The following is a 72,089-nucleotide window of genomic DNA, read 5'->3' on the forward strand; positions in this document are numbered from 1 at the left end:
CGTACAAACGCCATAATATCTTTAAACATTTGCATTAAGTAATTTGTGCGCACGACTTAGTAACTCGTGCGCATGACATATTGTCTAGTGCATATGACTTAATTATCTCATGTACATTACTTAGTATCTCGTACTCACGAGATGATACGAAATACACACATGCCACCTCTGTGTCACCGAATTACACAGACGGTTAGTGCGTGTAACATTTACTTGTTCTCAAGTAAACGCACTGAACAGCTGGCCTTGGAGCATGTTAAATGCTCATTTCCTGAAAAGGTAGATTTGAATGTGAAATTATGTGTCATGCATGCAGCAAATGTACAAAATGTAATATTTTGACTTCCTTAAAAATAGTATACAACTTTACTAATTGCCAAATTACAGAAACACACTATGGTTCAGGCGACAAACCGCCGCGAACTTTTCTTGAAAAACCTTTGAGAAATAAAATTAAAAGCATTTTTGGGGTATATTGTGCCTTCTATAGCGAAAAGCACATGCACAAAATTATTACAAAACGGTTTAAAACCTGCTTTTAAAACTGCAGCATAAGAACATGTTCCGAAATATTTTATTTTGTTTAATAACAATACATTTTTGTTAAATAAAAGGAACATTTAACGTTACAACTCTTTCGGGAATCGCTGAAAAGATTATGGAACATTTTGCGGTTTTTAAATCTATAAAAAATATTCATTGGATATGTCTCTATATAATAATTAATTTGATTATATCTTAATATTTAAATTGTTGAAAAGAATCATGTGCGTGAATAAAGCATGTCAAATATGGTAAGTAAAACCGAGCCTTGTTATTGTGTAGCAGGTCATTTATTCGCCTTAAGCAGAAATATGTTTGGTGAAGACAATGAACGCGATTTCAAAAAGCGGCACAATAAGAACGAGTATCTCATTTACTTTGACGCCGATATTTACTTTTATGAAAAAAAAGAACAACAAAAAAAAAAAACACACACAAAAAAAACACACACAATGCCATCCATTACTTTGCAAACAGAAGTAAAAATGCTATACGCATGTATACATTTGAATTTGAATGTTCCCATTCCAACAGATCTTAAACATAATTATATCCTCTGTTAAGCTGAAGCGCGTTCAATTATTTGTCGAGTTCTACTTTTTATGAGTATTAAAGAAATGAACGAACATACTAATAACTTAGACCGATATGTGTTCAGTATTTAAACGACATTAACACCATGGTACTTATCTGTGCTGGCCAATCTTGCAAATAATTTTATTTTGATATGCGAACTATACAAAGAAGTACGTCTACAGGCAAAACTCTGGCCAAAAACGTAACATTTGCTAAAGATTTTCCCTCTCGTTTTTCAGGGCATTGTATCAATACTTTTCTTCTTACGTTTTTATCAATAAATATGTCAGATTTAATATTTCTTGAAATCTATGTCAGTTGCATCCGTTCGTCTGGTGTACAAGGGAAGTTAAAATATGAATACAACAAGACTATTATCTCGATTTTAACCACGTATTACACAAAGTATGTACATGCATTGCATAGATGGTTGTGTAAGCTCTCAATTGATACAAAACTTGAGTAATCAGTCTAGTGTAGCTTTGACAATAGCTCGAATTATCCCATCTACTTGTGTATACTAATGCTAAAATGGTTGGGAAAAGATCTCCTTTCGCTTACCAAATACGGTCCTATATCAAGAAACGCAGTATTCTTGGTATACAGGCGAAATACATATTTAATGAAATATGTCGTTGTATGGGAACAATAACCTTTCTTTTTCATCTGCCCTACGGCGGTGTAAGAAATTAAAAAGTCGTGTGAATTTAGTAAAAGATGCACCTCAGGACGCCGTCCGAAAACTGCAACTTGGCCAACTTCGTTGAAAAAGTAAAGGATTTGATTGCTACTGATGCAATATTTACATCAAGGGATTATATATTTAAATGCATTGGTACCTCTGTAGAAGCCGCTCATACAATTCTCAGACGTGACTTAAAAACGAGGATAAGTGCCAGATGGATATCCCATCTCCTTACAAAAGAGGAAAAACTACCTCGGGTAAGAACCTCTAAACAATAATTGAAACAGTTCGCTAAATGCAACAATCTTTCACAAATATCATCACTAGCGATAAGACGTGGATTCACTTTTAGGAGTCCAAGCGAAAGATACATAACAAAATATGGGAAGCCAAAGGAAGTCAAAGACCTTGCTTAGCACAATGCACCATGATCTGTTTGGAATTGCTTTTACCAATCACCATGATCACGGTCCTTCTATTCAAATTGCCGTACCAAATGGTAAATCTGTAAATGTCAAGCTTTACATAGGTAAGATACTTCAAAACTTGAAGAAATATTTTCAAAACAGTTGACCAGCAACTGGTCTCCTTTGTGTCAGGTGTTGCATGTCAATACGTCGTCACACAAAGCGTTAATGGTACGAGAATATATGAAACACGAAAAGGTTGTCGAGCTTCCTCACCCTTATTCGCCAAATATTGCTCCCTGTGACATTTTTCCTACTTTTGAGGCTCAAAAAACACCTAGCATTTAGAAAATATCAAACGCGAAAAAAATTTCGGTTCGGCTATATTCCAGTTTCTGAACAGTATACCTCGAAAAGATTTAAAAAACGTATTTAAAAACTAGATTAAAAGACCCAAACTTTGTATATCACATGGTGCTGAGTATTTTGAAGGATTAAGATAATTATTATATATGAGCTTAAATTTTGCTTTTGACAGAATCTTTTTTATAGGTAAAGATTTTTTTACCGATAAGTGGTCATTCGGGATCATTGAGTTCAGCACTTATAGGTGTTGAAAATGAGGACCGCTCTAGCCAGTGCTAGGATGCGTGAGGGATGTTGCATTTTTTCATTATCCCTCATGTACAAACTCAATTAAACCGAGTCTGCAATTTTCACGAAATTTTGCTGTTTTTAATGATTCCGAAGGATCACTTTTTACCAGATATATATACTTCAAAACAGCAGATGTCAAGTACTGTGTGGCAGTCGTAAAAAGTTGATCCGCATTTCATTTCAGTGTTGTTATATTTGCCTGGTCCTTCGGGACCATTGACTCCAGGTTTTTAAAGTGTTGAGAATTTAGTATCCCAAGGGTGTGAGGGATGTTGCACTTTTTCATTATCCCTCATGTACAGACAAAATCCAACCGGGTCTGCAATGTGTTATGTTATGTTTTTTTTCTGTTAATGCTTCCAGGGGATACTTTTTACTAGATTTTTATCTAATGTTCGCCAATTGTTTTTTTTTTCGTTTTAAGTGCACACGCATTCTTTTATTTGATTTCAAATTCTAAATCGTTTTAAATGATGAGAATTCTGCTAAGGTCGATGTTAGGGAAATTAACTTTACAGAAACGTCCATGAACAGACACTATCAAACCGATTATGCAATATTTAAATTTTACCCGTTTTGGACGTTGTTTAGGGATTCTTTTTTCTCTACTTTCACATTGAATCGAACCAAGTCTGGCATGAAAACTGCTGCCTTGTGTAAGTGGACAATATTGTCAATTGTTGGTATATTATACGTAACAATTGGTACAATGCTCTAACTTGAAACAATAGCGATGCAGATGTGCAAAAACGAATTTTCAATGACAATTATATTATTTATCAAATATAAAAATAGTTATATACTTACCTCACTGGTCTGCTTGTAGAATCACATGATAATTGTATGTATATCCTTACAATATTTTAATGTCGAATATTATTTTACACAAAATGAGCGTTAGTTGCATAGAATGTTAAAACAAAACTATTGCTAAGATACTGTATCCTGAATTGCTGTTTACATGTATACAACCAATAAGTATATAATCCAACACATTCTTTTTAATGTTGACATTGATGACGTAAAACGTGGCATAATATTCATTGGTTGGCAATACAACGTTGGAAGAAAAAGTTGTTTAAGATCAGCGGTGTGTATCGGCCCATGTTATAAATTAAGAGAGATCACTTACGCTATTTTTGTTCAAATGGAATTTAATTCCATAAAGTTGAAATCGTGAATTCATGACGTTGAAATTGTTAATTCATGAAGTTTTAATCATGAATTCCTGCAGTGAAAATCGTGAATTCGTGAAGTTTAAATTGTGAATTAATGAAGCGGAAATCATGAATTCATGAAGTTGAAATCGTGAATTCGTGAAGTTGACATCAGGATTCATGAAGCTGGAATCATGAATTCGTAAATTCCGTATGTTTAAAATGGGAATTCAGAAGTTAAAATTGTAAATAAATGAAGATGCATCTGAGAATTCATGAAGTTGAAATGGCCCTACCGGTTTTTCGTACCATTGTTATTACGCTGTTCTATTTCGCACCCAACAGTCACTCAGGAATACATATATTAAACAATGGATATTAAAAAAAATTGTTAACCCTTTCTTATAAAGAAAGGTTTTGAAGAAAATGAAATATTAAAACGCCGCATATTATTGTACATTCGTCCTTAACCAGTGTTCATTGGCAGTTTTACCTTTAACCTCATATAGACCAGTTTTTACGGCGTTTCGCCTAAAATAGTGCAAAAAAAATCCCATTCGGTTGCCGTCTGAAAAATGTTGTTAAAAAAGTCATCATTTTTTCAGCGCTGTCCCATTTCTAAAATACGCATCAGGGGTGCCCCAGAGAGTATGTGCTTTCCTGTGTTTGGGGGTTTGAAAGGGTCGCTGCCCGCGCCCCCCCCCCACCCCTCATCGAAAATATAATTTTGGTCGATCTTTATGTAATTTGTAATCAACACAAAACACGTTTTACTCTTTCTTAATCCATTGAGAAGAATCAGCGCAAAAGAGTTATTTAGGGCAAATTTGAGATGTCCCCATGTTGCTATGGTAACCTGAAGTTAGAGATTAAGCATGCAGTTGCAAAGACTATGGCCTAGTTAACAATTGTGCCAAGTTTGATCAGTATATAAGCACTTTTTATAGTTTTATAGCAAATTGAGCTTTTCAGTAAAAACAGAAAATGCTCGTGAGGTAATGGGTTAACACCGGCTTTTCCTCTTGCTTGTGAATAGTGAGAGAATCTTGATGCATGTACTGACTTTATAATCAAGGTGTTTGCAGGTATCTGTAGTAGAATACATGAACATGAAAGTAACACACTGGTCAGTGAAAAACTGTCATTACCACAGGTGATCGGCGTGGGGTCAAACCATATCCCAAGGGCCCACAACCCCTTCAATACAAAATCAAACAAAAGTATCAACGATCGGTAATATATTTTGTATTCACATTTATTTTGAATGGGTTGAAGGATATTCGAGTAGTTTGAAATATCCTTCGGAGATTGGTCCCTTGGGGTATAGGTTGGTTGCACGCCGATTACCTTTGTTCTCAAATTATGATCTCACGCCGATGGAATAGGGAGGGGATATTGTTTCGGCGTTGTTCGTCTTCCTTCCGTCCGTCCGTCCATCCATTCATCAGTCCGTCCGAATTTCGTTTCCGTGACAGTTCTCTGCAACTGCTGGCTGGAATTAAACGAAACTTTACAGGAACCTTCAATACCAAGATGAGATGCACATATCGTCGCCTTGTTTCGGTCAGGCACTTTCCTTTGGAGTTTTACCTCTTGGTTAGTTACGCAGTATGCATATACAGCAATAGTATTTTTGTGCTACTATTCAGCAAATACTGGCTGGAATTCAATGAAACTTTATAGGAACATTTTAAATCAAGAGGAGATGCGTATCATACCCTTTAACTCAGAGTAATGGCCCTTGATTAGTTATGCAGTATGCATGTAAAGTAATAATAGTTCCTGTGCTATTTCTCTGCAACTACTGTCTGGAAATCAGAACAACTTTACTACAGAAACCATCAATACCGAGATGCGCATGCCATCGCCTTGTTCCCGTCAGATCTTTTAATTTGGGGTTTTGCCCAATTGATAAGTTATTTTGTAATATAGAGCAAAAGTCGTTTCTGCGCTACTTCTCTGCAACTACTGGCTGGAATTCAATGAAACTTTATGGAAACCTTAAATATGCGCATATCGTCGCCTTGTTTCGGTCAGACCCTTCGACACAGAGTTATGGCCCTTTTTTAGTTATGCAGTGTGTTTATAAACAAATAATAGTTTCAGCGCTAATCTTTGCAACTACTGGCTGGAATTCAACCAAGAGCAAATGGACAGATCATCGCTTGTTTCGGTCAGACCCATCAACTCAGAGTTATGGCCATGATTAATTATGCAGTATGCATATTAAGCATTATCGTTTTTGCGCTATTTCTCTATAATTATCAGCTGGAATTAAACGAAACTTTATGGAAAACATCAATACTAAGAAGAGATGGGCATATCCTGGCTTCTTTCGGTCAGACCCTTCAACACAGAGCTATGGCCTTTGAAAAGTTATACAGTATGCATATAGAGTAATAATCGTTTACAATTACTTGCAACTACTGGCTGGAATTCAACGAAACTCTATGGGACCATCAGTTTTTCAAGAGGAAATGCGCATGATTTAACGCCTTGTTCCGGTAAGACCCCTTTTACTTGGAACAATGGCCCTTGATTTGATACACAGTATGCATGTCGAGTAATATTGTTTCAGCGTTACCGGTATTTCTCTGCATCTTCTGGCTGGAATTCAATGAAACTCTATGGGAAATATCAATACCATGGGGAGATGCGGATATCGTCGTTTTGTTCCAATGAAACTCTTCAAGACAGATTTATGGCATTTTATTTAGCTATGTAGTATGCATATAGAGAAATAATAGTTTCTGCGCTATATCTCTGCAATTATCGGCTGGAATCCATTAAAACTTGATGGAAACAATCAATACCAAGTGAAGATGTGCATATCGTTGCCTTGTTCCGTTCAGACCCTTCAAAACAGTGTCATGGCCCTTGATTAGATATGCATACTAGAGAGAAATAATCGTTTCTTCGCTATTTGACACTGCATGTTCTGGCTAGAATTCAATGAAACTATTTGAACAATCAATACTAAGGGGAAATACGCATATTATTGCTTTGTTCCAGTCAGACCCATCAAGACGGAGTTATGACCCTTGATTTGTTGTGCAGTATGCATATAGAACAATATTGCTATTTCTTTTCAACTGCTGTTTTGATTTCAACAAGACATTATGTGAACCATCAACACGATGCCATGATAAATTTATGTATATGAAGCTTTACGACTCCAGTTGTTGTGTAAGAAATAACCAGTACTCGACGGGGGAAGAAATTCAGCGCATTTTTGTTTGTTTTCTTTTTAATATGTACTTTGAGTGCACTATGTATAATTACATTATTTTATTATGATGAGGTATGATACATCTAGATCCAATGTATGAATGTTCAAATATAAACCCGTAAAGACGATAAGGAATTCCGAAGGCTGTTTCTTATTCCACATTTTATGTCATATTGCTTTTGTGGTTTGATTATGGTTAAATCAAGCGACTTTCGGAAATTTGTTGCATTTTATGCGTTATTTCCGAATTTATGCCAATATGCAAAACACGCGCATTGAAACGCCAGAGCACTTCAATGCTTGTGCACTTTGTATGCTTACAGTTTTATCATCATCATTATTATAATAATTATTATTATTATGATTATGATGATTACTTTTATTATTATTATTATTTTAATTATTATTATAATCATTATTATTATCATTATTTTATTATTATTATTTTTTATTATAATTATTATTATTATTATTATTATAATTATTATTATAATTATTATTATTTTTATTATTATTATTATTATTATTATTATTATTATTATTATTATTATTATTATTATGAGGTATTGATAGGGTTATGAAACTTCTAGATCCAAAGTGAATGTTCAGATATTTACCCGTTAAAACGATCTATTATTTTTTCTTTACTGAACTGGTAAAGGTTAAAGTTATGCGCTCTAAATCCATTTTGTTTAAGATTAAAAAAAGAACAACAATAACAATTAATTGTACGAATCGTAGTGTAAGCACATATGTTCATTGATCTAGTTGAATTCACTTATTCGAAAAGATTAATGAAATACGTCCTTGAAGAATACATTTAACACGAAACGAAACAATGTATAAGTTCAAGTTGATTGATTTGAATATATTGATTGAATGAGAGAGAAATAACAATGTCAATATTAACAATATAACGAACTATATAAGTATTAAAAAAAGTTTATCTTTAGTTCTAAAATGTACCATATAAAGGGAGATAAAACAAACAATGGTTGATATTGAAAGGTTATTATACATACATGTTCCGAAATGGCCGCTTCGTGAGCCGCGAGGTAGTTAAAATGAATGGTTACCGATTTCTATCCGCCTGGCGCCTGGCATAGTGGTAGGAATTGGGAGGTACATGGTATGCAACCAAAAGGTGTCTCATAAGTCAAAATGACTGGCCCTTTCAGTAGGGGTGACACTATAATAAACAAGACCTTTACCTTTACCTTTTTACACGATTATCAGCCTGATATTATTTCTTTTCTATTTTTCTATTGAATACAGAATATAAAATTTTAAACTCATTTATCATTTACTAACAACCTAATAATAGCGAAAGTAGCCGAAACCTATGCAGCAATAACATACAACACTCAGTCCCGGAAACTTCGCGAGGAAAGACCAACAACAACACCGTGGGAAATGCCTAGCAAATGGGTCGAACAAACAACCGTTTTCGTGTGTATTTTTCAACAATTAAATTGTACAAATATGACTAATTCGATGAAGTCCTGTGTTATAAATAGATACATTTTTTCTTATAAATTGTTTGTTACCACACACATCCATACATATATTATAAAGCAGAACAGCCAATTTATTCAAGACTTTCACAAAAATTATATAATCATTTTATCAATAGATACAAATACTAAAAAGACACAACGGAAAAAAAACTCATTATCACATATTCATATTCTGAGAAAAAGAACTGTATGAGAAAGTGCCTGTTTAATATAACAAGCTAAATTTCTCATAAAATTCTTATTTTTCTATAAGTTTTTTTACACTTTGATTAACATAATTGTAAGGTTTAATATATAGAGGATATTCAAGTTTTTTCTATAAATACATGATTTATTTTCATCGAGTGGTATGAAAATAAATATTTCATGAGTGGCGGTAGCCACGAGTGAAATATGGTAATTTTCATGCCACAAGATGAAAATAAATCATGTATTTATAGAAAAACTTGAATTTTCTGTTTATTATATACATTTTTCTCTTTTTTTGCGATAAAATTTGAAAGACTTTCCCTTAAATTTTGTTTACTGGCAGAATTTAAAAGAAAGTAGTCCGGCAAAACACCGTTGAAAATACGGAAAATATGTCACTGCAGTGAAAAATAACTATTTACAGTGAAAATATGGAAAATGAAAATACGCATTTTATTTCATCAATATTTCTCAATATTTCATTTGTAAGTATATAATAAATACAAGTATACATGTATTTTGCTACGTATATGTATAAAATTAAAAAAAAAATCGTTAACTACACTGGAAGAAAAATATCGCACGTTTCATTCAAATTTTTAAGGATGAATTTCTTGAAGTCAATTTTTTACAATTCAATAAGAAGTATTAGATATGTAAAAAAACAAGATCAACAGAGAATGGCGGTATTAAATCCACGCATCCCTAAACATAGGACCATCGGAAAGGGGCCCAGCTGGACACTTAGCAGGACGGGGCACAAGGGTAAAAAACCCGAACAGAATGTAAACCACTCAAGTAGAACTATGATTAACTTCTTTCAAATAATAATGAAAAGCTTGACAGTAAACTATTTACCTTTAAAATAAAACGATCTTATTTTAGGATATACACGATATAGAAGAATAATATACTTATCTGCACCTTTCAATCAACATGGTTTGTATATATTTTGTTTCAAATTCTTTGTAAATATATATTTAAATTTGTAATAAATCAATCTGTCTGTCTGTGGGGGAATATCGTTTTCAACGTATATTTTATTTGGGTCAGAGACAATACCGATACAAAGTAATTGCGTTTCTGATAATCACACTGATAATCTTGTAATATAATATATTAAATAGCAAGTAGTTACATTGTTAATGATATTAAGACGACAAGATCAACATAATTATGTAGTATCATTTTCGTATTATTATATTGAAACACTTTAAAATTGTAAGCTGATCATTTTATCATTCAGTTTGTTTGTATGTTCATCAAACGCTTGGCCTACTTTGTACATTATAATGGGTATGTACTTAAAGCCCCATTTCCTGAAAGTCGAATCATTTTATATTCAAATGGCTTGTAATAAAAGATGTTTTCTTAGATTTGATTTCGGAACAAAGATATAGATTTGCATTTGAACATTGACCTACAGATAATAGAGTTGCGATCAGTTGATGAAAAGTAGAAAACAGTTTTAAGTGAAAGATAAAAATACCGTCTGCCTTAAATGGAAGGAGTGTAATGAATGTGTTCAAACATGCAAAGTGTGATTAGTTCTCGTTAGTAGTTCAATTCAATTCTTTATTCAGCATATGAACAATTACATGTTCGTCGCCTTTAACATGATGACGGCGATTACAATATTTGAGAAGAGCATGGTTATATATAAACGTACATAATCAGTTCACATTTCACTATGTAAAAATAAGTATGTCTACAAATATCTGTACACACTGCACCGGCTCCCGATAGGTCAGTAAAAGGAAATTAAATATGTGTACACATTTTGATATTCATTTAAACTTGGTTACTTTAAATTATTCATTTCAATCACCTTCATAAGTAGTATATTTTTATGAGACTTGCGCCGCTTATGGTAAATGCAATAGACAGTGCAAATATAAATAAACATTTGTATGCGCATAGAGTTATTTATAAACTGGGTTTTTAGAAAAAAGGGATGTGGAAGTTTCTTCTTATAATTATAAGAATCAAAGTTTAGAAAAAAAATGTATGTAAATTTAATTATTGTTCCGATCAAAGGAATTATTTATAAATGCCGTAGACTAGACGCATTTTGTTTGTTTGTTTATTTATTGATCGTACATCATTTCTAAAAATGTCACTTTAAACAAACATCCGCTTAGACAAATTGGATAACAGAAGACAATACAAGTACTGTCACTTGGCGACGTTCGAACTTAATTAGTTGAGGAAAACCTTAGGTACCTCTCCGTGCATTATTTCTGGCGCGAGCCTACAACTGTGTAGAACAGAAGACGGACAAAACACCACATGTCAGAACTCAGATAGCTCTCTCACATGAAATATAAGTCGCCACCGGAATTCAAATATATTGCATTTGAATCTAAAAAAATGTCTTTGTATTACATAACACATATTATATCAGAGTGATTTACTGTGGTTGATATTTTTTCAAAGGTGCGATATGACGGGTACACTATAAGTTATGCCGTAATCGAGTAATAGAGCGATTGATACGTATTCTGTATGCAATGAATGAGTTTTGTACATAATAAACCGAGATTGATATTCTAAATGCAATAAATTGTTATTGATGTTGTTTGAGTGATGAAGTGCGCATATTCTTTATGCAATGATCAGCGAATGATATACTTTGAGTGATGAACTGGAATTGATACTTATTTATAGAGTGATGACTTAATTGATATTCTTTGAGTGATAAACTGTGTTGTATATTCTATATGTAATGTACTTGGATTGAAATTCTTGTAGTGATGAAATTGTGATGTAATTGATATTATATGAGTATTTAACTGGGGCTGATTTTCTTTCAGTGATGAATTGTGATTAATATACCATGAGTAATGAACTGTAATTGATATTCTATGAGTGATGAAAAGTGATTGATATTCTGTGAGTTATGAACTGGGATTTATATTCTTTTAGAGATGAATTGTGATTTATATATTTTAAGTAATGAACTGTGATTGATTTAACATGAGTGTTACTCACACAAACTATGATTTATATATTTTGAGTAATGAACTGTGATTGATTTAACATGAGTGTTACTCACACAAACTATGATTTATATATTTTGAGTCATGAACTGGGATTGATTTAACATGAGTGTTACTCACACAAACTATGATTTATATATTTTGAGTAATGAACTGGGATTGATTGATAATATGAGTGAAGAAATGTGATTTATATTCTTTGAGTGATGAACTGTGATTTGTATTCTTTGAGAGATTAGCTATGAATGCTATTCTATGAGTAATCAACAGTGCTTAATATTTACGAGTGATATATGTATAATGTAGAATTTCACATATAAATGTATGTTGATAGCTAGTGAAAACGTTATTTGTTAAAGAAAGTAAACACACGTTTTGTTTTATTTTTGCTTTTTCTCATTTAAGAAATTACAAAGTATGTTAGTATATTCCAATGCATATTTTTTAAACCATGGACATTTGAATCAGATAGGTCTGATGTCCATGAATATAAATAAAACTCGAAGTTGGTTCATGCTTATCGAGATATTGAAAGTAGATAAATATGTTGTTTGTCATTAAACCATAGTCAAAGATGTATTTTTTTCATCAGAATATAATGAATGTTTTTGAAGTTTAATCATTAATCATGCCAATATGAAGAAATTGCGTCATCTCTAAATATTGGCGCTATCTATAGACAAGGACTATATCATGCTGAAACGATGCATTAGTGTGGGTTGCATGTGGACCGACGGGGCGGGTACTTGTCATGGGCCGTCCACACACTCAAAAACACGTCAAGAGACATTTCCACTTGCTTATGACCAGTACTACCTAAATGTCCGTTGTTGTTTCGTAGTCAAGCTCACTTCCAGATATGAAAGTGTTTACGCCTACACTGCAAAAAGGTCATTCAACACAATGAACAAAGTGATTCTACAAGTACCACTGTAAATTATCACGGTTAGGCCCTCATGAACGTTTATAAAGACTATAAGGATCTTACACCAGCTGCAGGTACATATCGGAGTATCTAGCTCGAGGGTAACTGTTTACTGCAACACCGATGCTCTGCCGATTCTTTTTCTTTCATATTACATATCAGTCATTTTTCGGAAAGAGATAACGAAAACTAAAATTTCATTTAGCTCATTTTTTCTTACAGTAGTGTATATATTCATACCGGCACACTAACGTCATAGTAAGAACGAAATTCATTCATAAATGGCGCGCAGAAATGTAATTTAAAGCACGAGACTTGTCTAAAACGGTGGGTGTAAGATTGTTTTTTCTAGCACTGGTTTGGTGTGAACCGTCGTAAGAAACGTAAGACTTTATGTACTACGCATGTGCAGACAGTTTTCGGACGGGTCCGTGCGAGATGTAAAATGTCTGGTGTAAAAACCGTGTTTAGAAGCTCATTAATTGGTCAATGTATAGTTCTTCGTTTTATTCATGGGCATAAAGCCATTTGCTACGATATCTACTTTTATTTAGATGTGACAACATATCGTGCGGATGAAATACTGTCCGAACCAGTGGCAGTCTTTTGACATCGTTTGTTGCTGATGTCACCGAATCATGTTAATGGTAATTCGAAGAGCTTTCATCGAGGTAAGCGTGTTTTGATACTTTATTATACAATCTCTAATTGTCCCACGCATCGTTGAAAAATGTTATGATCTTACATAAATGGTTATGATCATGCCAGACCTTTTTTAAGAAATTGGATGGTATGAAGCTCAACGTATCGTAGTTCTGGCTTCCATAATTCATAATTATTTCACTTTTATTTTGACGTTGTGCGGCAGTAAATAGGTCTAGCAGTACTATAAAACCTGCTCGGCTATTTTACCGTTTCTTTACTTTAGCCGATCAGCCTGTTCTGTTCAATAATAAGACGGTTGTAGACCTAGGGGTATGACTCACTTTACTGATATATTGTCTAATCAATTGTATTTATATTAGCATGAAATAGTGTTATGGGAATCGATTTATTATAAAGTTATCAAACACACATTTCACTTTTATTTTGACGTTGTGCGGCAGTAAATAGGTCTAGCAGTACTATAAAACCTGCTCGGCTATTTTACCGTTTCTTTACTTTAGCCGATCAGCCTGTTCTGTTCAATAATAAGACGGTTGTAGACCCAGGGGTATGACTCACTTTACTGATATATTGTCTAATCAATTGTATTTATATTAGCATGAAATAGTGTTATGGGAATCGATTTATTATAAAGTTATCAAACACACATTTTGTGAACCACTTTGTCTACGGTTGAAGGACAGAGCTGCAAGGTAATACAGCAGTCTTATTAAATAAAATTTAAGGATCAAAGGTTGAATAAGGTTCCGCTTTAATATTTTTGTCACGGTTCAGAACTGTTTCTGATAAGAAAGATATTTATGTCTTTTCCCGGTTTGGTAACAGTTATCCCCCTTTTAACAAATTAAAGTTAGTAAATTAATAAAACCCCCGCCCGCCAACATTTCCCCTTCAAAAGGGTTCCTGAAACCCAGGGTCGGGTTTTGAGTTGGCCCATAAAATTTGCAAAAATTTTTTTTTTCTTTGGGAAGAAAAAAATTTTTTTTTTTTCTGTTCTGATAAATGCTAGCCATCTCTAAGTTAAAAATATGAGGGTCCAAAAATTACATCAAAACAAATTGTCTTAGGCAACTGTTAGGGCAACCCATCCTTTACCCTTCGAAGACATGTAATTCAATTTGACCTGGCTACTCCACAGTATATGCTCATTTTTTTGTACGAAAATATTTTTAAATGTCAAAAAGGGGAAAACTTATTATTATTTTGATACATTTTTCTGTTTCATCGTGGGTGTTGTTTTTCTAAATGTTTTACTCCGGATCACTGCACAGGCAAATTGAGTTTACTTGAACACAATTCAGCCATTGCATCGGTCTTGGGCAGGCTGTCAAGCAATTAACAAGTACTAGTTGCCTTCACTTTTGGAAAAAACTGATAACTTATGTACGGTAAGTGAGAATGACCTTAGAAAGAGTGTCATGATTATTCACTACTATATTGACCTGCACTGTCCCCTTATCGGACCCGGATAGTCCGATTCACAGTCTAACTTTTGACCATGTGACATCATGCATAATAATACTTTAGCACACCGATATGCTGTATAAAGGGAGACAATTTATTTAATTATGTGGAAAAAATAGTAGGAATGGGTAATGTTTCTTGTATTTGGTTATTGCTATTTAACCATTCCATATCTTTATCATTGATCAAATTTGACTTATATTTACACCTTTTTTATTTTCATTTTACCAAAGTGTAGGTTATTAAAATATGTTATGTTATAAAGACTTTGACAGGTTATATATTAGGCCTTGAATAAATCAGGGGAGGGCGGATACCTAATGTTGTGAGAATTTGTCTCTCTGTATAGTAACATGTATATATAACCAATACAGTATGATGAAATTAAAAAAAAGATTGAACTTGGTTTAAAAATAGGCAATTATTATTATTTCTATTTTAAATAATGAATATTTATTAATTCTATACAAGAGTATCAGGAGCTAATCACAATTTTCCAATCCATCGACAATAACTGATAATGGACAGCTGTATATAATATATTGAACTATAACACTTCATTGTCTATTTATGTTTCGTTCTGCTTTTAAAGGGATTCGCCTGTTGGTATTAAAGTGAATTCATTGTACTGTTACTAATGCTTAATTGTATCATAGTTTGGGGACCTTTCTGTTGAAAAAGTGTCAGAGTTAAATCGTATACATATACATGCACAGTGCGGTAACTGGAGTGCGGGTATCAGTTACCCGCACTCCAGATAATTCCCGTTGATTGGTTCATTTTTGCTGGGGTTTACATATTGTGACGGCAGAGAAAGGGAAAGGGGCAGAAATATCATATTCAAATGCTCGTTCATTGGTTATTTTTTTCTGGGGTTTCATATTATGACAACAGGGAACGTGCTGTCATGTTTGACTATGATACAAAAGAGAAAGAACACCAAAACACTCGGCAATCTGATTTATACTCGGGGGCTACGCCCCACTTACGAACTTGTTCTATACGTCTATGCAATATTTCGATAGAGCGGAAGTCAGTGCGCGAGCATGCGCTTTGCCATATCTCGTTCAGTTTCCGCTCACGTTTTAAATCGGTTGCTATGAAGCGACACTAAGTGTACATGGCTTTCACAACTAAAATATCAGACAAACACATTAAAACAATGCACATAAACTACACATAGTTGTTTCCCATATTCATATGTTGCATGTGAAACTGATAGTCAAACAAATATCTCAATATTCTTACTGATTTAATGTATTGTTTACATGTGATGACAGCAACGCTGTGTGTTAGATTACTTTCGGTTCAGAAAATTCATTTGTTTACCATCAAAACTCATATGTTTACCATAGGAACCATATATTGATAGAAAGCAAATTAAACAAAGGTAAAGAAAAAATTGTCCGTTTCTGAACAAAAAATCGAATAAATAAAAACAAAGTCTTTTTAAAAGGTCCCTTCTTTGAGTTCATTTGAAAGGGGAATAATTTGGTGGAATTTTAGACAGGGATACAGGGAGTTATCTTTCATGGCTAGGGAATATGGCCGACTGAAATTATGCAAGCAAGTTTGTAAGTGCGCCCCCTCGTACAAATCAGATAGCCTCGTGTTTCGGTGCTCTTTCTATTACATATATCACACTAATTAAAACCCATCTTACCCTCTAAGAATGAATAATAACTTAAGGATTTACAAAAGCCGTGTTATATTTCCGTCTTTCATATTTAAACCATGTGTTCGTACTTCGATCTGTACTGACCAGGAGAAGTAATCGCTGTAAGTGTAGTGTATCAGCACATGTTACTTCCCATGATTTGTACGTAGCAAGGTGCGAGTATGTTGATGTAGCAGACATAAACTAATTACTGACTGTTGACTTTATACTTGTATTTAGGATTAACTAGAAATGTTGAGTAGCATAAATGAAAGCGCACAACTTTTGTTACCTAAAGCTTATATTGAGTCTATATTGCGGTATAGTTAAACTATTGGTTTTAAATTGCGGAAAAGTATTCATTTATTAATGGGTATAAATCGATCCATGTATACCTACCATATGGAACATATAGTCGTTCTAAACACAAGGATAAGATAATAGTTCTTAAAACCATGTCAAGCTTAAGATATTCTTATGAATTTTATTAGTTGGCTATATTAGTTAGTAAAATTACTATTATCATGGGACAAACAAACCTAAGTTTGAAAAGACATTTCCAATGTAGAGGTCTCATAGGGCATGTCTGACTCCGATTTGTTTAAAGTCTCTATTCCAATTCCGGCGTAAAACAGTTCCCTCCCCGATATACAAATGATGTAGTTTGCATACACCCAAGTATGGCCAAGCCATGCTAGTGAATCAGTTTTATGACGCCTGTGGAGATTCTGTTTCTCATATGCTTTTCTCTACTACAAATAGACGTTTAACTAAAATTTATGTAACCGTTATTTAAAACATGACCCTATTTGATCATAATTTAACGATTGATCATTTTTCAACGACTTTATGGTCACAATTTAATGGTGAATTGTTGGCAGGGTCAATCTTTACCGTTGAAAAATTACCCAGGTTCAGTTTTAAACATTGAAATATGATTTATAGGGCCAATTGTCAACCGTGTTAAAATTAACAACCTTGCGACTTTGTTTATTACGCATTTCTATTATCATTCCTAGCTCTTATCATTCCTGTGCAGGAGCCTGCATGGTATTAGAACGCAAATAAATGGTTAAGCTTTTGAGGTCATTTGCCTTATTTTGATACATGGAGGCGGCATTATATGTAACAAGTGCGTGATTGGTAAATCATTCTTGTATCATTCCTGATTAATTGGAGTTTTTGCAGAAATAATTTTTATAGAACACGTTTAAACAATCTAAGTACATCACTCATTCTCAATAAACCATGTTTTTTTATAAATTCCGGAACTGAAAATTTCACTATGTTGAATATCAAAAGTCATTTCCTTTTCAAAATTTATATTATTTCGACGCCTCATATGTAAAATATTACCAGAACAGATGTTCTAGAATTTTTCCAAGATAGAACCAGAAAATAAATTTCGTCATCTTTTCGAGACGGTGTTCCTTACATTTGTGCATTTAGTATGGCGAATTTATTTTGTCTCTTAGAATACACTTTTAATCAACTGACTATATGAACATTTGGGAATGGGAATTAAATATTTAACATACACAACCGATCTTTTTAACAACACGTGGACATGTGTTTCATACCGAATATGCTTTTTTTTTCAAAAAGAAAAATCATTACAAAATCCGCAGAACTATAAAATGAACGTAAGTACGTCAATGTGTTGTTATTTCACTTATAATAAATACACCTTTACAAATAAATTGTATGAAACTGTTCACGAGCGACATAAGAAAATGTTAGTTATTCTCTATTTTTATTCTAATGTTTGGTTATTACAAAAACCGGTGGAAATTTACACAACAGTCTGTGATAATGAATGTTGTGGATGGAAATCTTGAATTTTATTCTTACATTTTTCAATTTTTCATAAATATAAACATATATACACATATGTGTAGTCTATTTGTGTAGTTTGTTTGCTTCCATTTGTATTCAATAAAATTGTATGTTCAATATAATTCTGATTCGAAATACTGTCTCAAAAATGTTCAATGGACTTTTCGGTGAGATATCAACATATAATTGTACAATTATGTATCTAATTTATGTTGCCATTTTGTATCACATTTGTTACTGTAAATGCAAATATTTTTGCCATAGGTTAAAATTTTGCTTTTTTTGGTGCACATTTTACATTTTAACAATTTAAAAAACCTTTTCAGAATACTTACAATATGAATGAAATAGAACTTATAGTAATAATTGTAGAATGCTTCATTTTGCCAATAAGTCCGAAATATTGATTTCTCGAAATTTTGACCTTAAGACAATCTCTGGTTTTATAGGAGGCTATATGATAATATAATGTGTATTAAAAGTTTTGTGTTAAATGGAAAATAGAGGGAAATAGCTTTGTTAGCTCGAACATCACTTTATAATAAAAATACTGTTTGATTAAAGCAGTACCATGTTATAATTTGAATGAAGCTTAATACACTTTATGTTACTATGATAAAAAACAAAAACTTGTTTTAAAAAATAAATGACAGTCTTTCTGAAGAGTTGATATTAATAATTTTAGTATTTTTCACGGACAACCCTCATTTTAAAATAATTTTAGTATTTTTCAAGGACAACCCTCATTTTTATAGAAAAATCAGGTCTAATGACATAAATGATCCCCATTGGACTCTTGTCCTTCGGTTTAAAATGCAGGCAACTAAAATACAAGGTCACTATGACTTCCTTTTAACATAACATGTTAACAGTTCTTCCTTGCCATTTCTATTTTTTATGTAATGTTATTTGTGATATATTATTTATTGGACTATTTATTTTATTACAATAGAGAACATATTATTATAATTATTATCATTATTTAATCTACAGGACCATTATATTATATGATAATGAAGAATAATTACTAGATGTAACAGATGGGGGCCCTATTTTTACTGAAATTACAGTGCATCTTGAAATGATTATTTTTGCATTGATAAAGGAGAGATTTTGACTAAGAGGAGTCCATGGGTTGAGTGATTAAGTGGAAAAAATTCGGCTTCAAGCCACTTACCACTAATCACTGTAGACTCAAATCCTGACACAGATTATGGATTCTTCCATGTGAAGAAGCTGTTCAGTTAGCTTACAGAACATTGGCGGTTCTACTTACAATAGGTACTTGTTTTTGCATGAAATAATGCACAAAAGGGAACCTGAGGTCTTCCTCTACCAATAAAGCTGGTAAATTGGTCACTTTAGTTTCTGAAAAGTACTTGTTATCTTAACTATGAACATGCTGAATTTCTGTAATGTACGTGTTTGCTCTGCCATTTATTTTGGAATAGTTCTTTCAAAGTTTAAGGGATTTCAGGAATTAGAATATTAAAATTGAGCAACTAACAGTTTATAAAGCTTGGTTAGACTACAGGAAAGTGCAGGCTGGCTGGCTCTATACAGGTGACAAATGCAAATGTCAGTCCTAGCAGATTGAATACTGTTTTATCAAAATTTCTGGATACATAGATTTTGTTTTTAATTTTGAAATCTGATTCATGTTCAACAACTTTGAGGGTACTCAATGTTTCATCATATTATTCAATTAAAGGCACATTATGCATGAGAAATCAATTTTTACTTGTTAAGAAATGGCTAACATGAAATTTATAATGGATAGATAACTGTTTGAGAGCATGTTAGATGCTTTTTACTGAAGTAAATTAGCACTGAATGTGAAAAAAATTGTCATAAATGTAGCAAAATGTAAACAAAAAGGTAGTATGTTGACTTTCATACAAAAACTAATTCACTATAACTTTACTAATTACCAAAAACCAACAGAAGATATAGAATATTCAGGTAATTGGCCAATGAGTTACTTTTCAGAAATAATGATAGTACCTTCTGAGAAACAAAATTAAAAGCATTTCTGTGACATAATGGGCCTTTAAATGTTAAGAAATAGTTAAGAAAAATTTGTTGTTGTTTTGTAGTTGTTAATGATATAAAAGAGTGAGAAATAAGTGAAAAATGATGAAAATTGTATATGATTCCTATATCTTTCAAACACAAGTGTTTATGAATATGGAATTTGCTACAATATTATAATAGCAAAAATGTTGAATATTTGTTATATTCTAGTGAAGTCATTAAATTATATAGGTTATACTATATTTTAAAGCAGTTAGCTCACAGATTTCTTTTACTTCTTGAAAATTTTACCTTAGTTCTAAAATATCCCACCCATTCTATTTAACAATTTTGTTTTTAAGAGATAAACTTTGAAAAATATGAGGCCCATTTTCTTTCACTGGCTGTATAAATACACATTTGCACTATTGTAGCTAACTGAAACTTGAAGTAACCTAGAATGATACTGACACCATTCTTTCTGGAAGCCTATAATCATTTTAAAAGATTTCATATGGGTAAAGTGACCTATCTAATTGAAATATAATGTGTAATTAATTATTCTTTTTACAAAAACATGTAATAAAAATCAAGAGATATTCTTGTAAAATCTTGTAATATATGAGCAAGCTGCTTTAATCAGGTATTATTATCTTTATAGAATCTTGTTTTATCATCCATTCCACTGTAGAGAAACATTGTTTGTAAATATTTGATCATATAGACTGTCCCAATGGGGCATTATTTTAATAAATTTACAACATATAAAAACCCGTTATTTTGTATATTTATATTGCAAAATATGATATTTAGAGTATCAGGGTGAAAAAAGAGCAATTAAACGTTTTATACTGCATCACGGATTTTAATGTCAATGTACGTGACTGCATTCAAAGTTATGATTAACAGTAATACTCTTCGTGACAACAAAATCATAGACGGGTAAATGAAAATGTATGTCACTATTCTCAAAAGTAAGAAGAGTATAAACAATACCTACAGCTTTGTTATTTGCCAAGATCTTGAACTTTGTGTAGAGAATAAAAGTTGTTTAGTGTAAAGATCTGGAGAATTGTTGATCCTTCGGAAGCATTAATAACAACACAAGACATGTTCACGGGCAAAATGTGTATGGAGGGCGTTCGTTGCCAAAATTCCAGACATGTAAAGTGTTCCTTTTTAAAATGACTTTTGAAAATGCAAACTTGTATGCCTACCATTTTTATTGTATGCCTCTTAATTCAATCTTTTAATTGAAGGTTACCGCCTTTATATAACAAGTTTACATATATATCGTAACAACTGACCTAGCATCTAAAACGACAACAAATTTACAAGTTCGTATCTTCCATTGCATGCAATACATACGCATGTTTGCACACTTATAGATCTGTAATATACAAATGAAATGTAAAACTCGAATACGGAAAATAGAGTTTAAGAAAACGTCTTACCAGTTGTAGAACTACAAGAGTACGTTAACACAGTAACATGTTTAAAATGACAAAAGTAGATTCACAAAGTTAAACGATTTTAAGTCAAGCATAACGCCCCGCCCCTCTCGGAGTATTTACGACCTTCTATTGCGGACAGGACTGGTATAAAACGGCGCCTCTCCCATATTTTTAAATAAAACTGAAGGACAACATACGGCATTTTTCATAACATAAATATATATATGTTGCATTTGTTACAAAAGTTTTGTCACTAGCAACATCACTTGAAAATTGCTGATTTTACCATTTATGATGAAGATAACTTGTGCATTACCTTATTTTTTAACATCGTGTTCTTATCAGTTACAAATTATTTATCATTTTAGTGATTAGCCTGTCCGTGCTATGCCTAGTGCCCTGTCCTGTGTTTTGTTTGGGGTCCGCCTGGGCTTCTTGCCACTTGTTCTTGTTGCTGGGTCATGTAGGGTTGCGTTCATTGAGCGCCGCCTTTCCTTGTTGATCTTGTTTATCATATATTCTTGAGAAACATCGGCGATTTGGAAATTTTTAGGGGAAACAATGACCAACTTCAAGGGAGTAATTCTATTGATAATGTAAAAACCATCCAATATTCTTATTGGTATCATTGAAAAATGTATTGGCACAAATTTCACTTTCAACAAAAACTATGCAAGTATTTGCAAAAATAGGATTTTAAAGCGGCCACCGAGATTTCCTTTCCGAAATCAAGAAAATACTTATCCGTAGCACATATGTACAATCTTTAATACGGTATTTTCAGTATGAATAAAAACTTTTTGCACTTGTTCATTATCCCTCATGTACAGACCGAGTCTGCAATTCTTATGTAATTTTGTAGTGATTAATGCTTCCGAGGGATCATTTTGTTTCCAGATTTTAATACTTCACAACAGCAGGTGCCAAGTGCCGTGTGGCAGTTGTAAAAAGTTGCCCCGTACTTCACTTCAGTGTTTTTCTGGTCCTTCGGGATCATTGATGCCAGCGCTATTAAGTGTTGAGAATTGAGTACCGTTCAAGCCGGTGCTAGGGGGCGTGAGGGATGTTGCACTTGTTCATTATCCCTCATGTGCAGACTCAATCAAACCGAATCTGCAATTCTTATGTAATTTTCCGCCGCCTTTCCTTGATGATCTTGTTTATTATCAAAATTGACCAAGAAATAAAAAAAAGTAAGTAGGGGGCGCCATGTTTTTTTCTTACTGAATTTCAGAGTGTGTTTTTTTTACTTGGGGATCATATGCCGTTTTTCATGGTATGGCACTTACGTGTCACATTGAAGGTTCCATGATAATCGCCATATTAACACATCTGCGGATGTTTCAAAATTGTACCAGTTCATGTTGAATTTTGCTTAAGCCGGTGCTAGGGGGCGTGGACGATAACTTGCTCTTTCCATTACCGTCCATGAGAAGGCTCAATCAAACCGGGCCTGCAACATTCTCAATTTTGTCGTTTTGAGCGTTCTTTAGGGATTCTTATTTTCTCTATTGTACAAAAAGTAACATGATAAACTTTTTAACGAAAGTTAATTCAGTTTGATTTAATTCATTTTTATTTTTAGGCATTATATAATTATATATCATAAATCGTATGAAGCACACTTTTATTTCAATCCAAAATTATCAAAATATATTACGAACTTAAAAAAATGTTTGGAGGGAACGCCGTGTTTTTCTTACCAATTCGAGAGTGTTATTTTCAGAGTAAAAAAACCTAAAAATTCCATACATCTATTTAATTCATTTTTATTTCCGAGGCACTCATAGAAAGCTTATGGAGTAATCTTTCATTTGATACCAATAATATTGGACTTTTTATAGAAATAAAAAAGTTAGAATGGACGCCGTGTTTTCCTTCACTTTACTGAGAAATAGGAGAGAGGCGACGGGTATTATACCTGTCCGTACATTTCCGTGATAGAAGATCGCAAATACTCAGAGAGAGGCGGGGCGTCATGCATGACTTAGAATCGTCTAACTTTGTGAATCTACTTTTGTCATTTTAAACATGTAACTGTGTAAACGTACTGTTGTAGTTCTACGACTGGAACATGTTTTATTAAATTATATTTTCTGCATTCGAGTTTTACATTTCATTTGTGTTTTTCAGGTACAGATATATATCTACAAGTGTGTAAACATACTTATGTATTATATGCAATGGTAGATACGAACTTGTAAATGTGTTGTTGTTCTCCATGTTAGGTCAGTTGTTAAGATTTACATGTAAACGTGTTATTTAAAAGCGGGTGTCTTCAATTAAAAAATTGGATTAAGAGGCATATCATTTGCTGTGCACGAATGCAATAAAAAATGCTAGACATACATGTTCTCATTTTCAAAAGTAGTTTCCAAAAGGAACACATTACATGTCTGGAATTTTGGCAATGATCGCCCTCCATAAATGTGGAGCTCGCTTATCTTTACTAAAACCTGAACCTATAAGCTTCAGATGTGCGCAGCACATCCTCTTTATTATACCTACGACAAAATCATGACATTGCTTTATTTAGGTGACCTTGACCTCTGACCCGGTGACCTGATTCATTTACATGAAGCGAAGTCTCATGATGAACATTTGTACCTAAATACTCAATTCATGTTATTTGAAAATCCTCCATGCATGAAGGCATGGACAAGTTTGGACGCACCCACACACAAACACTGAACTGCCATTATGACAATTATGTCGTGCCCAGCCCAAGCGGGTTCTTCATTTAAAAAACCTTTTGACCACTAAGCTTAATACTTCAATTTAAAAGGATGATACAGTGACAATTAACAAATTTTAATATCTTTATTTAAACTTTGACCTCCTGTACATTTGAACTTCATTTTGCTCAAGACAATTCAACTCAATATTTAGAACAATTGTTTTATTAAAATCCATCCATGCATAAAGTTATACGAGCAAATGAAAGTTTTATTTTGATATTTGACCTCTTAAGTGTTTGTTTGTTTGTTTGTTTCATTTTACGCCTTTTCCCAACAGTATTTCAGTCATATAGGCGGGTAGTTTCCTAACCATCGTTCATGGAGAGTTACACCAGTACTAGTTTACCTTCCTCCGTGTTAAACTACCAAAGCATCTACCGGGGATCGAACCCACGCCAGAGAGTTGACATCTAAGTGTGACCTTGACCTTTGCCACAAACACCTGACTTTTTAGCGGGTAACTCTGCCTTGCTATCGAGAATATTTGTCTTCGAGTTATATTAAAATCCCTCCATACATTTAGAAGTTAAGCTCCGGAAACGGATTTTGTGCTTACCCCTTAGTGAGATCTTGACATTTGAGTGGCAGACCTGGGTTTTATGTGCGACACACCATCCCATCATGGTGTACCTTTGTACAACATTAATTTGTAATCTTTCAAAGAATGAGCAAGATATCGACCGGACAAATCTAGACATACATGGACGGACGAACTGATTAACCAAACTGTATAACAAATTTTTAGCTCGACTATTCGAAGAATATGAGAGCTATTGTAGTCGCCCCGGCGTCGGCGTCAGCGTCCGCGTCGGCGTCTGCGTTGGTTAAAGTTTTTTGTAAAGTCAAATATCTCAATTATTACTTGAGATATTCAATTGAAACTTACAATACTTATTTATAGTAACAATGTACATCAGATTGACAAGTTTGATAACTCTGCCTACAATATTGACATAATTATGCCCCTTTTTAACTTAGAAATTTTGGTTAAAGTTTTTTTGTAAAGTCAAATATCTCAATTATTGCTTGAGATATTCAATTGAAACTTACAATACTTATTTATAGTAACAATGTACATAAGATTGACAAGTTGGATAACTCTGCCTACAATATTGACAGAAAAATGCCCCTTTTTAACTTCGAAATTTTGGTTAAAGTTTTTTGTAAAGTCAAATATCTCAATTATTGCTTGAGATATTGAATTGAAACTTACAATACTTATTTATAGTAACAAGGTACATCAGATTGACAAGTTGGATAACTCTGCCTACAATATTGACAGAATTATGCCCCTTTGGAACTTAGAAATTTTGGTTAAAGTTTTTTTGTAAAGTCAAATATCTCAATTATTGCTTGAGATATTCAATTGAAATTTAAAATACTTTTTTATAGTAACAATGTACATCAGTTTGCAAAATTACATAACTCTGCCTGCAACATTTGCAGAATTATTTGCCCCTTTGAAACTTCGAAATTTTGGTTAAAGGTTAAAGGTCTTCAAAGATATTTACTTGAAACTTTACACATGCACTTAGGGTCATAATTGGAGGGTCATAATTTTATGTCACTGACCAAGTTCCATAACTTTATCTTGCATTAAGGCTGATTCATATCCCCTTTTCTACTTAGTCTCTTGGTTAATGTTAACATGCAAGTTTACATATCTCAATAACTATTAAAGATATTTATTTAAAACTTCACATATGCATTTAGGGTCATAATTGTAGGTCACTGACAAAGATCCATAATTCTATCTTGCATTTAGGCTGATTTTTCTCCCCTTTTTCAACTTAGAAATTCATGGTAAAGTTTTGCTTGTAAGCTGTTATCTCAATAAGTACTAAAGGGTTTGTGCCTTTTTTGGGACAATTTTATGCATAAATAATAATAAAGCAGTGATTTACTTGCTAAAACATCTTAATAACAAGCCTTTGTACCTTTTCTGTCAAATTTATGTATTCATAGGTAATAAGTATTATTATACTCAATAAAACACCCTTGTGACATTACCTTCCGAATAGTCAAGCCAATACTGTATAATTAGACTGTCTCTAAGGCCTATAACATAAACTTATAAAAACAAATTAGCCCTTTTGTGAACTTAAAAAAATTAACATTATCAAGGCTCTTTTACTATCAAGCACTTAGAATAGTCGAGCGTGCTGTCCTTCCGACAGCTCTTGTTTTAGTGACAACTAAGTCGATCTCACCGCAAGCGGGTTAGACAAAAACATCATGAACAATCATGACTCAGTTTTACTGACTGTGTACATCTTGCATGAAGAAAAAGGGCAACCTCCAAAGCAAACCCTATCTTTTCAAATTGCTGACCAGGCAATTAACTCTGACAAAATTTAAAGCACACTACTTTTATTAAATAAGTAATTGTATAAATAAATCATGCCCTGGTAAAGGGTAGGACAAATCAAACATGCAATTTAAGCTTAACATCGTTCAGAGGAACCTACCAACAGAATGATGAATGGGCGGACAGTTCAATACGAATACGACTAGGGACTTAAATGTATGGTCAATAGGCACATGTAATGGTATAAAAATACAAATAATATTATTGCCACATAGATTTATTGATTTATTATAAAGATAATATCTTATAACAATCACTATACAGTGATACTTAAGCAAAAGTTTGTGGTACATAATAATTATGACGATAATGATAATAAAATACAGCATATATCGGATATCATAATTATATAATGTCAAGGAAAGAAAAAAATCATTTCTTTTACTCATGCAACAAAATTATAATGATTAATTTCCAAACTGAGTCAACGACTCTAGAGGAAAGTACCCTCGCTCAGCAAACTGTGCAAATGTACGCAAAACAACTATTACATGTATTAAACAATGTAGTAAATTATGCACACAAATGGAAATCTTATAGTATTAAAGTTATATACAGAAATACAAATCCTACATAAAATCTAGCACATAAATGCAAAAATTCTAGTAAATCATGTACACAAAACAAATATTATACAATATAGTTAATTATGTACACGAATAGAAATCTTGTAGAAATTATGTACACAAATAAAAACTAACTCTAAATTATGTACACAAATACAATTCTTACATTAAACTATGCCCACAAATACAAATCTTGTAAAAAATCATGTACTAAAATTCAGATCTTTTACAATATTAAACCTTAAACATATCAATGACATAATGTTTGGAAGGAATTATTTTTTAACAATTCATTTTTCTTTTCCATTTTTTAAGTTTTTGTTTAGATTTATGCAGAAGACTAAATCCATGCTAATTACTTTAAGGCCATCTAAAATATACCTACACAGATTTTTTTTAAATGTATTTTTGTCTAGAAGATGGTGTTGTTTAAAGAGCAACAACAAATAAAATTGCAAAACAATAAATAATTCTACTCTGGTGAGATAAAAATGTGGGTTCTTAGTGAAATGTTTAAGCGCTAGTCTATATACTCGGTTTCATATATTATAGCAATTTATTAGAAGACAAAGGCAAAATGCAATCACATGAGCATAGCATTTTGATAGGCCTAGTAGACAGTTAAGACTACAAACCTGCAACATTAAAATGAAAAATCTATTTACAGCAACTCACACAAAACATATAAGAACACAATACTTTAGTAACTTTTAATAGGAACACAATTTGATAAGCTGTCATTAAGTACACGTCATAAATCTATATAATAAACTTCAACACATGAATGAAAATAAATGTTGTATTTTCACTTTGTCTACTTAAATCATGAAACAAAGCTGTGTCAAAAAATAACGACAAAGAATACATATATTTATATTATATAACTAAGACACTGACATATTTTATTTTTACAATTGGAAAGGACTAACAATGATTTTTCCCAATGAAAGATAATGTAAAAAAAATATCATTTAGGTTATTTTCCATTTGGCTTTACATCTTCGTTATACTTTTTTAAAGTCAAATTATGCTACTTTTTCACTGTTTACCATATATTTTAAAAAATCACTGAATTATGGTAATTGACCAACACTTTAACTTGATATTGAAAACATGACTTGGAAAAAAAAGTCTTCCTAAACCATAACAAGACTGTCCTGTTTTCTTTATTATTGAACGTTTCAGGTAAATTCCGATGGATATATAAAAACATTTCCTTGCGTAACGTTAGATATCGTTCATGCGAAGTAGATAATAAATTAAAAAGAATTATTGCAAAACGAAAACCTATTTTGACACTCACCTGTAAACTCATTTCACTGTGTACACTTGGATGGGCATAGTGTCATTAGGGGTTCTTATTTTCTCTACTTTAAATACCTAACTTCAAAATATAATTATATATGTACAAAAATGGCCTAGCAGTTATATTATACATATATGTATATTTACATATTATACAATAATAAAAATAATGCAAATATTATACAGCTAGAATAAAATTCTAATAAAAATATAAAATAATTTTTTATTCAAATAATATGTATACATTCACAAAATATGGAAAATTTAATTATCCTTTCCTAAGAGTTAATATAAAGCAATATTGCGCGAGTAGTCTATATTAATGCCTTAAATTGTCCGAGTTGAATTATCCATGTTTTAAAAAATACAATGACTGCAATCGTCTGATCAAACAATATCTTAGAGCCATGAACTCGTTTAGTTAATATTACAAGTTTACCTATAAACTAATAATCTCATGATTGTTTAGAGTATCAGGTTTGGAAGATTAAAGTTAATCAAACATATCAAACATAATATATTTTGTATCCTCAAACAATGAATTGACTTCATTACACCATTTGCCTTCAGTATTTGTACACATGCAAAACTAATCCATATTGTTCACCAACCCTTTGCGATATGTTATGTTTTTTACATACCCAGTTTGCAGTCTATGATTTTGTTTATAACTTAACAGCAAATCACTTATGAATGTCAGTTCTTAGCTTTAATTAAGTCTTTTGTAAATCTGCTCATTTGTTGGAAGATTAATACACATAATGCTGAAAATAGAAAACAACAAATTTTATAAATAACAATCATGAAAGAACCAATGTCAAAAGCATTTCTTAAGAGTTTTCATACTTATTATCAAGTCATTCACATATATTTAGAAAACTGTAAGAAATTATAATGCCCAGAAACCTATGAAATATTAAAACCGAATCTGTATTCTAAAGTTATATTAATCATTTATTTTTAAATACTGATGTCTGATAATACTGAAAACTGAAGTCTGATAAAAACTTGCAGTTTGAGTGGTACATTATTATATGGTATAAAATGTATTATTTCACATGACTATTAAAGAGGCTGTGGGTTATGTTTTTCACAGTGTCATCTGTTAATTACTAAATAATTCATTAAAGAAAAATAAAACAGAGCATTTTACGTTTTTATAGATCTCGTATAAATCTTATACATCTTATAACAATTTTTTGAGGTTCTTACAAGAGTTATATTCGGGTCAATTGCGACTGAATGAAAAAGAGGAGAGTAGTATTTATTACGCAACCTAAGGATCATTTCATTGATTTGAAGTTTGGTTACAGGGACTCCACTAAGGTTTTTTTGACATGATGGGACTGGAAATATTTTTTCCATATATATGTACCATTTTAAGTAGGTTAACACCACTAATCTTTGTGCAAAATTTCCGATCATTCGCGCACTTTGTTTTTCCAGAATAATTATTAAAATTGTAAAAAATGACCCAAAATGAAAAGCGTTTAAACACTTTTAAATACGATTTTCAATTAATTCCAATGTATATTTCTTAACTATCTTTGCATATATTTATGTTTAAAGTGCCCCAGCTCATTAATGTGAGAAATTCAAATGCTATGTTTTTAGGCTTTTAAACCTCAGTGGAGTCCAAAAACCATCAATGAGATGTTGTTTAGCGCAATTGATGACAACAAAATACTGCCATCACAAAAGTTCAACTTTTTGTTCTCCAATGTGCTCAAGTGAGCTAAAGAAATTATAATTGCATTATTTCAGGTACAAAGGGACGACTATTAAAATATAACAATTTACACTGTGTAAGCTAAAGGTTTAAAAGAGGATGATAATTAAAATGAACTTGTGATTTTTTTTGAGAGACATATTTTGTAAGTAAATGAACATAATTGATTATTAATGCAGTCTTTGACCAGTATCCATTATTACTGTTTTTTAGAAAAAAAGTCTCACAGTCGCAAGTCTTTCGTACGTTATTTCAATAAGACAGATCTGATTTTAGTTTAAATTTCGATATTAACCTGTTTTTAAATTAAAATCTACGAACAAGTTACTTAATAGTGCGCAATAGCATGTAATGAGTTGCCAAATGTTGAGTTGACCTGAAATCCCCTATAGTAAGACTTATTTTGCAACCTGACCCAGGGACAACATGTACATGTATTAGCAACAAATTGCTGATTATAAAAAAAAACAACAAAAAAAACCCCACTTACTTTGTTTTGAATACATCTAGCATTGTTCCACAGTTGTTTTCCTCACAGAAGAAATTTAAGTTTCCAATTATATTTTGAAATTGTTAAATTTATCTTACAACGGTTATGTACAGCGGAGTATTGATTAAATGTCAGACACAAAATAAAAACTGATGTCTATTTCACTTGTCATTTGTCTCATAATCTTTTTATTAATTGTTTTTCATAGTTCATTTAAGGTAACTCAGTACTGTTTACTTCAAGTTTGTTGTTGTTGTCTTGAACACAAACATGTACACTTCAGACTTCAAAGTTCCATCATAGGTGACCACAAAATTGTCTAATTGTTTTATAAATGTTTTAAACTTTTTAAATTCTGTTTCAGGTTTTATATCACAACCTTCCATTAATACTGTCACTGTATGTGGTATTTTGTTTATAACAGTAATGAGATCATGTAACACTGAACAAGAAATTGTTATATAAAACAAGTAAACACGTTCAATATTGATCATTTGAGGTGACAGTGTTAATGATCTTTCACCTAGATTCATTCTCTTTAACCTAACATCTTTTATATGAGGTAACAATGATAATGTTTGTAGCATTGTTTCTATGTCACTGGAAGATTCTAATTTACTACACCACAATGTGTCTAGTTTACTGGCTGCTGGTAGTTGACTGAGATAAGATGACACAACACCAGGTTTATATAATTTACCAACAATACATTCCTCTAACAACGATACATCCATGTTTAATTGTGACACAGGTATCTTGCCAAATCCTACACATCTTAGTTGTGAATGTTGAGACAGGTCAAGGTTGAATCCCCTACATGAAGTATCATGATCACTACAGTTTAAACCATACAATCTTATTTCTTTCATTGATTTTTTACTAGTGAGGAAATTTAACAATGTCTCCAATACCTCGTGGGTCATAGTGAAACTTTGTATATGTAAATACTCCAGGTGTTGTAATCTTACCAGTCGTCTATTTATCTCTGCAGACAGCCGGCAACGTTTACCTAAAAATTTATGATTTTCCCATTTGCTTGTTAATACAGATAAACATTTTAAAGGGTTCAATAACAAGCTCATTATTTCCTCTTCTACAATTTCTCCATAATATAATAATTTCTCTATATGTGGAAGATCAGAAAGCGTAAATAATTTGATAATTTCTTGTAGACCACAAATACATTTATTTTGTATCATTATCGATTTTATGTTTTCTTTGTTTTGTTGACACAGCTGTTGTAATTGTTTGAAGTAGTTTTCTTGTTTACATTTCTCATTAATGATGAAATCTTGTAAACAAAATATGAGGTCTTTGTTTTCCTGTCTTTCTTTTGCGCTAGAAATGTACATGTCTTGTATATCTACTAATTGATTATTGTACTCATAATGAAAACTTGTCCAAGTTCTGTATTTAATTGTATGTTCATCATTGTTTATCACAGGCATTAAATCACTTGATATTACAGACATTAATTTAGGGTTCATGCTACTGATGAAGACAAACACTTTTGACATGTCTAGAATATTTTGTAAACAGTGGCGTTCTTTAGAAAATAGGATTTTCTGGACTTCACTTGTATTTTGAAAACTTATAAATATTGCTGAAAAGTATTCTTGCATTGTTTTATGTGAAAATGAGATTTTAGAACTTTCGTTTATTAATGTTTTCACTTTACTTTCCGATAATATTCCTGATAGACAGCTTGATTTTAAATCTTCTTGATTAAGATATTTTTCAGCAACATTTGCATCAAAAACTAATGTGTGCTCCTTTTTTTTACCGAACAATGTATAAAAAGCTAGTTTCCCAATGGTCAACAGAAACATGTAATAACTACAGAAATGTTTATGTTTTCTGAAACATTCAGGGACGTTACTCGGATATTTTTTATATGATGAATGAAACTTCCCATGTAACTTTTCTGTTTTAGACAGAAGGAGCTGAATAATGCCTGTATATAATTCAACTGCTGAATTTCCTATTGGAATTTTTTCAACCCATAAACATATAAGATAGAGCAATAGGAGCGGGGTGGAATCCATATCTTCAAGGTCATGGTCACTGATTGCTTCTTCAAATCTACACACTTCATTTTTCAGTTCACTATCTTTAAAATTCTTATTCAACATTTTCATTGCGTTACACTTTAACTGCCTGGTATTGTCTTTATTTAGTTTAACTAGCTCTACTGTGTCGCCTATTTGATTCAAGTTTGACATTCCAAGCTTCCATGGCCGAGTCGTTGTTAAGATTACACACTTTTCACGCGCATATCGATGTGGAATACTTTTAGGAAGTCTTGAACAATCGTTGTCAGGATGAGTCCATTCATCTAGTCCATCTAATATAACAAGGCATTTTTCATCACGTAGAATGTCCTTTAAGAGACCTTCTGGCATTGAAGACGAGCAAGGGAGATTTTGTATGAGTTGTTCTTCAATCATGTCGTCAACATCACATACTTTAGCTAAATCTCTCAATAGAACTAGAAATAAAAACTCAAAGCCAGATAACGCATTCAACTCTTCTTCTTTAAAATGCTTATAATTTTCATCCTTTTGATGAGTTTGACACCACGTCAATGCGAGATATTTCGAAAACGCTGTTTTACCAAATCCAGCGACCGCTGATAAGTATATTTCCTGTGAAATATTTCTACCCGATATAAACAGGTCCTGTAACGACTTGACTCTAGTTGTTTCTTTCCTTCCACCTGTCTGATAAGTATGTATGTCAAATTCTGGCATAATGTAGAACCCGGCTAGAGGGGTAGGGACAGCATCTGTGAGTGGTGAAAGAGGAACTGTACTCTGATTGGTTTTGTACCATGTAATTAGTTCATTCTTCAGTTCTGAAATAGAAAAACAAATCACAACTTTTCATTTAGATACTATAGAGTCATGGCGCTTATGTTTTTCATACTGCAGTACATTTAAACAGTAACAAAGTAATAAAGACATTGAATTAAGTTATTCTTGATATTCTTGTACTAACAACAGTAAGATAAATAGAACGCACAGTTCGTATTGATGAAAACTGCATGTGTTCGTCTGCAAACTTTTAAATTTACAGTAGCAGACGAACACATATTTCATTTAAAAACTCGAAGTATCATATAACATTTTTTTAGAATACCTCTTTGTTGTAGCATCTCTCTTGGTTTGTTTCATCAATTCTATCTGAATGTTACAAATTCTTGAAAATATCTTGAAAAATAAGTTTTTCTAGGCAGCGAATTGCTATTAATGCTACAGTAAATATGAAAATGCAAGGAAGGAAATATTTGCACTGTCTGAACTGTAATAAACATCAATGTAAAATAGACTTTCATATGACAATAGTGAAGCAACAAGAAATATCTTTTAAAAAGATACACTACCGTGTTAAAAAAGAAGATGTTTTAAGGTCGCTTCTAGATTTTATACTGCACTGTCTGTGTACATGTTTGTAAACATAATCACACAATTGAATAATTTTACCCCTCACTGGGCATAGTGGGGAGGGACATTTAGTTTTGCCCTTATGTGTCGGTCCGTTATATTTATTTGAAGTGGTATTGCCCTAAATTTAATTCAAATTTCGCGTAACTAAAAAACCTATTTGAGTCATGAAACTTTACAGAAACAGAGGCGGATATTAAAAAAGCCTCACGGTAATGAGGGGAGGGATGAGGCAGTTTTTGACAGAAAAAATAGAGAATATAACTTAACTGATGTTTTTTTAAGCTTGGACCAGCATCGGCAATCTGCCGGAATCACCAGCGCTAGTCACATAATCAAATATTTTACATAATCGGCCTATATACATGTATATTTATGATTATAGTATATAGCACATATAGAACGTAAAAAAGGTTTGTTTCAAGCACCTGTGCCCGGAATATAGATCTACCCATATGTTTCTCACAGTCACTATGCAGTGAGCAATACATGATATTATTACATATATGTGCATCGCAAGTATTATAATTAATGTAAGATCTGATCTGAGTATCATTATTTTCCTAAAATATTTCATCTCATAAAGAAATAGCTTTTATACAATTGCAAGCGCTTGTAAACAATGGTTTCATTTTTAAACAAGAAATAAAAGTTATTCATTCCAAGTGTTTTCAAAATTGCTTCCATTGGTAAGTACCATTTATGACATATCTTTTATACACCATTTTATTACATAGAGCAACCTCAGAGAAAGTTACAGTTTCAAGCAATTTGTACAATTTGTCCCTCAGCAAAACTGACTATTTTTATATATAAGACGCCGCCTAATCAAAAACATACCATCATATATCAAGACGACATTACCATATATCTTACTAGTTTACAGTCCTATATATAAAATGACAGTATTTACCTAAACCACATTACCATAACTAAAAACCACATACCATGTATCAAAACAACAGTACCATTTATCAAAACCACAGTTCCTTCTTTCAAAGTGACACAGGGTGAGAAAAATGTGCAGGCTGACCAGGACTCGAACCCGGTACCCTCGGAAAAACGTTGATTTGTCTCGGACGTATTCGTGAATTTCTGCTTATAAGCGTTCTATATTGAACCTTTCGATACACAACAATTGCCACGAGAACAAACGACAATTAACGAATGCGCGGACATAATAATTTTGCAGCGCCTAATTGACAAGCAGCGCACGCAACATGTACACTAAACGTAACAAATAAATCCACCCGTGGCAAAAAGCAGCACCATCTATCAAAACGGCATTGACAGCTATCAAAATCCCATTACATCGCAGCATCTATTAAAACCACAGCACAATATAAAAACAAAATGCAATTGCAATGTATCAAAGCTACAGCACCATATTTATCAGAGCCACAGCAACATTTTTTAAAACTACATACCCATATGTTTCAAAAGGACATCACTACAATTACTTTATATATATGGCAACTATGGATATCGTCATATATGCTATTATATTGTATGTCTTTTTATTGCCATTTGTCTGAAGATAATATAAAAATAAAAACATAACATATATACTGTATGGTGTGAACATAATCAAATCACATTTTATTTAAAAAATAGTTAATTTATTTATAGGGCACATTATGCCTAACAAATCTGTATTTCTTAAAGTCTTTAGAATTGTCATGGCAGGTAAGTATTCCGTGTTTCATGTCGATACTTTTTAAAATATTTGAATAATGGGCAACATTAAATCTTCTGCAGGACGACGACGTCGCAGCGATCACAATAACTCGACCTTTTCTTCGAACAGACGAACACCTCTAAATTAGAAAGACATAGCTAATACTACACTTAACATAGCTTCGTCACAGAAGCTGATGATAAAGTATGGCCGTTTGCTGTTGACTGACTACTTGAAACACCTATTGAGACTGGAGCTCACATATGTACTCTTCCAAATTAAAACACGCACACGCGGCAATTTATTGTCATTTATGCAAACACTTCCGTACAGTTTGTCAAGGCGTCACCACGTTTGCCTTATCGCGTTCAAATTAAAGCATTTCGATCTCTTAATGTACCAGCCCCACATCGTGTGTATGATATTTGCACAAAACACTCATATATTTTTTTGTTGATTTTTTTTTGTTGACAACAATGAATACAACGCAGACGGAGGTGGATTCTATTGTAACGCAGTGCGGTGGGCCTTAGCATTGGTGTCAATTTGGATGGTTAAACTTGACACATGACGCATTTTTCAATGGCGTATAACCTTCTTTTACTTTGGCATCAGAGAAACGTGTTTAAATAATGTAAAGTTAAAACAATTTAATTATATATACAAATATATGTTCGAGTTCCTTTTTCATCTTCCATTGAAATGCCTTTGGCCGGTAATATCATAAACTAATCTACTACACGTATGTTCAACAAACTATTTCATTTTATTACTGAATTTTCTTTGTTTGTGTTTTTTTTCTACTTTTATTTTATTTGTAAACATATTTGTAAAGAGACCGCAAGTTCCAGGTTCAACAACAAACATATTTGAAGAGATAGGCCCCACTCGTAAAGATTATCAGAATACGCTTCTTGAATATTGAGAACAATCTCAAGTATCTCGGATGTCACTGTGTTACAGTATACTATTGAGAACACCAATTCATATTTGTACCATAGTTTTGGAACCTCTCTGTTGAAATTGTGTCGGAGTTAATCGTATATTTATACGTACGTGTATGGTGCGTAAACTGGAGTGCAGGTATTAATTTTCCGCACTCCAAAGCATGCCTTAATATTGGCTCATTTATTTTGGGGTTTACATGATAGTTTCACTTCATATCACGGCAGTAATCCACATTTAATTTACCAAAATACAGTTTGCAGCCAAAGCATCCTTATTAGTTATAGAAAGAGCATCGAAACACGAGGCTGTCTCAAAAGAAATTTAAAAAAAATGGAATGAACAGTTTCGTTTTTTAATGTGCAAAAATAAACTAAAAACATAGCAAAAGGAAAACAGATGGTGTTTTAAACATATGTATAAGTTATCTGCCACTGAGAGAATCCCAATTAAGTAAAAAAATATCAAATGCACTTGCAGAAAATGAGATCGGTGACCCATCAGTATTTTTTCACTTGAAATGTGGTTTTTATCATATTCTAACGTTATTTCAAGTGAAAACAATATCTGATGGAAAACTCTGCCTATACGTGTTTTTAATCTAATCACTTTTAAAAGATTTTTGACAGGTTATATAGCCGTTTATTGCAGAGCCCCTAGGCTAGGGTTATATTGCAAATAACCCTTTATATAACGCCATAAATCCGTACATTTTTAACAGCAAACTCGTTTCTAAAAGAAAGAAGAGATTTCTTCATAAATTGACAGCAGACGTCTATATAAATCTATAGAAACGTCACGATTATCCAATGAAAAGGGGTGCAGTATTATAAAGTTTTATATACACGAATGCTGTTTATTTATGAATTAATCTCACTTTGTTCTCTATAAAAGAAGTTTGCTGTTTAATGAACTCGTTATAACTATTCACGACAGATTATAACTTTTTAAATAGAACCCTTGCCGAAATATTGAAGTATGTTACAAACGAAATAAAGGAAAAACATAAACAATAATAAAATTCAATGAATATTTCACTAATAAAAATGAACAAGACTATTCTATGATAATATCTGCCAAAGGAATTTTAATTGAGGGAAAATAGAAGAGGGCCTGAAACATTTATTGTAGTTATAATAATACTGTTTTAAACACAATTACGGATCAAATCTAGCCTCTGTTCTTATTCCCAAGTTTAATACATCCATACCAAATGCATATCATAGAGCCTCCTTTTTCTTTTTCATTTCCAGAGTTAAAAAATGTCTATATGTAATGCATAGCGTACTCCACTCATTTCCATTTTAAGGGCTATTTATATCAATGTTTTATTATATATAAAGCAACACAGTTCTGTCGAAATGTCAAACATTGAAATGTATTCAGCTGCAAAACCTTTGACGCCACGTTCAATACAGATTCAACAGATGTGAACTTGTAAAATAAAATTTAGTATTGAACACAACTCATTTATTTATTTTTGACTCAATAAAAAGTGGGGCGTCTGTTTGTTTGAGTCTGCGTTTGATTTTCCTTTACATAAATCATACAGGGAACTTCAGAAAGATATGCAAAAGATAATAAAGAAATATACTCAGAAATAAATTGTTTGCGTTATCCTTAGCCTGATTTGAGTCAAAAGCGTGTTTCGATAATTATAATCGCTATTCTGGAAAAATAGAGCGAGCGAATGATCCTATCTTTGGCTATTGGTCAAAACCTACATCAAATGGCATATCATTCTTGGAAATTAGTTTTAGTTCTTACATGTGAAAAAACACCTATCAAATACTAATACGGATATCTACCCTATGTGTTATCAAATTCTTTATAGAAGCTGGAATTAAACAAAAGTCTGCTTTTATATACTTAAATGAAGGCTTTGTTTTATTTGACATCGTTGCTTTTGAAAATACGATAAACTAAAAACAGAGAGAAACTAAAATTTTGGTATTCATTTTGTTTATAAACATTCGTTTTGACTTGAAGATCTTTTTTGTTTCAATCCTACATTCATTATTTGTATTTTAAATTGTACAGAAAGATGTAAACTAAGTCTAAATTTGAAGCTTCAATAGCTTAATTTGCATTCATATTAAATATCATTGATTTTGTTTACGAAGACGAAGAGGTGACAAATGCACTTCTTTTCGTTCCATCGAAATACTATCTCGTTTCAATGAGATATTGTCTAATGACCACAAGACATAGTAAAATACATAATGGTGGCTCAGATATGACATGTCCATTTTTTATCTATCTCTTGGGACACAAATAATATCTCCTGATCACGAAAAAAGTATGCCTTGGGAACGTGGTGGGAACGAAGGAGTATATCGTGTTGACGAGATCATCATGTCGAGGAAAGGATAACGAGATAAATCCTTCGATATATACAAAGAGATGGAAAATGTCACCTGTCTACCACCATAGATTACACTTTTCCAAATGTAACGACTGAGTTGTGCTCACTCTATATCAAGGAAACATTCTTGTATACGAAAACAAACTTGCACCACCGTCTGGCGCACCACGCTCGTCTTTTTCGTATTTCTAAAGTCAAACACATCAAATAAGAATATTGTAGTAAAGAATACTCCAAAAAATATAACCTAAATTTCATATTTGACATTGCCAGGTTCTTTCGTTCAAGAATGAATTCAATTTAAAAACCAGTAACACAATTATGACATTTTAGCAAGTTTTAAAATTTTGACCTTTACGTAAAGGTTACCTAAAGAAAAAATTATTTTAGGACTATTTAACACGTCGGTTTCGTTTTATGTGCTCTTTTGTCAAGTATAAATCAAATCTGTATATAAATGATATTGTGAATTATTTTAGGCAAATTTCAATAATTTGATATAGGTCAATATAAGGTCAAGGTCACATAAAAAATAATTCTATATGTTGGTTTTGTCGATTTCTTTTTCTTTTTTTGTTTGAGTTTAAATAAAAAAAAACCCACAAAGTTATCACAATATTTTGACAATTTTAACAAATTGACATTGACGTTGCCATATACATGAATAATCTTTTAATTATAGAATGGTAGTATTTTCTATGGAAGTCAACATTTCGCTTATTTTACAATACATTTCTGCATGTGAAGCGCAATTTTTTTCAGTAACTAAACATCTAATATGCTCCATTTTAAACACCAATTTTACATTTCTAAAGAATACAAATATGCGTTTCTGTGATGATGTGCATATATTCTTCTGGCTACATGCTATAATTGTAACAACAGTCCAATAAATGCAAACAATATTAAGATCTTTCACTTTTTTTTTATTTTAAACTCAAGATGGTGGATTGATTCATAACGTTGTCCATTTGGTTGTAATACTTAAGAATTAGAAACTCATTGTACCTTGTTGTCAAATGTATAGTCTAGCAGAAATCAATAATTTATTTAATCATCACCAATTTTCCTTATTGTTAATGTCACATATTTAAAAAAAGTATAAATGGCAGCTGTGGTTTTTCAATAGTTTACAAGCGGAAACGATCTTTTATTGTATTCGAATGTTTATTTTATACAGTGTATGTTTAACTTCATGTGAACTCGGCTATTTCCGTCATTGATATGCATTGACGAGCTCAGCCCTTCAATATCATGAACACTGGTCATTCGTTCTGTATTGTACTAGTTCAATTGTTTTGTCTGTTGTATGATAATGTTTCTTGGATAGAGAAAGATATGGTGGCTGATTCGTGACATCTTTGCGCATCTCTGTGTCGCTGGCGACAAGACTACACAGTGCCAAACGGTGCTTTGTCGCCTTGTCGCCAAGCGCAACATGCCAAACAGCGCATTGTCATGCGGCATATTATCACAGCTCAAATTGACGGATGGCTTATTTGCGCTTTGTTGCTCGGCATATTATTGCTATATCCTCTTGTTGCTCTGTGCATATCTGAACTGTGATTTGTTGATGTATATATATTGTTTTGGCGTTGTCGGTCCATCCATGTTATCGTCCTTCCGTCCGTCTATCCATCCGACCGAATTTCTTTTCTGCGATAGTTATCTGCAACTTTTGGCTTAAATTCAACGACACTTGATGGGAACCATAAATACAAAGAGGAGATGTGCAAATCGTTGCCTTGTTTCGGTCAGACACTTCAACAAGTTATGGTCCTTGATTAGTTATGCATTATGCATATAGAGCAAAAATAGTTTCCGCACTACATCTCTGCAACTCCTCGCTTGAATTCAGCGAAACCTTATGGGAACATTTAATAACAAGAGAAGATTCGCATACCGTCGCCTTGTGTGATCAGACTCATTTACTCAGAGGCATGGCCCTTTATTACTTATGCGGTATGCATGCAGAGCAATGATTGTTTCCGTGCTAGTTATCTGCAACTACTTGCTGGAATTCAACGAAACTTTATGGGAACCATCAATTCTAGTAGGAGATGCGCATATCGTCGCCTTGTTCTGGTTAGACACACAGAGTAATGGCCAGTGAAGAAGTATGTTATGTTGTATGCATAGAGGACAATAATTCCGCGTTTTTTTCATGCAACTGTAAATTGAACGAATTTGCTTGTTGCGCTGAATGACAAGGCGACAAATGCGCCAATTTGCGCTTTCCGGTTGCACATGCGCAGAGAATAATAAAGCTTAAGATGGAAGGTAATGATTAATTTTATTGTTGATAATAACGATAATAATAATAATAATGATGAAGACAATAATAATAATAATAATGAAAATAATATACTTCCACTTCTACCATTACCACCACTACCACTACGATCACTACTACTACTACTACTACTACTACTACTACCACTACCACCAGCACCACCACCGCCACCACCACAACCAACACCCACGCCACAACCACCACAACTACCACCACCACCACCACCATCACCACTTCCACTACTACCACTATTACTACTTATAGAAATACAAGTTATCGGCTTGTATTTTAGTAAGGACATACATCAACATATACACGATGCATGATGAGCAAAATGAAGATAACGAGATGGTTATAAGGCAATTATATCGTGTTCCCACAATATAAACGTTTTCAGAAATACTAACATTAATGAACCAATCCTTATATTGTCATTTTGCTTTTGTGGATTTTTTCACATGCAGCTTAACATGCAATTGTGGTTAAATCAGCAGTAAATCATGGACAAACAAATTTTTTTTATAGGTGCTTGCATTGTATATCTTGATAAAACAGAATATGATGTAAGAAGTATCATTCAAAAAGCAATCTTATTGGCATTTTTTTCTGCAAATATATATATTTTGTATCAGTAAATGCAATGATCGTCCTTACATGTGCTGAACATTTAAAATGACAGCATTTGAAATTTCATACGTTAAATGTGGCCGTAATTAATTTGTTTCTATATAGATCGCAACAAAATTAATGAAAATATTTTTTGACAACCAATCCCATTTCCAATTGAAGTAGTTGGTGGCATACATCTTGCATTTTTACACAAAATAGTGTGCTCCAAGTGTGCCAAAATAGTGTGCCGATTTAACGTTAAGACAGTCATTGTAACACGTAGAGCGATCACTTAGAAACTCACAAAAGGGTTTTATTTTTATACGCATTGATATAACTTTGCAACCATCCAAGTCGAAATAATTATCGGCAACGTATTAAAGTGCAGAGGCAACCATCACAGTGTAAACTAAAATAATTATAAATATCGTCAGGAAGGCATCCATGTACCAAGAACGGTATTCGAACCTGATATCTCAAACCTCAAGTCAAAGGTGTTTGGCACATTTGCCATGTCAAAAATGACCAAATTATCATAAAATAATCACCCTTGGTATCAAGAATAAAATAACTGTCCACCAACTGTTTACTTATACTCGTATATAAAAAATATACAAAGGATATAACTCGACGTATCGTGTTCACCCGACACAGTCAACATTTTACTGTCGCATTTTAATATAAGATATATTTTCATACTTAAACTTACAAACATAGCACAATAGATATCTTTTAGTAACCATTAAAATATTAAGTCATTTATCTTCATTTACGATATATGGATTATCAACCGTGAAAAAAATACCTTAAAATTGCTAGGTCGACATGTTTTGTGCCAACGAAATTTCCAAAACTTCCACAAGTATATACATTTAGCTTCTAGCCATTCGCAAGAAAGTATTCCAAGCAGGTAAAAAACATTGAATTACAACTGAAATATGCTTTTCGTTGACAATTTATGTCTCTCAATTATGCAATTAAAACGCAATTTTATCACATTTTGTAAGTATACATATTGCAACCATGACGCCACGCGCATTGAGTTAGCTTATGAAAACTTTCCATTTCATTTGACAGCAGCATGGCGGATAATTTGAAGAAACAATGCGGTTTCAAATTAAGTTTTTAAGGCGCGTTATGTGACATGTAATATGTGACAATCGTTATATAATAACTATAATTTGATGTTTCAACCTTTTTGGAATACTTTGCATCTTCATTCATGTAACTTATAAACTGGATCAAAATTGGAAACATGTGATGAACCATCAATTTAATGAAGTGAGCTCATGTTAATTTATATAATAAGAAAGTTCATTATTTTCAATTTTATCATCCTAAAGGACAGTTTTCTGAAGTATGTTAAAGATCTGGACACTTGGAATTAGAATACTGATAAAAACGTTGAATAGCGTTATATTCAACAACGTGGTTTGTTTTTGAAGTAGTCAAAAGATCTGAACCCTTGGAATGAGTGTTCTTGTAGGTTTATTGATCACTGTATTGCACATTGAATAGCATCTGCATTGTGATTGACTATTCTCTTTTTATTATTGACATCGTACACACCATAAAAACAAACTTAAAAGAAAAACAAAACTGGAATTTCCGGATGATATCCCAAGGCAAAATACAATGTAAGACATTAGTTAAAGTTCATTAAAAGGCCCATTATGTCCCAGAAATGTTTTTATTTCAGTTTCTCAAAAGCGTATTATTTATGTTGTAGTGGTGGTATTGTTTCCAGAACGTAACTCACAGTCCAGTTACCTGAACCATCTTTTGCTTTATTGCATCTTGACAGTTTAAAGAAATAATTTATTTTGCATATTCTATGACAGCAAAATACTGCTTTGATAAAGTATTGCTTCTTTAAGGACATATATTTTCTTACTCAGCTCTTCCTGTGCATTTGATAACAATCTAACATGCTCTAAAGCATTATTTAAACTTTATGAAACTCAAGTGTGCCCTGTCATACCATTCACTGGCTTTTAAGGCATAGCTTTAATGATTATGTCATGACAAGCAACAAGGAATTGTGACTTTTGACCTTAATAACTATCAAAATATATAACAAGAGGGCCCAGAGGACACTACATTGCTAATCTTTTTTATGCCTAGTGACCTAATTTTGACGTCAACCGAAATAATCTGCATCATAATAATCAACGCCAACCAAATGATCATTTGTGCCAAGCTTGCCTATTTTTTTCTTTCATTTGTAGCTAAGAAAGCAATTTTTGACGCACAATGGACACAAACTCTACGATACCGAACAAATCCACATGCGAAACCCAACGTACACATACTGAAAAAACCTTTCAGTAAAGATTCTTGACTCTAGGTCAAATACTTTTAGATGTTGTGACTCAATGTTTAAACAGACGGACGAATGCACGTATGGACAAGGGCTTATCTTTTTTCCCTCCTAAAACACAACACAAGTTGTAATTTGCAAATTTTACTCAGTCAAGGACAACAACTTAACAAATACTGAACAAATCCACATGCATAACCCCACCTACACAACTACACATGCTGATAAACCGTTCTATAAAGACTATAGACTCTAGGTCAAATACTTCGAGAGGCTGTAACACAATATGAAATCGGACGGAAGCATGGACGGGCGGACGAGGGCTTATTTATTTTCTCCCTTCTAAAATTGAAAACGATAAAAGGTGAATTCACTTACTTGAAGCTTTCTTTGATCGGCTTGGCGATCCCTGTAAAAAGAATGAAAAACATATAAAATTATGATATGTATGATTGTGGTTGATGAACTATTTAAGTGTTATTTATTTCAAAATGTAAAGCAATTAATATCTTGTCATTGAAAATGAAGATGAATTATTGTTATTGTTCTAATAAGAATGTCCTATAAACAGGGCGATAAATCAACATAATTATTTTATATGATTATTGTGATGATATATCCGGATAAATTCTTGTCAGTAACATTTTTCCAAAAAAAAATCCCCATTCAATTAGTTATGAATGAAAATTACAAAAGCTAGTGTAGACAGTAATATTACTTGAGAAGGTTATCATCTTTTGTTAACTGATATGCCATTGCTATTTGATGAAGTTGAAAAATATTAAACTTACATCAAAAGTATATCAAGTATTATAAATACAAAGATTTGACCTTGACCCCAGTCCCCAAGTTCAATCTGAACTGAACATTTGTTAAACATTCATTGTTTTCAACAGTGACATTAACCTTGATACAAGTGTTCAATGCTAGTGGATCAATACAAAATATGAGAGATATCACAAATTAATAAACTTTCTAGGAGAAATTTAAGATTAATACAACTTGCCAGAATAGTTAACCATACCAGGTCCTATATTTTATAAAAGGTGAATTGCTGGAAAAATGGATAGCATAAAAACTTTGTCAATAGCATGAACTTTCCATTGATATTTAAACGTGTAAACTATGTAAACTATGTAAAACGTTTAAACAATGAAGTCATGAAAAGAGATAGAACTTAAGATAAATGCAACTTGCCGGTTTGCGTTAACCATATCCATTAACAAATATAAAAAGGAAATAACTTCGAAACAAAAAAGCAATAGTTATATAACTTTTACGATCAGGTACTTTGTTCTAGTGTGAAAAAATGAAACTTTATATTCATTTAACTTGCCGCTTTATGCTAACCTCTTACAGACAGACGTTCGAATGGACGATTTAACAACTCTATAGCCGAGAAAACAAAACTAATCGAGTTTTGTTCATCACAAACATTTAGGCAAAAAAAAACAACAAAAAAACAAGAGCGATAACTAAGATTATGAAAAAAATATGAAAAAGTAAGTTAATTCATATCAATGTTCAAACTGATATTTCAAGACATGCTCCTAACAAGTATTTATCATAAAAAGTAACAAAGGGCAAAACTTAAAGGATATAAAACGTAGAGCTATAACACTTTAGCACTTTTCCTAAATGAGATTCAGCAACCTTTGAAATAAACATCTTAAATCCTTCTCGTGTTACACTCTAGACAAAAATAAGCATGATTTAGGAAATAACTAAACAACAGTTTGGACGGGGTATCACTACTGTGCCTAACACACCTTCTAATTGAGATGTAAACGAGTATAAATATAAAAAAATTCAAACTGATTATTCTAATAATTATCGAGTTATAGTCCAGACAAAATTAAAGAATAAAATTTATCAAAGGTCAATTACTCATAATCATGATGAGTACAGTTATCATACCTGCACATTGCACTCTTTCTTAAACATATCTATATAGCTTTAAAGATTCAACACGATTCAAGGTACGCTCTGGACTAAATATAGCATAAAAAAGACAAAATAAGTATTGCAGACAAAAAGAAAAAACACACAGTCACTATATATAAAGAAAGGTACAGATACTATTCTTGCAAACGGCACTCCTCCTGAATAAGATCTATGAAGTATCAAGTTCATATCTAAAATATGACTGATGTAAAGCAAATAAGATATACGTTTAAGTTATAGGAGTATTTCTACATTCAAAAGGGATTTGTTACTCCAAATTCGAAGTAGACAAACACATCACAAAGAATATTTGGATGCTGGCATGCATTTAAGCTCGACAGAGCACAACGTACTGAAAGGAAAACTTTTGTAATGGCAGTGTATGTGGTTCGTCGCCCGCCGTTATTATAAGTTTCCTACTCAACCGCAGTATTAATTTTGACATAAACAAACATAGTGATCCTTAGTCTAAAAGTAGTCTTAATAAATGAATATTATGTTCTGAAAATAAAAATTACAATGGTCCACAAGCTTATATACTTAGCAAAATAATAACAAAACTTTTCATGGACTAACAATGGGCATATTTGATCCGGGTTTTGCTCCCCGAGTAGGTTTTCAACACAGAAAAAGTATACATCTTGATGTGTAAGAGATATGTCAATGACAAAGTTCAAAGTGTAAAAATGAACAACGGGCAATAACTCCAAAATAAAGCAAGATATAGTTATGGTTCTTTTGCACTGCACTTCTATTTTATGAGAGCAATCTTCCTACAAAACGCTTATGTTTTTAGAGCTCGGACAAAGGTCAAAGAGAAAAAAATGGATCAAAGAGAGAAAAGGCCGGTTGCATTTGTATACGAAATATCAAGAGTCTGTGATGTTACGAAAATATTTACCATTGACCATTAATGTCGAAAATTTAGCTAAGTCAGTCAACAGTAGGCGGACAGACCTGACATAGAATCCGACAATATGGGATCACTTCTTAACGAGACTTTGAGATTCTGAATCTTTGAATAAAAACCAATATTGTTTATAAGAATAACTTAATAACGTCTGAGGCCCCCGGAACTGTCAATACACGCTCGAATTTTCCGCCTAACGGAGTGAACGTAACGCCATTCCATCTGCAGTGCCGAAAGAGGTCGTTAACGTTGTCTTTCTTGTGAATTGCGTCCTCACACTTCGCCTACATTCGTCCAAGACAGATTCAGTGGGATTCATATTCGAAGAGACTGCGACCAGGGATGCAGACGTTAACGTGGTTGCGACCTAAAAAATTGGTTGTCAAACGGGCAGTGTATGGTCTTGCATTGTTTTGGTGGAAAATAAACCAAGGACCATAAGCCTGCAAGAATGGTAAAATAGTGTTTGCCAGTATATTCACATATCCCTGTGTTGTAAGGTTGCCACGACCACAAGCTTTGTCTTTCGGTCCCCTCTAATCCGTCCCCATACCATTACACTCCCCCACCAAACCTATCCCTTTCCCAGATTCAACAATATGTGAAAGGTTCATTTCTGCGACGATAAATTTGCCTGCCTCTAAAGCAAGATTCGTCGCTGAAACCTGACCATACTGGTTTGTGTCCAGCGTAAATCACGCTGTTCCCAGGATAGCCTGGCGGGATCTCAGTATCTGACCAGTATATGTTCTTCAGACATGGATTGGAATGTGGGATTGCATAAGGCGATCTCAGACAGTTTGGGTACTGACATGTAGCTGACGAGCAGTAGCTGTAGCGGGACAAAACAGGCTGTGAAGGCGATTCAGCCTAGTGACGTGGTCGTCCCTTAGTGGCGTCACACAAGGTGCACCAGATCTCGGACGATCATGAACGGCTCCAGTATTACCCAACCGTGTACTAAGATTATATATTGTTATCTTAAAACAGCCAAAATGCTGTGCAACGTACATATCCCTAGCACGCACTTGATTTTGTGCAGAGTAATCCCCTTTCACTTTGAAAATAATATGAACTTTTCAGTTTCCGTCTATTATCTCCCCGACAGTATTACACATTCAACTCAAATTTGACATATGCATATATCAATGGAATGCGCAGGCCAAGTTCGAATTTAGTCATGATTCGATGATTTTTTGGCAAGAGTTATGTCCTTTTCACTTTGAAAATAATATAAAATTTTCAGTTTCCGTTCAGTCTTCTCTAGGGTATTACACATTCAACTCAAAATTGACATATGGATATGTCAAAGAAATGTGCAGGTCAAGTTTGAATTTTGTAATGGTTTGATGAGTTTTGGCATAGTTATGCCCATTTTACTTATTTGGAAAAAAGAAATTTTCAGTTCCCATTTATTATCTCCCCAACAGTTGTACATATTCAACTCAAATTAAAGATATGGATATGTCATACGAATGCATTGGTCAATTTCGAATTTGGTCATGGTTTTATGATAACTGACAGAGTTATACCTTTTGCACTTTGAAAAAAAATCAGAAATTTTAAGTTTCCGTTCATTATCTCCCAAATGGTTGTACACATTCAACTCAAATTTAACATATAGATACATCTTAGGAATAAGCAGTTTAAGTTTGAATTTGGTCGAGGTTAAATGAACTTGGACAAACTTATCTTTCCTGAATGTTGGAAACATTTTGATTTTCAGTTTCAGCACTCATACTTTTGTGGAAATGTATGTAGCCATTATTTTGGTCACAAATATGCAATATGCAATTTACAAAAGGTTAAGACTGAATAATTTCAACATTGTATAAAAATGGATTGAAAAGTTTTAAGGGCTTTGAACTTAAAATTAAAAATATAATTTGTACAACAAATTTGGAACTAAATATTATAACATCTGAAATTTTGGCTGCATGCGGGGGCATCCGTGGCATGATGACACATTCCTAGTTCTATCCATACATCCGTTTTAAACTCAGTATTTATTTATATTTCTCACAAGAAACAGATTATTTATGCACTTCATCATGTTTAAGAAAGCATTCCAAAGCCATGCAAAGATACCATCCGCTACGCTCTTGTAATTCATTCGTTCACAAATCAGCTGCTATTTGAATATTCTCGTGTTTTTCATTGTTTTGCATTTTGTAATAAGGTCAGGTAAAATACTTGTTGAGTTGAGTCACAGAAAAAGAAAGAAGAACTTGTCGAGTAGGCAAAGGTAAGATTATTTTGAAAATTTATATGAATACATAACATATTAATAATATAGACAGATATTTAATCATAAAAACGGAAAACGTTATCTTTATATATAATTTATTTCATGGTAAATAGATTATCAGGCTATTTTAATGTAATCAAAATGAACGACTTTTTCAAAGGAAAGTAAATATTAGTAATTGTAGTTATACCATCATGTAAGTTGGGTTTTGTTGTGTTTTTTTTTGATGGCTGATTTTAAATGTTTTTAAAATTTCATCCATGTTTGGAAGAATTTTCCTTCGGTGTATGCTTAAGTAGTATCATCCGTTATTCATATGTTTGGTAAGACCGCATGTAAGCACGCAGTCTAGAATGAAAGCGCAAGTCGTATTCTTGCGAATAACAGGCGAGTACTGGTATACGAAGTCCAAATCATAATGTAAAAAAAACTGGGAAAAAATGAGATAAAAAGGTCTTATACTTAAGATGAATTATACTATCAGTGAAAGTAATGTTTTGGGAAAGAAAGATGCAGAAGATGACTTCGATTCGATATGTACCAAGTATATAATCGTCATATATATCCCATAATGCAGAACTGTTAAATTAATGCAAGATTGTATGTAAGACATAGTTGCGGAAATAAATGCCGAAAACAAGTATCATATGAAGTTATATATTTCGGCAAATGTGTTAGGTATACCGAAAAACAAACTATAAAGAAAGGCTAAATGTGCGTTATTGTACCTATTAATATCGGCGAAACATAAACTTCAACGCCAGAACAGTAGTCAGATCGTTTTTTCGGAATATATGTTATGAGAGTCCTTACAGCCGTATGCGCTAATTTATTTCTATTAATTTGATGAAATGTACTTTAATATATATAGCGACCCTTTTTCCTAATCAAAGTCGTCATCACCCCACTCCCCCCATAAAAATGTGCACAATTAAGCGATTTTTTTTTTCAAATGTTTGCGTTTACGGTGAATATTGTGCAATGCACGAGTTTCTCGACTTCACAAATTTTCTATTGTATAGAGAACAAAAGAACAAAAACAGTTCGGTATATATTTGCAGACCCACGAAAGGCCCGTTGTGTTAAAACCACAAAATGTCATGCCCACGAATATAAGTGAATTCGCAGTAATCGATCGAAGGTCAATAAAATTATGTAGACATGCTTATCACGCATAATAAACACACCCTGGAATTCCGGTTTATATATTGTAATGTTTCTTATTTTTGCTGAGTATATATTTTGATCTCTAGCTCTACCTTGGGATCCTCTACAGAGGTTATAAAAAGTATGCCCTTTCAGTCAATCTTTGCCTCACCCCTAGAGTCACTTCATTTATAAACAAACACAAACATAGGAAAATTAATATAGGTCTTTTTGTAAATTTGCAATACCTGGAGCTTAGATATTGGACATGCGACATTGCCTAGTGAACATCTATTTATCTTTTATAAGTCATGCCATTTTGAGTTCCAGTCTTTTCGGCCATTTAGTACACAAAGACTTGTTTATTAAAAAAAGTCTAAAAATGCCATGAAAATATATATAATGTATAAACTAAATGTCATATAAAGTCAAAACTGATCCGTTCGTTTGGTACTTAGTGTCAAAATTAATACATTTTGGGAAACGGCATAGCCGAAGTCCTTGATATTTTGAATGTAGCACTTCCTAGTGGACCTATACAACAGAAGTATTAGTCATGCTACTATGGTTACTTACTTTAAATAGAGTTGTATGTAAAGACGTTATTTTCGGTTGCTTTTTTTATATTCCCACAAAACATAGTTGGGGAGCTATTATATAGGAATCATTTTTGTAGAGTCCTATCTCATCTCAGAAACTAGAAGAGATGTTAACTTGAAACTTTGATGATACCACTTTTCCATTTTTTTAAATGAAAAAAATAGGAAGAAGATGATTACAAACCAATCAATTTTTATTTATTACTGGTTCACAGATGAAACAACGTACAACTATTGGTACACATTAGTAATATCGTCAAACAATAAATAGGTCATTGACAAGCTAAAATTTTGCTTCAGACCATATCATTTTTAAAAAGTTAAGATGGCGGTCGGGGGTATGAATCACGTTTAGTAATAGTTCTAGCAATTTCAGTTTTCTATAAATTTCCTGAAACTTCAATGCCCTGAGCTTAGACATGATGTCATTTGTCTAGGAAACGATGAACATTGGGTCATAATTTACCCGTCCATTGGTGTGCTTAGTTTGTTAAGACTTAGATAGGAACATACTTTTTAGTCTTCTGATGTAAAACTGCAATGCCGAAATCTTGTACGCGGAAAAAATAATTGTCGCTGACTTTGCCTTATTATTTTGCCCCTGTGCTTATAGTATTTACAAACACTAGAAGTTTTGCAATTGAAAGAGGAAAGGGTAAAAGGAATTCTTTATTTGATATGTAAATAATATTAAGCATAATCATTGTTCTTATTCTTTTCCAGTACAGGAAAGAAAAATGATCTGGGTAACAGACACAGGGTCTTGCTTTGTTGATAACTCCCACGAAATATTTTATGTGCAAGCATAATATTTGCAAGTTATAGCCTATATTTTGATATAACAGTGTCATGATCGATGCATTTAGACATAAACTTTCAAAGAATTTGAATAATATTACAGATACCGACACAGAATAAACCCCCTATAGAAATGATCACATGAATATGATTAATTAAGTATCGATATAGATGGATTAATCGCAGTAATTTAAACAGAAGTCTCAATTTCAGTGGGAGGTCTTGTATTTCATTTTATTCACAATAACAGTAGCCCTTTTTTATGATCGTTGACTTTAAAATAACTGCCCGTTATCGTTAAGGTCGAATTCAACTACGAACTGTGGATTATTTGATAGCTTTTAGAACTTTGATGGTATTACTAACGTGCCTGCTCCTGCCTGAAATAATGAACGGAAGGACATCTGAGGTATTCTTCCACCATTCAAGCCGGAAAGTCACCATTTGACCTCTACTCAACTGTGCGACGTACGACCCAACCAAAGCAAACAAATTAACAAAGACAGAAATTGAATGAGTAACTGGAAGCTTTTGCTACACATAGACAATGTACTTGATAAGCACTTGGTAAGTTATAAAAGTTAATATGAAGTATTGAAAACGAACCTTTAAGTGTGACTTTGGACTTGAAGAGCTGAACAGATTTCTGACCTTCATAAGACCTTTTTGGAAAAGTGATGTTTTTGTTACCACATGAACGCGCTTATTAAACGAAGCAGCGCTAGCCCCCATTAAAACATCTGCTTTTGCTTCTTCACCAGCCTTGGTGATTTCAGATAAAACGTCGTCTTTTGCATTACAAATTTCAGAGATAGCTTCACTTTTCTGTCCATCAATATCGCTTTTTGCTTGATCCCCGGCTGTGTTTATTTTAGATATACCATCAGTAGTATTCCCAGCAATGTCTTGTAATACCTGATCCCCGGCTGTGTTTATTTTAGATATACCATCAGTAGTATTCCCAGCAATGTCTTGTATTGCCTGTTTCCCCGCTGTGTTAATTTCAGATATACCATCAGTAGTCTTCCCAGCAATGTCTTGTATTCCCTGTTCCCCGGCTGTGGTAATCTCTAACATAAGTGTTTGCTTTACCGATGTCCCAGCGTTTCCAACATCAACTAAAGCGGCATTCTTAAATTCATCAACATTTAGTTTTAATGTATTACGTACAGCTAATGCTTTCTCATCAAGTTTACGCAAAAATCCTGCTGTTCTTTCGTCAAGTTCGATTAACGCCTTATTTCTATTCTCAAGAAGTGATACTGTGTCTCCTTGGCTTATGTGTATTTTGTTGTTTCTTAACTGCAATGCAAAAGACATACATAAGTGTAATATTAAAACATTGAGTTTAATGTGCCTAGTTTAACAGTTTAACATAACTATCACAGTATATTCCCCATGGTCCGCTTAAACTATCGCTTGAGAGGGCGAGGTAAGTACGTAAAATGCATGAAATACATGAAACCGATTATTTATGTCCAGCTTTAAAGCCTGTATTTTCCGGAAAAAGCTTCCTAAAATATTTTGTTTATACTTTGAACAACGATTATCATTTCAACATATAATCGACGAGCATATTCACTTGACACTTTACAAATAATTTATGTTATCTGTTTAAGTTTAAAATGAATACAACCAGTATATTAATGTCATTCTAAAGATTGATTTGCTTGCAAAGCTTCAACACGAATTTTCTTACATCACAAAAGGCCATTACTCAGTCTAATTTTTTGTTACATTCATCGGGTTCAGAGAGTAACCTCCATTAATGATCTCAAAACCTGTATGCATCGAATAAATGTCTTCAGTTCTGAAAATTGATGTTACATACTAAGCTTAAATGACTCTACCGGGGTAATTTGGCATGAAAAGACTGGAAAGGATTTTACGAGATTAAGGTCCCATTAGATGCAGGTCTAGCTCAATAACTTGTATGGAACATTTCAGATCATCCGCACTCTCTATTTTCCTAGAACAATTAGTCTTATTGTGGAATATGACCAAAAATTTAAAAGCAATACAAATTTGTTCACTCAAATCAGGCTAAGAAAAGTACAAAATATGATTTTCTGAGTATATTTCTTTATCAAATTCTGGTTATATTTCAGTTTTAAGTGTCCGAGCTGATTTATGTAAGACATTTCGGCTTTTTGTCATGTCCTCAGAGGAGTTCATTAGACCAAGAATTTTGCAAGCTCAGAGACGGTTTATAATCAGTCAAAATTAATGTCAGTGTAATGGTCTTTGGATGGTGACCTCTATTTATGGTAACGAAAACATGCATTAAGTATATAGTAAAATCCTTCAACAAGTTCTCAAAGGGCAATAATTTAGTAAAATCCACCTAAGAGTTACGGGTTCTGGATAAATTATGTTTTGTCCGGTGACATCCAATTATGATCTCGAATACATGTATTTCACTTAATTCCAAATGTTTGTCGCGTTCTTTTACTTATCCGTTCATGTTTACTTTACTTTCAATGGAAGTGACTCGTATTTATCAAATAACGTGTTCTTTTTTTATTTACCCTTTCTCTGCCTGAGGGTTATTGTTTTATTGATCACCTATTTGCCAGAGGGTTTTCTAAGAAATTACTATATTATTAATTAATATAATAATTATTATTTGTTATTAGTATTATAATAATTATATATGTTTCCAAATCTGTGAGTATAAAAATAATTATTGTCGATGGTATAATTTTATTTATATTTATTATTATTTTTATTATTATTATTAATTTATTATTATGACTATTATTATTTTAGAAACGGCTAAAGCCGATCATATGGCAAATACGCCGAAAATAACAGGGACGGCATAAGCCGTCCCTATGGCAGTGAAAGGGCATACTAGTTATTGGCTCTGCGCTTTACAGGCTAAAGGATAACTTTCTTATTATCCATCCTTATATTAAATAGATATAACAGAATGATCTTAAATTAAAAAATGTAGATTAAGTGTGGAATATTAATTTAATTATTTTTTATGATTCTGTATTATAGCAAAGACTGGATTTTGTACGATTAGTCCTTATTACAAGTACCCTGTTGCAGAAATCCTGCAATTACAGTATTGTCAATTGTATATGTATTAAGATGAAAGGTTGAAAATTAAACTTATGCATACATGTAGGTGCTCAAATTTAGTAGTTATGAGAGTAAATAAGTATTTTTTATTATTTAACGCTACACGCCTCCAGATGAGCCAAAACAATTCAAGAAATTCAATCTTTAGCAAAAAATATTTAGATCTTAAAAGAAGTAAAAATATTCAATATTTAATTAATTATTAACATGTCATGTGCGATTAATGACTGATGACAGTATCACTGACTATAATTCTACTGCGTTACTTACGCAGTAAGACGTTTTTATGCATATTTGACATTTTTATTTTTTGTGTAATTTATGTGGATTGTAAGTGCCGTTTGCAATGTGTAAATTACTTTTTGGTTCACTTCATTTACATACATTTTCAAAATTCTAATGAAAATAGCATGAATATGAAGACATGCTTCTTCAAGTAAAATATATTTACTAGTCATAAACATACAATAAGCTGTGTTTCATTTGGAAATCAAAACACAGACTCATATATACGGTTTTGATCTGTGAAATCTGATCCTTTTTATCAAGAATATTCTTTACATGGTTTTTTACCTAGTGGCTTCAAACCACTTGCCTCTCACCGCTGTGGGTTCGAATCCCGCCGACAGGGACTTTGGATTTTTTCATGTGAGGAAGCTATCCAGCAAGCTTACGGAACGTCGGTAGATGGTACTCAAGTGCCCGTTTGTGCCTGAAATAATGCACGGAAGGACACCGACGTACAGCTGGAACGTCGCCATATGACATAATTATACTGTGTCGGTGAAACGTAAAACCCAATAAAACAAACAAACAAATTTACCAAGTCTATGTCATTTAATCATTCAAGCATATTTTCGGCACATTTTAGCACTTTTATGCACTAATCAAGAAAAATCTCAAACTCAAAGACTTTAAAGCACTTTGTTTCATTTATCAGCATATTTTAAGAAATGGCTTCACATTTAAACGTTTTTAAGATTGTAGAGGACAGAGACATAAGGTATCAACTGGTAGCGCTAAATATTATCCTGTTCTAATTGTTTGCTCGAGTTAGGAAATATAAACAAAGAACGTTACCAAAGGTACAAAAGTTTTCTTTAACTTATTGCAAGCATCAAACTTATATAGCTTAAATATAACCAATCCAAGGTGTTCAAAATGCCGACGCCCTGTTAATAAAGGATTTATCTCAAACCTGATGGATTTAGATATATATTTCGGACGAAGTCTGTCTGTTATTAGTTGGACTTCCTGTAAAATTAACAGGGCAGGACTTAATACAAAAATAATTTTCATTGTTCATTTTAGAATTATTGCAAACTGATATCGATGAATATCATTGGTAATTTTCAAATAAAATGTAAAGGTCAGTTCTAACCATTCTAAAACAAAATTTTGAGATAAATTTGTTAGGACAGCTATTTAATAAAATGTAAGGGATAGTTTTTTCCACTATAAAACAAAATGTAAATGATAGATCTTAAATAAAATGTACAAGAATGGGGATAGTTCTTTAACTTTTTGGAGGGTAATTTGTCAATGATTACAAAATATATGAAGTGAAACTTCAAACATTTCAATTAATTTCAATGTTTACAAAATGGCTATGTTCGTAGCTACAAGAAATAATTATTATGTCATTGTAATGGCAGCACTGCTAACATTGTAATGGAAACTTAGAAATAACATAATTTTGCATGCTTACCAGTTTTATTTCGGCCGAATATCATTTTAAAAGAAACCTCTTGTTTTTTTATTGAGTTTAATGTGATTTTAAATTTACTGATGCTATCTAAGAGCACTACAGACTTTGCAAATCTTGCGACCCTACTCGGACGTTCCACGTATTAGTTTGGTGATTAAAAATGAAAACGGCAACGGTACAGTACTTTGTCAACAAGAAAAATGATTTGTCAAATTAATTTACTAACTGTAGAGTGAGCAAACCTCATCGGTGGTAATTTCATTGTCAAAATCACTTGACAGAGGGTCTCATATAATTTGTCAATCTATTCAGTTAATAATTCTGTAAAATAGGAACACACAAGTTTTGTCCCTACCAACAACCTTAGATATGTAATCAATATAAACAGCCATCAAAAAGTCACGGTGGAATTGTTATGTAATATTATGTGTCCGTGAGTAAGAAAACAAAGTGCATACTTTTCTTAAACTTAGGTATGTCAACAGTCAATTCTAACGTAACATGATGTATTGTTTTAGCACACATTATTTTGATCATATTCATTAAGTATAAAATCCTTTGCAAATTAACTTCTATCCATATTTATCCGTAGCTAAGAACACGTTACCGGATAAAAAACTAAATAACTTCAGTGTGAGCAATACATTTTCCCAACAAAAGAGAACTTAATATTTATTTCGATATTTTTTTCTGAATAATTTTGATATGGCTCTTAAGGAAGTGTATCAATCAATCAAGAGGAAAAAATCACTTTATCAGCCTGAATTATGTTGTTATTTATTTTATATATCAGAAATATTAATATTGACCCATAATTGTTCTTTCCTCATAGTTGTTTTCTCTTGTCCCTTGATCAAAGCATTTGTAGTACAATGTTAAATCATCAGTTTTGAGACAACTTTGCACGCACAACCAAGTACCGAATATAATAGAAAGTGAAAATTGATTTAATAAGGTTATTCCTATTGATATACTATTTCCTTTATCCTTTGTAATTCGGTCATAATTTAAATGTTACTGCCAAAATAACGCATGTATAACCGGATATCAACTCTACAGAAGTTCAACTAGCACTTGAAATCAAAGCATATACTCACTTATCACATTAATATATCATATGTGTATTTCTATAATTATAATAAAATTATGTACCTGTGTTAGTTTATGAACCGCTTTCTTTGATGCCTCATCGTTAATCAGACACTTTGGATCTTGAAGAACTACAATGAACGCGTCCAAATAAGAACACACAGTTGTTTCGTCTATTTCAAGCTTTGAGCTATGTAAGATTTTATTACGAATATCTCTCGCCTGAAAGAAGTTTTATAATACATTCATGTAGAAGGGGAATCACATAATTCCTATTATTACGTCGTGTTTGTTTTGTAATACATGTATCAACTTAAATAACATTATTATTTCTGCTTGTGAAAAAGGAATAGTTGGTTTAAATAAGTACTTTAACGTTTTTATACTTCTAATGTTATATTGAAGAACTGAAGAAAGCCTGCAGTTTGAATTCATATTTGAATGCCTACATTAATTTTCAGAATATATAACAAACTGATTTTGTTTGTTACGGTTAATTTTGAAGTAAGATGGATAATTGATAATTTCTTCATTAATTGACAAAATCTTTGATGATATAATTATTGGTTGTTTTCTGTACTTACCAAATGAAACGAACTAGTATTGTTATGAGGATTTATATATGTCACAAAATTTTGAATTGACTTGTTGTTTATAATAATGCTTAGCAGACCAGAAGCATCTGTAACTTCAGCTGATGTCCCCGGATCTGTAGATGTTTGGAAACATTTCGCATAGCTCCACCCATGAGGATCGGAACACCATGTACTTGGATCAGTGTTCTTCCATAAGGGGTCTTCAAATACATGCTCGTCTATAATTGAGTCGTAGAATTTACTACAAATACCATCAGGGCATTTTCTTCGCCCGACTGGTCTGCTTCCAAAACAGTTGGTCGGGCTCTTTTGGTGACATGTGCGTCTGCTACATGCTTTCGTAGTGTTGAAATGATCAGGAGATAGATTGTGTGACGTACAGTTGTTGCACTGTTGTGGTGATCCAAATGGTAATGTCACTATTATATTTCGAAGGGCATTATCACGACATTGCAGTACCTTTTCTCCAACAAATTCTTGAAGACCCTCCTGTAAGTATTCTAGTCCTTTTGAGCCTCGAACCCAATTCGTAAACAGATCTGAATCCAGTTCCTCACTTTCCATTATAGCATTTTCGAAACAGGTCAGTCTGAATGAAAGTATATTTAAAATCGTGATAATACAATGTTTCATAATGCAATAAGATCGCCATTTTAAACATGCTCGTGTATTAAAACTGAAACTAAAATTATAGTTTTATTTTCTTTTAATAAGTATATCATAATGCAGTGAGAAACGAAACCCTCACATTTCCGATCATTTTTTTATGTTTTTCACTTTGGTCATCTTTGGTTTAGAGGTCAACAGGGGTGGGTTCGAAATGATATCAGTCTATATCACATCACATAAAAGACAAAGACACAGCACAGCACAACTAAGCACAGCATAGTATAGCATAGCATAACGTAGCATATTAAAACATAACATAACAAAACATAAAACAGGCGGCCATAAATTGATAATTGAAGATGTCATCTGTTAGGCTAATGTTTTTATATGCTTAATAATTCTCACATAATTGGCGAAACATATATACTTTATGCAGCATTAAATTGCATACATACAATCATAGCCATGCAGTTCAAATGTAAAGTGGTGTTAATTGTTTTAAGGTAGCATTTTTAACAGTAAGTTAGCTGAGAATTTTTGTTGACATGTACATTTGATACACAAGATTAACGACCTTTTCAAGAAGAATTTAACTATAATAATATAACAAAGGTATGACAAAATACCATGATAAAAACTATACATAGAAGATATCATCATCTACCCGTTTAACGGAGACTATCATTATTACTATAATGACATTACTATTGTGCCTACTACGCATATTATTATTGACGTTATGCATTAATTAAAATGAGTGTCCATATACATGTATAGTCTATTGTAAGGCATTTACTTGGAATGCATAACACTGTTAAGTTGCCAAGTTATAATATGTTTTGGTATTTGTGCTTGACAAGTGCTTCTAGACCATAAAAACACCTTAGTTCTCTATTTACTATAAACAATATGAGTTCAGTTATAATGATTATGGTATTATATTATAATTTCAATTGTTATAGGACTAGAAAATCGCTATGTAAGTGTTCCGCCGCATGTTATGTTATCGCTTTTTACATAATAATGAGCCGTGGCATGACATTTGCAAATAGTGGTCAAATGACGTAATCGTAGAAACGTTAAGTTAAAGTTGATTCCATTTTTTTAATCATATACGACACGCGGTTTTCCAATGTAAGTAAGCACAAAAAACACTTCGTTAATGCACTTAAGTATTAAAAATTGTCACCGCATAAAACCGTTTTCCGCAAGTAAAATAAAACAAAAATATATGAGTTGACAAATCTTATTTCATCTATTCAAAAAATCTGACTTGACAAATCTAATTTCATCTATTCAAACGACACTTGACATGTTGTCCCAGCAACACTTTCATGGCTTGCATACTTTAAATACTTCAATAACAATAACATATACCACTTTGATTGTTGTTTTATTTCCAGTGTCAAAATACACCGGTCTAAGCTGGACTTCAAAATTTAATTGGCAAATCAATTTTAATCTTAGATAGCGGCTTAAATCCTTTTATTTTAGGGCAATTTTTAAAAAGCAGCAAGTTTTGCTTTACGCGCAAAGATATGATGATGAAACAAGTACTAGTTTTTATGATTTCTTTTTAAAATTAACCATATTTTCACTGACGTTTGAAGAAGACAACCAAAGACAAGAACTCGTCGTGTATTGAAATTTAGCTGAGGTACGCCCTGTAAAAGCAAATCAAAAGATGCCTTTAGCACAAAAGTGGTATACTTTTATCTAGCACAAAAGTGGTATACTTTTATAAAGGAAGAAAATCATTTTTAGGAAAAAGGATTATTCACCTATCTACCTACCCAACCTTATCTGGCATGAGTCGGGAAGGGGAAACAAACATAATTTTAGTTTAGGTCATATTTAAAATAAAGCCCTTTTGGAAGTTCTTTAGGGATTCTATTTTTCTCGACTTTGACATTGAGTCGGACTAAGTCTGAAATCTGCTGCCTTCTGTAAGTGGACAGTATCATCAGTGTTTTGGTATTTTATACTTTACAACTGATAAATTGCTAATACATGAAACGTTAGCGAAGATAATGTGCAAAACGAATTTGCAATGATCATTTTATAAAGCTTTATCGTATGTAAACATAGTTAGATATACTTACATCCCTGGTCTATTTGCAGAATAAATTCATGTCCAATTTCATATCTGCCCTCATTTAGAAGATGTCTTCATACCTATGCAAACACATGATAATTGAATTAAAAAAAATGACGAATATTGTTTTACACAAAATGACCGTTAGTTACATAGAATGTTAACAAAGCTATTTCTGAGCTATGGAATCCTGAATTGATGTTAACATGTATACAACCAATAAGTATACAGTCCAACACATTCAGTTTAATGTTTACATTGATGACGTAAGCGTGGCATAATTTTCATGGCTTGGCAATACAACGTTGGGAAGATCAACGGTGTTTATCGGTCCATGTTATACATTGAGATCATTTACGCTATTTTTGTTCAAATGGGGTTTAGTTCCAAAGTGTTGAAATCGTGAATTCATGAAGTTGAAATCGTTAATTCATGAAGTTGAAATCGTGAATTCATGAAGTTAAAATCGTGAATTCGTAAAGTGAAAATCGTGAATTCACGAAATTGAATTCGTGAAGATTACATCAGGATTCATGAAGCTGAAATCATGAATTCGTAAATTCCGTATATTTAAAACGGTAATTCAGGAAGTTAAAATTGTAAATTCATAAAGATGAAATCGAGAATTCAAGTTAAAATTTCCCTACCGGTCTATCGTACCCTTGCTATAATGCTGTTCTAGCAAAAGAACAAAATGCTCGTGAGGTAATGGGATAACACCGGCTGTTTCCTCTTGTTTGTGTATATGAGGTCTTTGTTGTAGAATACATGAACATAAAAAGTAACACACTTTTCAGTGAAAACCTTTCATTACCACAGATAATCGGCATGGGGTCAAACCAACCTTTCAATACAAAATCAGAAAAGAATCATTGATCGGTAATATATTTTTTGTTAGAATTGTTTTACTTTGTATTGACATGTATTTTGATAGGGGTTGAAGGATATTTGGGTAGTATGAAATATCCTTAGAGATTGGTCCCTGGGTATAGGTTGGTTCCATTCCCGATAACCTTTGTTTTCAAATTATTATCCCCCACCGATGGAATTGCGAGAGGATATTGTTTTGGCATTGTTTGTCTTCCTTCCGTTCGTCCGTCCATTCATCAGTCCGTCCGAATTTCGTTCCCGTAATAGTTCTCTGCTGGCTTGAATTCAACGAAACTTTACAGGAACCTTCAATACCAAGAGAAGATGCACATATCGTCGCCTTGTTTCGGTCAGACAATTTAATTTTTTGCCTCTTGGTTAGTTATGAAGTATGCATATAGAGCAATAATCGTTTCTGTGCTACTTCTCTGCACCTTCTGCAGGAATTCAATGAAACCTTTAGGGACTTTTAGTATCTAGAGAAGATGCGTATCAGACTCTTTAACTCAGAGTTATGACCTTTGATTAGTTTTGCAGTATGCATGTAAAGCAATAATCGTGTCCGTGCTATTTTTCTGCAACTACTGTCTGGAAATCAACAAAACTTTACAGAAACCATCAATACCAAGACGAGATGCGTATGTCATCTCCTTGTTCCGGTCAGACAATTTAACTTTGAGTTTTGCCCCTTGGTTAGTTATGTAGTATACATGTAAAATAATAGTTGTTTCTGTGCTACTTCTCTGTAACTACTGGCTGGAATTCAATGAAACTTTATGGAAACCTTAAATATCAAGACGAGATGCGCATGTCGTCGCCTTGTTTTGGTCAGACCTTTTAACTCAGAGTTATAACCCTTGTTTAGTGATGTATATGTATATAAACAAATAATAGTTTCCGCGCTATTTCTCTGCAACTACTGGCTGGAATTCAACAAAAAAGTATGGGAATCATCAATACCAAGAGGAGATGGACAAGATCATCGCTTGTTCCGGTCAAACCCTTTAAATCAGAGTTAAGGCTCATGATTAGTTCTGCAGTATGCATATAGAACAATAATCGTTTCAGCCCTATCTCTCTATAATTATTGGCTGGAATTCAACGAAACTTTATGGGAACCATCAATACCAAGAAGAGATGTCCTGGCTTCTTTCGGTTAGACCCTTCAACACAGAGCTATGGCCCTTGATTAGGTATACAGTATTCATAGAGAAATAATCGTTTCCGCACAATAACTTGCAACTACTGGCTGGAATTCAATATAATTCTATGGGAACCTACAATTCAAAGATGAAATGCGCATGAATCAACGCCTTTTTTCCGGTCAGACCCCTTTTACTTAGAGTAATGGCCCTTGATTTGATACGCAGTATGCATGTAGAGCAATATTGTTTCAGCGCTATTTCTCTGCAACTTCTGTATGGAAATCAATGAAACTCTATGAGAAATATCAATACCATAGGGAGCTGTGCATCTCGTCGTCTTGTTCCAATGAGACCCTTCAAGACGGAGTTATGGCCCTTGATTAACTATGTAGTGTGCATATAGAGAAATAATCGTTTCCGCGCTATTTCTCTAAAACTACTGGCTGGAATTCAACAAAAATTTATGGAGACAATCAATACCATGTGAAGATGTGCATATCGTTGTATTGTTCCGTTCAGACCCTTCAACACAGAGTCATGGCCCTTGGTTAGTTATGCATACTAAAGAGCAATAATCGTTTCTTCGCTATTTGACACTGCAAGTACTGGCTCGAATTCAAGGAAACTATTCGAATAATCAATACCAAGGGGAGATACGCATATTATTGCTTTGTTCCAGTCAGACCCTTCAAGACGGAGTTATGGCCAAGGATATATTGCGCAGTATGCATTAAGAACAATATTGCCTTTTCTTTTCAACTGCTCGATTGATTTCAACAATTATTGGAACCATAATAGTAATGAAATAAGTCCTTGAAGAATACATTTAATAATTTGTAAGCAGAGTACATAAACAATCTATTATTTTAAGTTGATTGATTTGAATATTGATTGTGTGAGTGAGAAATAACACTGACAATATTAACAATATAATGAACTATAAAAGTATTAAAAAAATGTTTATATTAACCATTTAAAGGGAGATAAGACAACCAATAGTTGGTATTGAAATGTTATTACACATACACATTATTAAATTCTTTTCTATTTGTTTTATTGAACACAGAATATAAAATTTAAACTCATTTATCATTTACTAACAACCTAATGTTGGCGAAACTAGCCGGAACTTATGCAGCAATAATATACGACACTAAGTTCCAGAGACTTCGAGAGGAAAGCCCAACAAAAACACCATGGGACATGCCTTACATGCAGTTGTACATCAAAGCAATCGCAGACGGGTTAATCTTTCATAAAAAAATTCAGGCCGGGGTAAAGGGGTCGAACAAACAGCTGTTTTAGTGTGTAGCTTCAGCAATTAAATTGTACAAATATGACGAATTCGATGTAGTCCTGTGTTATAAATAGATACGTTTATTCTTATAAATTGTTTGTTACCACACACAGCCATACACATTATAAAACAGAACAGCCAGTTTATTCAAGACTTTCACAAAAAACATACAATCATTTTATTAATAGATACGAATAATAAAAAGACTCAGCGGAAGAAACAACACCTAACTATCCCAAATTCCTATTCTGAGAAAACAAACTGTATGAGAAAGAACGTTTTATATAACAGACTAAGTTTCCTTTTTTTTCTACAAGCTTAATTACAATTTGATAAGCATAATTGTAAGGTTGAATATATAAATGTATTTTGCTATGTATATGTATACAATTTAAGAAGAATCGTTAACTTCACTGGAAGAAAAATATCAAAAGTTTCATACACTTTTTTAAGAACAAATTTTTTGAATTCAAATTTTCACAATGCAATGCAATAAATTAAAAATAAATGAATTAAACAGAATGCATATTTCATACATAGGCATTTAAACGCGTTAAGACAATAATAATATTCCAACTGATAACTATTGTTCGAATGATTTATAAAAAGTCTTCAGGTTAATTATTTTGAATTATTTGACACTATGAATAACATCATGCCATAATATTGTAGTCGTTTAAAGATTTGTGTGATATCTGAATAGTTCTTTTACATTTAAAATGAATACTTTTTAATTATCAATATAAATATGTCCAATGAATACTTTGTCATCATAAATGTGTCCAATCATTTGCGACGTTTATCTATTCATTTATAAATGAACAATCACCTGTACAAAAGGACAATCAGCTATGAATTGAATCAATTAGACGAAGGTATTAGTGTATAGAACTGAACAGAATATTTTATTGCTACTAAAAATAAACCATATTTATAGCCATACAAATACATACATGTATAGTGCATACAAACCTTTACACAGAGAAGAAAAATTAACATTTTAGATTAATTTGCTACCTTCAGAATACGCTCCGTTGTTTGAAATTCATAATTTTGTTCTTTGGATATATTTATCGAATGCGTCACGGTAAGCTGATTAAGGTCTTAGACACTGTCTGGTGGCTGGGCGATTTGTATCGACGATAAGATCACACTTTTTAAATTATGGGAAAAGAAAACAGGTCGCATGGGGCAAGTTTTCGAATAGTATTGCGGGTGTGGCACGAAAGTAACCTTCTCCGACTTTAAGAATTGTAACACAAGCTCAGATGTTAGCGATGGAACATCAATTTGAAGTAGACGACCATGCCTAATTCTTGACACTTATTTTTGAGCTGTTTTAGTGTTACGTCTCGGTGATACTGAGTTGTAACACTTTGCTCTTCGGCATCGAAATTCGTACAGCTATACCATCAGTAGAGAAGAATATGCAATAAAAAAAACTTTTTTGTGTTCATGAATCCTTTAGCAATTGCAGGCCCTTTGCAGTGTTTTGTAAGCCATATTTTGTTCCAATTGTTTGAATGGTTAAAAAAAGAACCCGCCTTCGTCTTAGTGTTTTCAAATCATCTTTGATTGAAGTTTGAAAAAATTAAGTGCCATTTGTACTCGTATCCTTTTTGGTATTCTGTCAATATATGGGGTATCCGTCTGGCAGAAACGTTTAGTACTTTTATTTCCTGGATATTTTAGATATTTGTTTTGCTTGTTATAATCGCGGGTTGGCCAAATTCTCCTGCATTTTGACACGCTGTGTTTTACGATCTGTCTCATTAGATACCTTATCAGACTCAAAAACTTCCCCCAATTCAGTCAACCGAATGACCAAGTTTGGTGCAAATTACAAGCTCTTTTTTCTTTCAAAATTCAACATCCGCTTCTAAATCATTTTACAACGACTGGCTCTATTGAAATTGCGATTAGTTATCCTACCATTTGAGCATCGGGGTACGATATGATATAATGAGTCCCGAAATCTTTAAATTCAATTCAATATTTTATTCACAATAATCAGCATACACAATGCAAATGACAATGCACAATATATACAAGTCACACATGCATAGAATTGCTTATAATGTTTACATATTAACATCCCAACATCTTAAGCGTCAATAAAGAATTAGGGCACAGTTTCATCTGTTGATGCAGCTTTATATCTAATGCATGACGAAATAGCTTTAACGATTTCACCTGTAAATCTGTATTTCCTGGCATATTTGGAAGATTATCAACAAACTTATCTACAGGACCATCACAGTTTGTACTCTGTCAGTCTTTCTTTGGAATTTATTCATTCTCTTCCAAAATTTACTTGGTGAACCTTTACTCAAATCAGGCTTTTAAGTCGTAAAAAGTTAGATTTAGCTCAACACTTATATTTATTATATTTTTGTATTTGATTCTTACTTCTATAAAAATACGTCTTCTGTTTTCCCCTGAGTTTACTCTTTTGAACCTTCTTCTCGCTTAATGAAAAGTGTTTTATAATACCTACATTCCTCATTTAACTGCCTCTTTTGTAATAAGAAAACCATTTTTTGTTTAAGAAATAATATCGGTCTTAGCGGTGTTTATCGGCTATTTAACACCAGTTTGGCATTGGATGCGTAGGAATTGATCACGAAGGTCAATTCATTTGGCATGAAAACGACATAACAAGAAAATTCTTACGCCTCCATTGTATTCAGTAATAATAAAATGTTAACAATGAGATAATCTAAAACGCTTGCATCCTTTTTATTTTAAGAGCAGCAGTGATACGTAAATTCTCTTTTTTCTTAACGGCCTTTTACAATGCATAAATGATGATGCTTGCATAAAGAGAGTAATTTTAGTCCAAACGGGTTACATATTTTATCAGATCAGACGAGTGTCTTACAGGTAACACAACATCATTCATTTCTGGCATGTCCACAAATCTATTTAAATTTAAATTTTTAGCAAAGTCGGGGGTTTCCACTGTTCAGGTTCCCGCACCAAATACGTATAATCTTGACTTCCATACCGACTAGAATCGATACTTGTTTGACTTAATAGATCACATTTTAAAATTATCGAATTTTCATTTCATTTTCAGAGGGATATATGTGAAGCAGAAAAATCATAGACTAGATTAAATAATTAATTTTTGACATTAAACCAAATACACCTCTATTATCGGATTAAACAATGTCAATCTTTCCGTTTAAATGACTTCTGTAATAAACAATTAGACCTCCGCTAAAATGTGAAGCTTTTTTTATTAGTTTTAGGCCTAGCGTAATGAATATTCTAGTATCCATCAATGCATACATTTGAAATTGAAGAGGTCAATGTTTCTGTCAAAAAAGAATATAATATCTGTCTAGATTCTATAATTATAGATTAAAATATCATTGTCGTTTATTTCATTCTAGAGACTTTGGACAGGATTTCAAAAGACAAGCGTTAATGTTTCTCCAATATCATATCCATGTGTATCTTCAAATGTAATACTTACTGATAACTGAGCTCGTATGACAAGCCGATCAAACGTAATAATTGCATTCTTTTCCACTTTTCGGGCTTTGATAACCTCGAAGATAAACGCCTTAAGTTTTTTGGCGCATTTTGTCAGGATACGATTATCTGTATCGTTCAATTACATTCTCGTTTGCTGTTTTGTCAAGGCTTTATCTGGAGGAAAACTGCATTTACAGGAATGTCCCTTTTTATGAGCACGATCCAATTTCATGTTTTTTTAGCATAGGACATTTTTAAATTGATTACAAAAATGATTTTAAATGATCAGTTTTCATCTTGCCTGTTGTACGCTAGGGTTTCCTCTGGAATGTGAAAGAACAACAAATAGACCCTCATTGATCGTGCTTTCAAATCGACAATATCATCTTCAAAATGAGATATGCCTTGTTTCAAATTAATCAGTTCATCTTCCATGATATCACAATTATATATTTGAGATAATGTTGTCTTTCTATTTAGAACTGATCTCATTTCACTCCTGTGAATCATATGACCTGTTTTTTTTCTGTATTGTTTTTTTCGAATCAGACATTATTTCAGACTAGAGATTATTTGAGTCATTGAAGATATTTTCGATTTTAATCATTTAATACCTTTTCCTCAATTGAGTCCAGTTTACGCAGACGTTAATCAATAGCTTCAAGTTTTGACATATTTAACGTACTGACGATAATCGGTGTGACTGGATGCTTATTATGCTGCGTCTAACACTGTGGTATCTGAAGAGACGCTGTCATTGGCCTTGCGTTTGGACTATGTATATAGGATCCCGTCATATACGGGCTGTATTGCTGTTTTAATTGGTGCAGAAAGCTACCGTTACCTACATTAGTCAGAATTAACGGTAATAACAGGGCATTTGTTCCATAGCGGTGCGTTTTTGTTCAGGTTAAAGTTTTCCCACGTCAGGCGATAGCGATACCTAAGATTTAATTACTATTCACCGTCATTGAATAAATTGGTTTATATTTTGAAATAATTCAATAAAATCTTACAGCCAAAGCTAGTATGATAAGGCATCCAGTTTCTATCAATGTTTTGCACAAGGAGTAGTAATAAACAGCCATCTTGACGCATGCGCACTCATTTTAAAGGGATTGTTTCACCATTTTTAGATCCCTACAATGACCTTTTATTTGAATAACAAAACATTTATCAACATATATTGACATGTGCTCTTTTGTCAACAATATATTGTGGTGAATTCTTGCTTATATCCACAAATCTGATAATTTGAATTAGACAAGTGAGGAGTCTATGAATTGATCCCAGGGGCGAGAAAAAAGGTTGAAACAACGGCGATGTTTCAAATGAAAATGCGTATGACCGTCTTGTTTTAATTTCATTCTAGAGATTTCAATAAAAATAAATTCTGTTGATATTCGTATATACTAATTATTGATAATTACCATATACTTGCTGCTATTTAAATGTGTGTTCTTTAAGACCTTGCTGCAATAAAGAACTTACTGCACTTTGACTGGCTGCGCTTCGTGATGAGCTGTGTTTTCGACCTTTTTGTAATGTTTTTAACACCAACCCATCCCTTACCTATTTCTGAAGAGGTACAATATGTAGATAGTCAATCAATTAGAATATGATGAAACCTAAGTAGAGTTCATTTTCATTCATAAATGGTAATACCAAGTCATTATTTTGATACATCCGGTGATAATGTTGAAAGTTCAATTTTGTTATTTACACACCACTGTTGGAAAGCTATAAGCTCATTTGATTTAAACTAAGTTTTGAGAAAGTGTACACTATTTTCATAGTCTTTTGTATCAAATATGTCATTGGTTTCATATATGTATGTCATAATTTTATATTGTACTGTCCAACGACTGAACTATACAAATATGTTAATTGAGATATTAAATGACATAAAAGATCAACAATAGAAGCAACGTTTCCGAAACGCAAACCCGTTAATATCCGAAAATGCAGCTTATTGCCCATTTTTGTTTTTCCTGCTTTTATTGTAAATCCCTGCGATGAGTTCACTTATGTAGCAATTGCAAAAATATATCAATATACTTTGCATTTCCGTGAAATCAATCAATACTAGATCACAAAATATCTAAGATTCTTTATCCAAAAAAATACAGACATTACATTTAAAAACTATTGTGACATATAGGTCCCTTGACCTGCGCGGTTTTGTCTTTTGATTCAAATTCCTGTGTATTGTTTATATTGTATTAAAAACGGGCCACTTTAATAAACAGTGTATTTACTTTTCTAACTATGGTAAATACGGAATAAAATAATGAGCAGGTAAATTCAAGAAAAGGTATTTGTATTATACGCATAGAGAAAATCACAATTAAGCATAAACGGCAGAGTCAAAACGTTCAATGTTTTATAACAAAACATTGACACAGCGATAAAATGTTTTACAATGAGCTTAGATTAAATCCTTACATCTATAAAACGGGAGACTTATCATCAAGCCCTGTCTATTTATTACCAATGAAAAAAATCATCATGTCTGAACAACTATTACAGTTGATAGAAATAAAGCACACTCTACTATTTCTTTGATAAAAAACAAAGCAATTAACAATATAAGAGTGCAGCATGACATTACCATTTTTAAGGTTCAATGAACGTGCAGGCATATATAATTACAATTTAAAATGGGTGTATTTTTGTATCTGATTAAACTATTTTTTTCCATAGGATATCAACTCGGTTTATATATCTGTTAGCAAACATTGATCTGTCCATTCTTTCAACGGCAATCTATGTTTTAATTTAACAACCTGTGTTTTGGCAAATCTACCTGTGAATTTTAATGTGCAAATCACTGACATTAGTATCTGAGATCTATAAAATATATTTAAAACGTCATCATTTTGTAGGATAGGTCGGGGTAGATTTAAATTGTGTAAATGTAAAACTAACAATGGAATTTAGATGCCTTAATTATAATCAAATGCAAGATTTAACGATACAATGATACGAATCTTTATTCTTCAAAAAGCATACATTGGTCCAAAATTGTTCAATTATGACGTAACATGTCTTCTTTTAAAGTGGAATATATATGATATATGTTTACATTATTTTTGTGATAGCTTCTTTTCAAAATTAAAACCAAACAGAAAGATCATTGTCATTCTTGGGTATTTCTTTTGTGCGATCTTGCTCTATTTTAATTAAGAAATTGCTGACATTGTTTACTTATCAGACCACAACTATGTGTTGTACATGACATTTAATTAATCTTCGCTGGAAGCATGTTGGGTCTATATTTATATATTGGTGAAGATAGTTAACATCAATATATTAAAAAATATATATCAAAAACTCTGTGGGTATCGCCTTTTACTTTCTTATTCTTGGTTACAGACAAACTTTTAAAGCTACATCTGTTTTGTACAAATATATTATTATAAAGTTATCAAAATAAATAAATAAGTGCAACGTTTTTATTACTCTGTTGTGAACGATAGTACACCGTGAAGCACGATAAGAATTTGTTTGTTCTCCACAAAAAAATAAAAAAATAAAAAAAAACACGCACGCTCACATACGTCATGTGAATGATCGTACTATTTTTGGTATAAAAACTTCGATCGTAAAAAGACAACAACAAAAGTATTCACGATTGAA

The 72,089-nt window shown here is 32.6% G+C and overlaps 1 protein-coding gene across 1 annotated transcript; it reads right to left on the reverse strand.

Annotated features, from left to right (window-relative positions):
- Nucleotides 1–31,177: 31,177 nt before the first annotated feature.
- LOC132738257 (uncharacterized) lies at nt 31,178–53,545 on the reverse strand. Its single transcript, XM_060725725.1, has 3 exons — nt 53,075–53,545; nt 45,202–45,232; nt 31,178–34,024 (listed from the first exon to the last, which is right to left on the reverse strand). The coding sequence occupies exons 1-3, from the start codon at nt 53,543–53,545 to the stop codon at nt 31,404–31,406; spliced, it is 3,123 nt and encodes a 1,040-aa protein (XP_060581708.1). The 3' UTR covers nt 31,178–31,403.
- Nucleotides 53,546–72,089: the final 18,544 nt, after the last annotated feature.

Source organism: Ruditapes philippinarum, unplaced genomic scaffold (genome assembly GCF_026571515.1).
Source record: "Ruditapes philippinarum isolate M1 unplaced genomic scaffold, ASM2657151v2 ctg1395_1_1_1_1, whole genome shotgun sequence".
Lineage (NCBI taxonomy): Eukaryota > Metazoa > Mollusca > Bivalvia > Venerida > Veneridae > Ruditapes > Ruditapes philippinarum.

Excerpts from the sequence above, each read along its gene's own strand:
- LOC132738257 (XM_060725725.1), bottom strand. The coding sequence starts at position 53,545 with ATGTTAGAGATTACCACAGCCGGGGAACAGGGAATACAAGACATTGCT. Across the intron at positions 45,233-53,074 it reads GTCCAAAGTCACACTTAAAG|GGATCGCCAAGCCGATCAAA; the intron begins GTTCGTTTTCAA and ends TTCTTTTTACAG. Across the intron at positions 34,025-45,201 it reads CCGATCAAAGAAAGCTTCAA|AACTGAAGAATGAACTAATT; the intron begins GTAAGTGAATTC and ends TTTCTATTTCAG.